The 60948-nt window shown below is 40.8% G+C and overlaps 1 protein-coding gene across 1 annotated transcript; it reads right to left on the bottom strand.

The window, feature by feature from the left end:
- Positions 1–417: 417 nt before the first annotated feature.
- On the bottom strand, positions 418–33745 carry LCP2 (lymphocyte cytosolic protein 2). The gene is made up of 21 exons (XM_086470983.1): positions 33528–33745; positions 30253–30315; positions 26594–26640; positions 18053–18118; positions 17127–17158; positions 16264–16298; positions 14743–14941; positions 13906–14006; positions 12607–12676; positions 12312–12395; positions 11486–11511; positions 11381–11400; positions 11171–11275; positions 10254–10284; positions 9590–9602; positions 8427–8547; positions 6157–6206; positions 5195–5298; positions 4251–4328; positions 3018–3173; positions 418–2287 (listed from the first exon to the last, which is right to left on the bottom strand). Exons 1-21 carry the CDS (start codon positions 33603–33605, stop codon positions 2153–2155), a joined length of 1614 nt encoding a protein of 537 aa, XP_086327109.1. The 5' UTR covers positions 33606–33745; the 3' UTR covers positions 418–2152.
- Between the last annotated feature and the right edge of the window lie 27203 nt (positions 33746–60948).

Raw genomic sequence — 60948 nt, 5'->3', positions numbered from 1 at the left:
GGCATGAAGTTTGACACATGTGGTTCTCTTCTTTTAAACAGAGATGTATTGGAACAGTAACAAAGGATTTTAAATTACTTAAGTCAAGTCATTGCTCTCTTATCTCAGTTGTGCTCCGGAAAATGGGATAAGAAACAGTCAGTAAAGGAGGAACCGCAACTTGTCATTTGATCTGCCTTCCTCATTCTAAGCTGCGGCTGCGGACAGGGCCAAAGAGCAGGTTACTTCTGGAAACCGAAAGCATTTTCATTCTAGTTTCTGTAGTGACTTTCTAGTGCACCTAGTTACAAAAGAAGGAAAAAGTTAGCGGGCTCAGTACTCTCTTCTGAAATCTTCTTGGCCCAAAATCTGAGTAGCGACTATTTTTGTGTAGTTCATTAAAATTAATATTCAATTATACTTCACTCGTGGACATGATTGAATGTTGAGTGTGTTTTTATTCATATACGGAACATATTTATCTGAATAATCAAATCAAGATTTACTCTGCGGAAAAAAATACACAGTGTATAATTTGTTACGCTGGTTTACATTTATTTATCTTTCACTGATGATCTGGGTGATCAGACTGTTCCAGGCAGTGCAATGGAATAGAATGACAACCTCCAGCTCACAGAGTCCGTGGTAATATGGGGGATGTTGTCCTTGATGTTAGCATTTTTTGAAAAACATACACTCTGACTGACTTTTCTTTCACGAGGTTAGTAGTGAGCTTTTAAAAAATATATGTCTAGAAATAATTTTTGTCAGCTGAAGAATTTTTAAAATTTTATTTTTCATCTTTTTTTTTGTCTCATAGTTGCATGGAAATGCCATTTGCTAACTTCGAATTCCAGGTCCTAGCTAAATATATTAGAAAGGAAGGTAACATTTGCAAAACATATGTTTAAAGTCAAACTGTTTGTGCAATCTGATTATCTTATCTGAGAAGCTGTACAGGTTACACAGAAGGTATTTTTCTGCCTTCAATTTTGGTTCAAGTGTTTCAAGTGATATACACACAAACGGCTTTAAAGGAGAAAAGGGTGACAAAGTCGAACGTAATTCTCAAACCAAAGTCTTGTCAGAAAACAAAGGTTACTAGAAAACCAAGGCAAAGAGGTGGATAAACCCCACTTAACAAAGGAGAGGGAAAAGCCTGATATAGTATGCTTCAGCGGTCCTCATTTCAACTTACATTTTAGAACTGAGAGTGTTACTATTTTTTCTTGAAAAAATACAGTAAAACCAGAAAGCGGTTGTATAAGAGGAACTACATTTAGCCTAATTGTCTGCTTTCTAAGAGATTTGGGTGTGTTCTGCCAATTAAGAATCACATGATGATCATGTGTCTCCTATAAAAAGGTAGTTGCTTAATTTAGAGTCAGAAAGGCACCAGCAAAGAGAGGGCTGAGTGAGGGGAGAGAAGCAGCTTTCTGAGTGAGGGGAGAGAAGCATCTTTCTGAGTGAGGGGAGAGGATCTAGGGGATACATAACGCCAGTGTGGGCTAAGACATGCCGTCGGTGAGTCATCGGTGGTTCAGCAGAGAGAACGTGGTATCTGTGTGTGGTATTTTATTTTCCTAGACAGATCTTGACAGGCAGCTACATCTCCAGGGTTGGGGATTTTTTTGGTGCTGCTGAAGCCTAAGTGTCTTTAGGATCCAGGTTGGAGTCCCAGTTGTTTCACAGAAGTGGCCATAGTTAGATTTATTGGGAAGTGGATTGGGGGAAAAAGTTGGGCTTTTATTGTCTTTTGCCTGCTCCTCAACAAGGTTTGGATCTGCTCTGTGTCGCTTTAAATAACATCATTCCTGCTGCAGTTCTGAACTGAAAAATAGCTTTCTTTTTTTTTTTCCTCCTGTGAAAGCAGAGACTTGTATTAATATTTATTTATGGGTCCTCTAATGTGGCATGGAAATAATTTCAAGAAGATACACAGATGTTGGAAGAGAAAAGAGTCTCACGTACTGTGTGATTAGTGGACAGTAATAAACATGTAGGAAAACCAGATTTGCAGGCACTGCATTTAAGGCATAATTTAAAAATAACATTGTCCTTTTTCCTTAAAATTAAAAGGATTTTTAATGATGGCATGATTTTAGTTTGCTGAAAAAGGAAATATCCTGAAGTTTACAAACTTGGTAGGCTTCGATACTATATGTGATCTTCATTAAGGTCTCATTTCCATACGTCCTGCAGCGTATTTTAACATGCACTGGTTTCTTGAACCTCTGTCTTTTCCATCAATCAGAAGAAGAGGTGTTCTCTGGAAGTAATCAATGATATCTGCTACAGAAGAAAAATCCTGTGGGATGGAAAAAATGAGAAAGTTATGGCCAAAATGTCAGAATTATTAGTAATTAGTAAAACCAGAAGGTTTTTTTTAGACTCTAACTATTTAGCAGTCTTATAAGGCCCAGTAAATACTATCACATCAGCTGTTTTCATTCCTGCCATGATCTGTAGCTCAAAACCTGTTAATCTAGTGTGTGCACAACCCCCTGCAATGTTGTATAATTAATTTATGCAGTCTTGGCCTGCATGATGTCATCATTCTGGTAGACATGATGATCCCACTGGAAGGTTCAAAAAGTTGACTGATAAATTCAGAGAGTTCTGACCCAATCAGAACTGCAGTACGTCTGCTGACCAGTCTGTCCGTGCCAGCAAATCCAGTGCCGTACTGCTGGAGGGGAGGAAAGGCAGCCTGGGAGGGAAGCAGGAGACGTGGCAGAATGGATTTGCTCTCAGCTAGTGAGTCCCTTGGCTGGCATCCTGGCGGCCAGCAAACGTTCCCTAACCAGGCATGGGGATTTCTGACGGCTGTAGTCTAAGGCTATCCCTTTGTTCCCGGGGTGCAAACAGGAGAATCCGATTTTACTCCCAGCAGTGACGTATTCTATCAGGAATAACTCGACCCAGTCAGCAGAATTCCACTGCAGTAAAAGAGCTGCCAGGTTAAGTAGTCTGGCACCTAGCAATGAGACAGGAGAGACCTTCAGATGAAGGGAAGTCGTGTGAAAAACACATAGTACCTCTTTTCCTTTTAAGCCGGTTCCTAACAAATAAATGTGATTTTGCTCCTGGTAACGAATCTGGATGTTGTATACTTTATCTCTGTACAGCACCATCAGTACGTACGGGTGAGTAGCAGTTTTTCTGGAGCTGTCTCTTACCAAGAATGTTCCATCCTGAAAGATGAAAAAATGAAAGATGACAAATAACCATCACTTCTGGGTTTGATCAGCGTAGTGACCTTAGCTAGAGCACTCATGCTTTTAAGTGTTTTTTTCTTTCCAAAATCGCTTTCCTCCTGATAAGAAAAACTGCACTATTAAAGAGTTTAGGTCATTTCTCAAATGTTTTATCTCTCAACTTGCTACTTAACTTTCCTGATACAAATGCAGTTTTTTAGGAAAGAGAAGAATGGTGTTCTATGAGGGAGAGATTCTATTGAAGGAGTAAGTAAAATATCAAAGGTCAAACCTTGTGTCACCTTAACCAGATGTGAGGTTCATCTCTGGTAAGTGCCAGTCAAGGTTCCTATGTGACCTATTTACAGACAGCCTAAAATAATGATAGTGTGTGTCATTTTGGTAAAGGCAGTGGTATTCTTTCTTTCTCTCTCTGCTTTTCCTCATTTCAGATCTGTTTTAACAAGTCTTCCATTGAAAGACCCTTTCTCAGAGACATTGAATGTGGTCTCGTGAGCCGGAGCCTGGTACAAGTCATTGACGTGCTGTACATGTCGTCTTCAACTCATTGCATGTGCTGTGAAGCATCATGGAGGAAAAAGATTCCCCACAGTGGTGGGAAACAATTTGGTTTATCTCCACACGCACAGTTAAGCCTGGGTTTTATCCGTTTGAATCTGGACTTCATTTTGCTGGTAAATACGGCCTAGAAAAGGGTGGGATTCGTCTCATCTAATTCAAGCTACCTAAAACTGGGAATTTGCAACAAATTCCTCAGAAGAGACAGGGAACTCTTTCCAGAGAACAAGTCACTCCTGCTAAGAGAGGTGAGGTGAAACTGCTTTCTGGAGACACAGACTTTGTGCTCGTGGACTGTGGAAAACAGCCTTCATGGCTGCTTCAGACCAGGTGCGTAACTCTTACGCGGGTGAAGCCGTCCCAGGTGAATCCCCCACTCCAAGTGTCTGTACCGGGGCTATGATCTCACCGGCTCCTTTACCTTCGCTCTTCCCGTGCGACCCCCAGGACACCTGGCTAGGAGATGGTGGGAACCACGAGCGCTGTAAGGCGTACCTTGTTTATTTTTCGAAGAGCTGCTTCTGCTGCTGGCCGGCTGACATAAGCAACGTACCATTCCTCATTGAGTGAGTCCTGTGGGTTTCGTGAGAGAGGAGAAAGGAGAAAGTCGGCTGTCACTGAATGAGCTTGTGGCCTTAACAGCATACAAGTAGAGAGAAATTTGAATGTGGGGGATGTTTTGGTTTATGTGCAGAATCTCTGAAGGTAGGAGCTTCAGGGATCGCACTGGTATGTATTACTGTATGCTAAGTGGCACTAAATGATTTTAAAATTATTTGCTCGCTTTGATGAGTTGGAAAATGTCACAGGCGTAGCTATAATATGTCTGCAAGTAAGCTAAGAAAACAGGTATTTCCAAATATTTTCAGTAAAAGATAGATTTTAAGTGACACTTTATCTTTTGTCTGCCTGGGACACGAGCCGCCTTTGCCTTCCTTTCCCAGGGTTTGTTAAAAATTATTTTATTTTGCTTTTTCTTTCTTAACTATCATCTGAGACAGTAATGCAGACTTCCTGTGAATTTGCTATGTCTGATTGCCCAGCAGTGTTATCACCAGGAGCGTTTGCTTTAACTTTGTCATATTTAAAGAAGTGTGAAACAAAAATGCACTGAAAGGGTATGAGTTCTTTACCCACCAAGGTTTCATGGAAGAAGAACCGACTAAGTCATGCTAGTTGAGGGCAATTGTGCAAAACAAGTAATGCAGCAAACAAGTATTATTCTTATTTTGCTCCACTGGGTTTTTGCTACTGTTGTTTTTCTTGGTGAAGGCAAAGTAAGGCATTAAAGTCTGACACAGAAAAGGAAACTGGAAGCACCTACTAACATCCTGACAGTGACTGCTAATGAGAAAAACAACTTTGAAGAACGTTCTCTCTCAAGGTCAGAACATTTGCTATGTTTAGCAGTTATGGTTAGTACTTGTAAAGTTTTGCACCTCGTCTTCCTCCACGTTTGTCTGGTGACCAGTCTGCCTGCTAGGAATTGGCAACGGAGGTCTCATATCAGCTGCACCTCTTGAAGGAGATCTGCTGTTGTTGCCTTCAAAGATATAAAAGCAGAGAAAAAATTGTTAAAACCAGGAAATTAATTTCATCTGTGGAGTGCGTACAGGGTGTAAAACCTTGATTTTATGATGGATGAAGGATTTGTATCACTCAGACACTGAGACATTTTGAATTGATTTGAAATCACATTTCGGCTGCTGTATGAGAGCCGGGTTCTTTACGTAACTTCGTCCTTGGTGCATGGGGACTTCAGCGGAACTCTGGCAGTTCAGGTTTCCCTAAAATCAGCTGAACTCGAAACAGAGGTTACATCTGTACCACAGGTACTCAGTTGAGAGCATCTCTGGTTTCTTTAGGGACAGAAGTAATGCTGTCTCTCGGCATGCCTTGCCTTCTTAGCACATAGAGACTGAAAAGTGGCGCTGTAAGACACTGGCAGCTCACATGGCAGACCATATGTGAAAAATTATTTGCAGAGTAATTGATTTCTAAGCTTCCTTTACTTTTTACTTGTTATTACATGATAAACATGCAGCATAATTCACATGGAAAGTGTTTTTTCCTGTTTTCGAGAGTGTCAGTATACCGCAGTGACTTGCAGGTAGCGCTGCGCAGCTCTCAGCAGTGTTCGCTGCACTGCGGTGTTGAAAAAGATGCTTATATGAAGTTTGACAATGGTTTAACCAGGCAGTAAGCCCAAACTTCAGGGGGAAAAAAGTCTTAGATTCAGACGAAGTTACACAAGATGCCTTTCAGGAACTTGATAGTTTCCTGTTCACAGTCCAGCCGGAAACATCCATAGGAAAAAAAAGTTTATATTAACTGCACTGAAACCACCTTTCAACCTTCTGTCATTTTTGTACAAAAAAATGCAGGAATGCAGGGTACAAACCTAGATGTAAGCGTGGTGGTAGGGAGCCACTTGAAGACAGGTTTCTAGAGCTGTTAAAGAAAAAAAAAAAAGTGGTCAGTATAAACACAGCATTGCTACAGAACATTTCTGTGGACGTTGTGCCTGTTTTACAGAATGTGACGTCTTCTTGAGACCTCTGCAGGATGCCGATAGCCTTCTCTTTCTTCTTTTTGTTTCCCTTCTTTTTATGGAAGGGTGTCCACCATTAAGTTTACTTGAAGCTCAGTATCTGGGAATAAGGTAGAGGGAATCGTTGGCGGACCACCAAGACTTCTGTATCGGGATCGATGCAGAAAACTGCTTCAGCTTGTTGAGTTTTCACAGGGAATGACCGCTTTATTCCCCTAGAGCCAGAAGCACAGGCAACACCTTGCCAGATGTTTCTTTCTGTGGGGCCCCACTTACAGAGTCATTGTTCTTGTGGCTTCTATGTCGTTGCTGGTGAAAATGCAGTTTCTCATCGTTCATGTTGACACTATGGATGTGGAGCTACTGCAAGAAGTCTAGTGAAGGGCCACTAAAATGATAAGGGACTGGAGCATCTCACATATGAGGAAAAGCTGCGAGAGCTGGGACTGTTCAGCCTGGAAAAGAGAAGGCTCAGGAGGGATCTCATGAATGCATATAAATACCTGAAGGGGAAGCCAGGCGCTTTTCAGCAGCGCACAGCGACAGGACCAGAGGCAATGGGCACAAACTGAGACACAGGAGGTTCCCTCTGAACGTCAGGAGACATTTTTTTACTGTGAGGGCAACTGAGCAGTGGAGCAGGTTGCCAGGAAAGGTAGTGCAGCCTGCTTTCTTGGAGACATTCAAGAGCCATCCAGACATGGTGCTGGGCAGCCTGCCCTGGGTGACCCTGCTCGAGCAGGGGGTTTGGCCTGGTGATGCGCAGAGGTCCCTGCCAGCCTCAACTGCTCTGGTTCTGTGAGCTGTGAGCTGACAGGGTGCAGAGCTCATACCCGCAGCACCGTCATGCTTCCGTGGGCCTATGCTTTCCCTGCTGTGTTCACGTTTATGCTTTTTGTTAGAAAATCTGCAGTATCCTTTTATGGCCTGATCCCAGAACCCCCATCCAAGACTTCTCAAAATGAAAAGTCCCAATCTTCGTGGTTTAAATTTTTTTAAAAATTTCTTCACCTAATCGGGAACAAACTGCCTGCACCCGTTTCCTTTACAGTTCATATTTCTGTTCTGCTTAAATGCACTGTACAAAAAGCTCGGGGGTGAATATGTTAATTATGTTTGCAGAACAAAAACACCCTGTCATGGCTTGATTCATGGAAGAGGATCAGCCAAATGAGGGCCTCTGCTATAGCAAAATTTGTCCGTGCTGCTTGAATATAAGCAGAAGTGTTCATCATAGGAATAGTTCCTATTTGCGTATGACCTTGTTGTTGCTACTGCAAGATTTGTTCTATTGGGGTGTCAGCAGTTCCAGAGGATGATGGTAAATGGAAGGAATTAATCAAAAAGCCATTAAAAAACCACAGAGATTAGAATATGTACTTCAGACATAGACTCAAGAAGCCCACTTGGCTTCATCAGAAATCAAAATTTAATTAAGGGCTCTTCCACATAGCAAAGGAAGACATAACAATCCAATATTTGGAAATTGAAACTAGAAAAAAATCATAGTTGGAGCAAGGTTCAGAATTTTAAGTAGGAATTACCAAACATTAGAGTAAAATTTAGTAAAAGGGTGGAGAAATTCTTTCAGATTCCACTCTAGACAACTAAGGTTGTGGGGCTTTTTCGTTTTGAAGCAATCAGTAGTCACAGCTCTAGCACTTAGGCTTCTAGAGTGTGAAGAATCCTCTTAAAGAAGGACCTCTTTGACCTGGATCCTACATAGTTTTGTAGAAGCTGATCCCTTCCCAAAAGGGCTCGTCATTCTGCAGGCAACGGGAGAGGTGTCTCAAGGATGGAAGCATTGTATCACGTCGGCCCTAAAATACTTCCTTGACATAAAACTCAGAGATTTAAATATTTTTCTTGATTGCCTGATGTGCACTATCTGCTTCGCTAAATACAGCGTTTAAATTAGATGAAGGATTCTCCTTGATAGTAGGAACAACACGGATCAGCATGTAGTGGAGGTGGGGGTAGAGCCTGAGAAATAACGGACTGCTTCAAGTAGTTACCTTGGGTTCACCTGGGAGCCCTGTAGCCCTGTACATACTGTTATTTGCTAAATCGCAAAGAGATTGGGATTCAAAAGAAGTGACACAGTAACGGGTGAGACAAACCTTTCTGCGGCAGGCGTGCTGTTGGATCCTGGCTTAGGTGGAGGCTTGACAGATTTGGATGGGAACGTGTTGGAGCTGTATGGGGGCAAAGACAGCTGTGGCACTGGTCTTTGGGGTGCAGCTGTGAAGAGGAAGAGAAGGAAACTTAAAACTTATGTGAGGCGTTCTTAAATGAGGTAGAATGCAGAAATGCTGTCACATTCCTGCTGTTTAATTAGAGAAATGTAATGGAGTAAACTGCTCTATAAGGGTCCTTGGTATGTAATTGTAAACTCGTGTGGCCAACTGAGGACTTAATTTTAAGTATTAAAAAAGCTGCAACAGACATGAGTAACATTTCTGTTTTCTAACTTCTGTTTTGGATGAGCTACAATTCAGATACCTAGACTGCGGTAGAGCTGAAGGTGGTACGTAACCATGTGCTCTGTTACGTTGCTTCTAAATAGTGGATTTGAGGTCACCTTTTGAACTCCATTCCTTTGTGAGATTTCTCCCATATCATCATGAACAGCATAAAATAAAAGATTTACTTTCTGCAGTGTCCTCAGATGGCAACTACTGCTTAGAGGGGAACAGATTAACTGTGCTCTGCACAGCTTCAATAGCCCTGTTCTTTCTGGAGTCCTAGAGACAGTGATAATTTGTAGACACTTGGCCAAATGTTCTGCTTCTGTTATGGTGTCACTTTACCGACTTAATGTTAGGAACTAGGATTATGAAGTAAATTATAAATGCTGTTATTAACACAACACGAGGTCTGCTTCTGTTTGTTAGAGTAAATAGCGTTACACAGAAGACTAGGACCAGCAGGGTTGGACTGAACATTGTGGTGAAGTCTGGGAGGATACCAGGTCTCCATGCCTGGCTGTTTGCTGCTGTGTGCAGCTCACAAATCTCTAAATGTAATGTGTTTCAAAATAAGAAATCCTCCTGTCTTGTAGGTGGCTGACTGAAGGAAGCTGTTGGCTATTGATTTTCTGTGTATCGTGGCTTTGATGGATAAATCCGCATGAGGTGCTTTATGAGCATTCTACAGCCTGCCAAGGTACCACCCGTCTTTCTGAACCGACTCTAAAGAAACAACTCTGCCATCATTTTATTTAGTTTCAGAACTGAGACAAAGAAAGGCTTTAAGTTTTAAAAATCGCTGTAGAAATACTTACTCTCTTCTTCTTCCTGGGGAGCCAAAGGAAAATAAGCATTAGCAACATATTTTAGCACAGGTCTTAGGCAGATTTTACAAAACGAAAACCTGGAAGTTGGTGAATTTTGAGTATACAGGGACTTTAATATCTGTACTGTCACTTTCATCTAAAATGCTGGTATTTCTACCTTCATGCAATACCAAATGATTTTTACAGTTCTTGCATTAAGGTGTAGCTATTATTTACAAATAAGCTGTGAGGTAGATGTCTCGTGATGGATCCTGACCCAAAGTAGTCAGAAACTCAGCAGATGTAAACTTTCCTCGTTCCCTCAGTAAGTGTAGGCTCTCAGAGTTATCTGAGAGTGAAATCCTTAAGTCAGCGTAAGATGAAAAAACACCCAACGCCCCAAAACTTAGTGTAAGCAAAATCACTTCTTCCATGTCATAAAAAAAATGTGGACTTATTCTTCCTGATGTGTAAGATAAAGTACTCGGGGAATAAACTGAGCTTGACATAGAGCAATTCAAAAAGGAAGAATGTGCTATGAAAGATCCCTGAGTATTCACGATAACTGATAAAAGAAATGAGTTTACCTTGTCCGGAATTATTAGTTTGTACAGGTACTTCATTTCATTGTACTCCCTATACCTTTAAATATTTGCCTCGAGACTATACTTACTCCATTTTTTTTTTGTGGGGGCCAGCCCTGCCTGAAAGGAAACAGAGAAAACAAGACATGACTCATAGGTGGAATATTACTCATTCACTTTGTGTTCATTGGGCCATATTTTCAAGTAAGACATGAATTTATAGTAAGTTTTACAGACCCAGTGAATGCAGTAACACTTTTTTCCTCGTGTCTAAGATTCTAATTTTCAGTCATAATCTAAGATGTTATGCTAGTCCTTAGTCTGTCTTGATTCTATCAACAAGGAAAATCTCATGAATTAATTACAAGATTAGAGCTTCAAACAAGATTTTACAAGTCTTGAACTCATTTATAGTACGTAGCAACATTGCTGGAGCACATGAGAAGCCTTCCAGTCTTTGCTTCTCTGAGAAATTATCCTGGCTGAGTAGCAGATCTCAATTACTTTCTTATTTTGTTTTAAGATCAGTCACACTGTTCAGCCCACAAGTTATCTAGAAAATGCTAGAGAATTATCTAGTTCTGCTAGAGAATGCTGTTTGCTATTAAGAAGGAGTTTTGCAGGCTTTTAAAATCAACGGTAGGAAAGTAAAGCTTTCTTTTTTCTAACATCCTAAAAAAAAAGCAATAGAACTCCTGGAAGGATGTACCCTAGAGCAAGAACTTGAGCTGGTGGCAAAAACATGGATGGTATCTTTCTGTGTTAACTTGGAAGTGAGTCACGCCCTGCCTAAGGGCTGTTTCAGATATGACTGCAGAGCTGCTTCTGCCTTCACACTTTCCTGTAGCTTACAGCCCATCCCGTGCGTATTCACGAAGCAAAACTTTGAGAGCCGCAGACCCCGCTGTCATGCAGTACCAGTAAATTGTACTGTCCTGTGCTGCTTATCCGTATTTTGTTAAACTGAATACAGCCTTTATTAATTTTCAATTAAATGAACACTTACTTTCCAGGACTCTGCTTCCTCAGAGGAGGTGGATTACCTCTTTCGTATCTGTCGCTTGGTGGGACAGGAGGTTTTGGCATCATTGCTAGCTGTTCCCCCAGGGTTCTAAAGCAGGAGCAAGGTAAGGAATTAAAGGCAAAAAGCAGCTTACTAAGAAACAATGGGGTAATACTGGCATTGAGATCTCATTTCCAGAGGCAAAACTCTTACCTCAGCTGTGAAGTCAGAGGCTGTAAAAAAACAAGTGAAGAGAATATGTAAATGTATCAAAATAGGTGAAAAACATCAATAAGCACCAAACAAAGAAGGTCTTACCTTTTCAGGAAAGCCCGGCTTCCTCCCTGAAAGTAGTAAAACCATACATTTAGAAAAAATGAAAGTGAGGATGCTTAATTAAACTTTCCATGAAATAAGCAAGTTTTGAATATTGTTGAAAGTGAATTTTGCAGATTGAAGCACACAGCCTCCTGAGATGTCAGCCAGAAAAATACTGTGGCTTTGCAAGGGATGGCAAAATTGTGACATCTCTTGTTAAAGGAAAATACAAGTATTTTCCAAGTGACATGTTTCAAAATCATATTTTCTGTGGTTCAGCTTTGAATTATGGGATATGTTTATGCCATTATGTAACAGTTTAAAGTGTTTAGGTAATAAATAAAAATCATGGAGTAGTCTCTTTAGATTCTTTGTGAAATATGGTTTTCAGATCTGAAACAAATGCCATTATTTCCTATGTTTTTCAGTTCTCAGCATTCTTTTGAGTCGGGGTGCCAAAGTCGTATTGTAGCGTATGTAGAGTTTTGTTAGCTTTGTGTGGAAAAGTTCTTTCCTCTTTTAACCTACTAAGTATTTCCTTGTTCGTTCACTTCAGCATCACATCAAACCTTTACTGCACAAGAATGTCATAATGTCTTTCTGTTCAACTAGTCCTGAGCCAGGGTTGCTCCTTTCTAGATACAATTTCTCTCACTTTGTAAGTACTGCTCCCGTTATTTAGTCATAAACCCATCGCCTTGGTTGCGATTGGATTACGGTGCGTTGGGTTGGGCCTTGTTCTTTTGCATGAATGGTATTCAAACTGATAATTTTGAATAATTAAAAAAACCCCGACACATTGATAGTAGCATAAGCAAATACTGACCTGATCCTGGGCTTTCTCTTTCAAATGGTGGAGCAAGGCGATCCAGTGAGGGTTTTGTGCTTCTGTCTATAGAAGGAGCTGGGGCTAAACACAAAAGCTGTGTAAGATCATTTGCTGGTGTAGGTCAAAATATCTTCATTGTGCATAGCAATGAACTGGGGTTACTTCTTAAAATAACAAGAGAAGCTTCTGTGTAAATAGTAGAAGAGAGTGGAACTGAGGAGATGTAGGCAAGAGCGAAGTGCTACGTAGCCCGAGGGAAAAGCTTTACAAAAAGAAAACTGGCTGTACTTACGTTTCAAAGGCTTGACATTTCTGTCTCTACTCAAGTCATTGTTGCTTGGTGGAGGAGGAAAAGCTGGCAGCTAAAACAGATATTTTACTTGTGGTTAAAGTGTGTCTTCACTGTTCTGTTTTAATTTTAGTACATTAACCCCACCACACCACACCTGCCAATCTTCATCTCTGGTACAGCACAAGGAATAGGTCTCTGCTCAATGCAGGAAGGACAGGAGCCACTAACACCCCTGAAGGTGACCTATGTACAGGGGGGTTTGTTAGATGCAGACGTGCCTCCGTCTGTTTCCACTCACAAGGAATACTCTAGCGAGATGTTATCTGTGGGGAGGGCAGGAGTATTGTCAAAGGAAAGAAACAGGAGCTTCAACAATGCTGTTGTATCTTTGCCCCTTCAACGCAGTAGGTGTTGGTTTTGAAAACTGGTTTTGAAATGAGTGGATGTAAATTTGAAGTTGAGAAATAGGTGCTGTCTGTGTTACTGACTGAGGCAGGGGAGAAAGGGCTGGCCTTTGTTACTGGGAGAGCCGGGGCTGAGCAGCATTGTCTTGTCAGCAGCTGCAAAAGATGTTTGCATCTAACCCTAGGATTCTCCAGAAAATGCCTTCCAATGTTCGTTCTTATTCAAAAAGCATAGAGCAGCAATTGAGGACAGCAGTCTTGAGAACTCGTGACACTTTAGAGTCCTGTGTGGTTTATAGATATGAACTGTGATTCTGGGTCAGACCGAAAGTCCCTCCATCACATCCTAAAATTACCTGTACTTGTCTCCATGGGTAGGTCTGATGTGCATCTTTTCTGACACACAGTAAACCTATAGTGCCAGCTGTCAACAGCGCAACAACTTTCAGTTTTGAAGTATTCACAGAAGCAAAAAAGAGGAAAAAATTCTGGTCATCACGGTTCTGATTATACAGTCCTTTATACTTCTATGTGGTCTCAATTCAATTGGAAAATTGCTAGAAACAGCTTGGAAAGACTTAACCTTTTTTTTTCTTTTTACAAATATCACTAAAATACCAAAGAGGCATCTATTACAAATCTATAATTTATATGGGAGAGGCATTCACGAGTGTAAGAAAAAAACAAGTAATGTGAAATAACCTAATATATTTGTCCTGTGAAATTTAATTGTTCCATGAAAAAGTGGCCAGCCTGTAACAGAGTTCAAATCTGTTTTGATGGCTGAAATTCTTCCTTTACAGACACTATCTGAATAAAAATGTCATTACACTTGGACTTCTAAGAGGGTCCAAGTGGCAATGGAAATAGGTGAAATATTAAGAAAGAAACATACAGAAGCACCTCTTCCCCCAAATGAGGCTGGTACTGGGGACGGGCCAGGTCGCTGGGGAGGTACTGGAGGCTGCTGTGATGATCTGGTTGTTGGAGGTCTGTCTAAAGAAAACAAAAATCCCAAACTGATCAACTACACAGAGTTTGGTTGTTTTAGTCTCGTTAGAACTTAATGAAAAAGAGCCCTTGCAATAACCTGCATACTTAATATATCATAAAGCTGTTGGTTTAGTAGATAATGGACAGTTGGTTTATGATCAGTGTTGTAGTGGGAGTTACAGGCTCGTCTGTCCCTCTGGCGGTGAGGTGAGTCCATCTGCTAGCCGGTTGGCCCACACGGCAGTGCGGTGACCGGGTGAAACACCAGCCAGGCTAAATGTTTGTCCCCCTATGTTTAACTGCACAACAGCAGGCTGCTGAAGAATCAGACACACAAAAAGTGACAGGCAGAGAAAGCTGATCTCTTCCTTTCCCCAGTTTTCACTCGAGCTTTTTGCCACTGTTGTGAGAACTTGCTCTGTTCAAGGTTGCACTACTAAAGCTAATATCGTATGCACGTGTGTTTAAATTCATGCAGATTCAGACCAAAGGCCAAATAGTGCACACGTCACATGGAACTCATCTTTAATCCAACAGAGCTTGTCTGAAGCAGAAAATTTAGCTTTCAAGTCACAAAGCCACCAACATGTAAGTCTGTGCCACTACATCTTGTTCATGAACTACACTGTTGACTTCCAGGAGAAACCTATATTTGATTACCAGCCACCTAAAATGCGGCTGATAATGTGTGAAAAGATCATTTACAAATTAAAAATAACACTGAATTTTTAGTAATTACCTATATAATCTGTGTTGTTTGCAAGTGACTTGGCAGGAAATATGACATTGTGGTGTGCTTCATCGTTATTGGATGGAGGCGGCTCATAACCATCGCTGTCATGTTCTGCTTCCTCAGGTTCTTCTGTCGGTGATTCATAGTCAGCTTCATCTTCCTTTTCCTGGTCGTCATCAGGGCTTTCATAGTCATCATCTTCATCCTGGCAAATGTACATAAAAGATGGGTCCTGGCACAGGTTACTGAACACTTCTGTGCAGTTTCCTTGTGGCCTCTCACTGTGGTATTTTTCACTCTGGAGGATATCAAGTTTTTACAACCAGTTTGAGTGAAAAAATTCTCTGTTAAAATAAAATGGGGAAAGGAGGCAGCAATTCATTAAAGCATACAGCACTCAACAGCGTGAGAAAGGAAATGAGTATCATGTTGTACCAGTAACTGCAGTGGAAGGCCAAGATAAGGTGATAACTTATTGAAACGCACAGTGCCTTTGTTTTAGGTAACAGACCAGGCACCAGCAAACAATTCAGTGCTTCCTAGAAACACACTGGAGCAGCAGTTGGTGCCTGTTGATATTTGTTCTTGTTTACTAGCACGTAGTCCACAGCCTGCAACTCAACTTTTTGAAAATGCTTCAGCAAAAATAAGGTCTTTGCTAGGGGTCTTGGTGCCCTCGGCTGACCAGCACCAAAACAGCCTCACTCGACTTGCAGGACCTAGTAAGACCACGATGATAATATGGCAGTGGTCACTGCCCACATCTTCTGTGCAATCTGCCAAGGTTTACTAGAAAAAGAGTACTCAGGTTGTCGTCGGTGTCTTGGCTGAAATTTCTAGACTAGCTCTGCATTGCAGAGAGCCCAGGTGCTCTGCAGGTGCACATCTCCTGCAAACTTAGTAGCAAATGGGGTTTAAAAATTCCTCTCATATTTTTGCAAAGGACCAATGTCAGTGGTCACCGTAAGAGACCTTCATAAGAGCGGGCGGTGCCTCACTCAGCTTATTCATTTCGTACCTGAGCTGTGCATCCTGCATCTAATGGCGTTCACTAGTGCATTTTCTATGCCAAAAGGAACTTTTGCAGTCTGGTTGGCTTCAAAAAATCAGATTCTTCAAGAAATCAACTCTAGATAATAAAATGGCAAAAATTTGCCGGTGAATAACAGAGCAACATTTCCTTTACTAGCTACCTCTTCCAAGAGCTTGGAATAGGTACATAAAATTCGGCTAAGGTTCTGGGGAGCCCTGGTCGTAGGCTGTGAGCTGCTTCTTGAGCCAGCGGTACAGGACTGCCGTTCTGAAGCTCTGCCTTGCATTACTGGGGGAGACCCTTTTCTCAGTGAAGAAAGCTGTATGCAGCTACTCCAATCATTCATGCTCCTGCTTCTCTTCCTCCTCATCCTGACACCGCCCGCCACTGCTCACTCCATCCGTGCTGCCCAAAGTAAGTCATGCAAGAAATGATGGACCTTACAGAAGAGGGAATTTCTTCAGCTAGTAGGTTTTGTTAATCCTGATACTCACAAAGGAAGACCAGCCACCGTCTTCTTGACTGTATCCTGTGTAAAGAAGCATAACCACAGGCTTCTTAGCACATACAACTTGAAACTGTCGAGATGTAACTCCACAAAAAGGACCCAACAAATCCCAGCTCAGTTCTGAGCCACAATACTGTGTCACAGGAACGGGGCAGGTCTTTCAAAGGCAAGCAGGCAAAGCCATGAAAGGTACTGTGAGTAACACTGGGATTCAAAACAAAGTATAGCGATCCTTGTATGAGACTGTATAGGTGCTCTCACTTCAGCTGTGTCCTGTGCTGCCCATTTTACATATAATGGGAAGTAGAATGCGTTCAGAATGAGCACAGATTTCTTATCCCTTTATTTCATACTATTTTAGCTTTCATATTTAGGTTTTTTAATTTCAGTGGGTCTGGGGGAACATGGTATCTTGCAGAAGTTTTAAGTGCTTGTGGCCTAATAAGAAAATAAGTGAAATAAATATTCAGAACATGGCAGACATCTGGAAGCTTACCTCTGACACGGGGTGCTGATAGAGGAGTAGGGGCGGGGCAGAGGTGTTGAACAGAAATATATAAGCACTGATACTACGTATTGGGTTAAAGAAAGGCATTTGGGGGTGCTCATGTAAATATCTCTCCTCTTGCCTTTCTTCATCTTTTCTACTTTAAAAATATTTTTTCTTACTTGTTCTCCTGTAAGTACTCTTTATTCTTTTTGTAACTTCTTCATGTTCTCATCTTTTCCTGTTTGTTGGCTTGGGTTTCCCCCCACCCTCATTTACTTTGCCCTGCAAGGATTAACTTAGTATTTTAATATCTTCAAACACACTGTGTTGTTAGAGACTACCTGCCAGTACATGCTTACCTGGATTTTCAGGACATTTTTGTGTTTGACCCCTACAAGAAAGATAAAAAAAAAATAAATTCCTTCCATTTTCAATCCTTAAATGTTTGAAATGTGCTAAAATCCATTGTGATTGAAGGTACTAGTCAGCTTTAACGGTGGAATGAAGTTTATACAGACGGGTTTAGCGCTGAGCAAAATGCCAAAACCATACTACTTCCTATTTCACATACAGGATCCTAATGTAAGCTGAAGTGTCTTGAAACAACTTCAAGTCAGTGAGGTCAAGTTTTTAGAAACAAGGGGCCCCAGCCCTGAAAACAGAAACTGTCTTTACTAATTCCATTCAAGCTGCTCAAAGTCAAGTTCATACATATTTGTGTGGTTGATAAATATTTTCATGGTTTTCAATTCCAGTTTGGAACTCTCATTAGTGCAAAGGTGTGAAATCACGTTATCAAACGACGTAAAACCATGTTACACAGACTAGACAGATTTTCATTGTGTATGAATATGCATTGTTCTTTTCTCATGCAATGCTCTTGCAATTTTTGCTCTTTTTCTATTGCAGGAATATTATATTCAATGAGAAGTCATAAAGTATTAAAAACTGTAACGATGTATGGGTCTGTGAAATGTGTTAATGGTGATTTGTTAATACAATGGTATCTGCCTAGGCTTTATAGCATTCCTGGAGATTGATTTACTCAGGTGGCAAGTTTTATGAAATTTGTTTGTTACTTGATTCCAGGCATGGCAGGAGTATCTAGGGTGTTCATGGGCTCAGGCTTCGCTGTTCTTAACAGATGACATTAACAAAACAGAGTTTTATTTTATTTAATTTCCAGGCTGTCCCTCTGACCCAGGTATTATTGATCAAACGGAAAACAGGCCAGAAAAGGTATGTCTGAAAGCTTTAAAAAAGCAAGCTGAAATGTCTTACTTACCATTTTGTAAAGAAACACAGCCTCCCTTCATTCCTGTTTATTTCTTGACTTAATTTACTTACAATTCTATTTAAAAGAAACACAAAAATATTTTAAAGAAACTCTTTGAAACTTGTCAGTCATTTTCTTAGCTGCTTTCCTTCAATATTTACTATATTAAATCTGGTAATTCAGAATTATTATTTACTATGTGGTAAGAATATCAAATTTATCATCTTACTGCAAAGTTGCACCATAGCATATCCAACTGAAAACTTGGCATTTTTTTACATAGATAAAACCCGATATTGTTGGATCACGTTTAAAAACAAACATTGAACCCAGCAAGCCTTAGAAACTTTGGGTGTGCCCTAGAACACTGCTTTGAATAATGGCGATCGCATTTGTGTCATTTTGCAAGGAAAAAAAAAGATAATGCTTCAGGAAACAGCTTCTACCGAGCTTGTGGTTGCAAAAGCAGGGATCAAATGTACCCTGTGTCTACTCTGTTCTTTTCACCTCCCTCCCTCTGCAACCAAGATCTACCTAATGCAGAATCCCTCCAGGAAAGAGGGTTGATTTAGTTCCACGTTATAACGTATTTGCAAAGCAGGGCGGGGCAGAAATACTCATGGGACATAGGAAGACTAGAGCTTTATCACTCGAGAGATTTTTCCCAGTGGATGTTTGGCAGCGCTCATGTGTAGTTTGTGTACAGCAGTGGGGTGAGGAACAACCAGGGAAAGGCAGTCTTGAGCAAAACTGCAGTCAGGAGCATGCATTACACTGCTGATGTTGCTGGCATCTGGGACGGAGAGGTTTTATATTGACTGACTTCCTGAGCACAACTGTGAGGTTACAGGACAGTCGTTACTGAGATTAAGAGAATTAAATCTACTGAGAGCAGCAGAATTCTGCTCTGCTAGTAACGAAGTTTGCCTCTACGATTATTTTGTTTCAAATAAAGTTTTTGTTTCAGAGAAAGCTCATAATGAGTCATGGTCTGGTTCTTAATTCTCCATATTTCTTTTTGAGGAAAGTCCCACCGAGAAAGTCCTGTGACAACCAAAGCAAATTGGTTACATACATCCGGTTAAAAATATCCCATTTTACTTCTAGTTTGTGTTACTTAGGTCTATCAGAGACATGTCTGTTTCTTTCAGATTCTAAATTCTGTAAAATCTTGTCTTTATTGTTTGTTCACACAGAATTCTTTTCCATACGTCTCTGATCTGGTCAATCAAACTTTATGTCAGTAATGCGAAATCTTTTTTTATAGCCAGGCAGTTACCACTCTCTCTCTTTTTTTTTTCTTTCATGTCTTTTTCTGCTACTCAGCAATAATAATCCCCTAGTTTTTTTCTAAATGACCTCATTTGTGCATCTCTTTCATGTCTAACTGCTTTTCTGTGCTGGGACTTGAGGACAATAAGCTTTCAAGCAATCTAATATCAAAAAAAAAACCTCAACAAATGTACTTTTCTTTTTTTTTTTTTTTTTTTTTTTTTTGTTATCTTTGAATATCCCTTCTCTTGCCCTTGCTGCTTTCATAATGCTTACCTTACTGGAATTCGGATTAAAAGATAAATTCAAGGAAGAGGATTGCTCTGTTTGATTATGGAAAGTGCTACAGGGACAGATCAGGCTGCCAGCAAGTATCAGAGGACAAGCAATTTCAGATCAGTGCTGTCTGAAAAGGATGAAGAAAGGTCATCTGAAGTCAAGACCATGTACTCAAGGATCCAAGTAGGAAAATGGAAAGGCAGAGGAAGCATGTGTTTGGGTTTGCCTGTCTCAAGAGAGCACTTTGCAATTTTGTGACTCGAAGCAAATATAGTCATAGCTGCCCCTTTTGAAACGGACACACACACGAACGTTAATAATTTAAGAAGGATCACAGCTGTCTAAATCTGACATCGACACCCAAGTGAATCCTATAAAGTGATAAAAACGCCAAGCTATAGACACAGGACTGCTCTTGCTCCTCTTCTTTCCCAGGCAATCCACCCTGCACAAGAAATTTCCTTCTGCTGCAGGTCATCAGGAAGTTGCTGTGTGAATAATAAATTCCATGTGAAACAGGAGACGTTCCGGGGTGAGCAGTGCGCTGCATACCCCAGTGTTCTGGTGGAGAAGTGGATCACTGAACTGGTGTGTGGCCTGTTCTCTGTTCTAAAAGAGGCAGAGGAAGGATCTTTCATAACACTGTGTTTATTTTCAGCTAAAGGACTAAAATGACGGTCACTAACTTTAGAGCTAATAATTCTTTTAGTTTAGACTTCCACGGGTATGAATGAGACTTGAGCGTTTGGAAGCTTTCTGGACTAAACCTGGGCTGGCTCTGTGAGCATTTACACCGGCTGGTTTTTGAGGAAAAACTGAAAGGAGAATTTGCTCATCTTACCTTGCTGCCAAAAAATGAATCATTTGCTGCTTAAAATAGAGTGTCTAATCTTTACTTCAAGTTTATTTGAGATGCTTCAAACCAACGGCTCAGAGAGGTTATTAGAAGAAAGCAAAGTTTAGAAGAGTAACACTTTACAGGCAACATTATTACAGAAGGTTGGTGCACTGAGCAGCTGAGTCTGTAGCCATGTGAGGAAGGAAGTACCAAAACCACACTGCTGCTGAGTTGTGGGAGTGGATGATAGGAGAGGATAAGGCAACAGCACTTGCAGAAAATGTTACTCAGACTTCTCTTTCTCTTTCTACCTCCTCCACCAGACGCTTAGCTTAAAACTGGCAGGAAGTCGAAAATAAAAAAAAACACCCCAGCACACAACCAACCCCCAAAGCAGTACTCCAAAACTGGCTTATGCTCGCTGAACTGCAGATGTTGTTGTCGAGAGCAGAATCCATTCTACCCGTACTGGGATAAAGGACTTCAGATGGGCGAGCGAGATGGAAGGCAGAGTCCTCTAGGGCCAGGAAGTTGCATAAGTGAACACTGTCAAGGGCATAGTTTGTGATGAAAATCTTTGTTTTGGCCTTTCAGAAAAGTCTGTTGGGCAAATCCAGTATTATTATGTTGGCTTTAAAACTGACTGAATCAGTTATGTTCTAAACCTGTCAACAACCTTTAGCATCTCACCTGAGAGAGCATGTGTGCACACACCTTCCCCTCTGCCCAAGGCGTACCCTTTGAAAGAGAAGGGCACCACAGATTTCTTAATTTTTAGGTTTCACTTTGACTCTTCTGAAGGCAGAACGACTTTCAGCCTGGGCCATGTGTGTAGGCTCTGAATGTGTCCTGTTCGGAACTCCGCACACTTGCCACGTTTGAACTGGCCGATGCAACTACGTACTTTAGTGCAACGATGCTCTTTTTTTATTACTGGGAATGCTCACAAGTGCTGTGGGATGTGCCATGAACTTGCTGACCAAGGCTGAAAATTTCAAATCTCAGGTTTGCCAGCAACCAGCCACCGAGGACAGCCAAGGGGATCGACAGCCTGGGTTAGTGCTTTGAGTTGCTGGAAACTGGGAAATGTTTTCTCTCAAGATAGTAAACAATAAGAGTGGCGAAGACTAACTTCAGTGTTTAGATCATGGTTCAGATATTGAACAATCGCCAACATTATTTTTGAATGATATCTGTGCTTTTTCTTGCTTATTAATTCTGACCACAAGAAAGGCACATTCTGTGGAATGTGCTTTAAAACGTTTTGCAAGACTCACGTTTGTTATCCACAAGTATAAACCCTTACGACCTTCTGTGACTGCCAATAGTGATAATGAGCAATAAGGAAACCCCATGTGTCCCTTTAGCTGTATATTGGCCTTTTGTTTCACTAGATTTGTTATCAAAATATTAAATTCACCCTTGTGATTAGGTCTGAGTTTCGTGTAGCACTTAAGACAGATATTCAATGTCTACTCTATGTAAAATACACCGTATCCATTCCCTGCTTCACCAGTGTACCCCTTGCTCTTTCACTGTGTTGTTTGTGAAGCTTCAGGTGTGTATGTTAACCCAGTGTATTAGTATTAATTTAAATGGTTCTTTTATAAGATATAACAATTATTAGAGTAATATGAATGAGCTCAACCACAAAAAAAAGGTAACACCACGATTTTTAACAGGTTTTGTATTGTTACAAAATGCCAAGTGTTAAGCATAGCGTATGTTTGAAGAAAACAGGTTGCAACTGAGCTAAGCTATTAATAACTGAACAAATTGTTAGGTCAGCTGCGATGCTATCCCTTACTTAGGATGACAGCTACATTCATAACCTGATCTTTAAAGCTGATGGTCATGCCACGATTACTTACTTTTAATTTCTCAGTGGGAAAAGGGAGAAAATATGTTAGATATTCCTAACAATAGATTACTTGGCCCAAATATTGCTGCTCCTTAAAGGTCTGTGGCAATGTGATAACTTTGGGATAATGGCTGAGTGTTTTCACGGCCATAGATTTCCACCAAATCTGTGAACAAGTGAAGCAGGGAAAACCCTTCATGGTCTGGAAGCTGGAGACTGGGTTCCACCACATGTAATCATGCAGTATCAGGTCCTCAAAAATCGTTTAGCAGTGCCATAGCGGATCTCTGTAGGTCCCTGGAGCAGACAGGCATGTATCTTTCCATAGAATGGGAACTGTGCTTATCTTCTTAAGCTATGGTTAGTAGTCTTAAAAGTAAATATTTACCAAGTGATTTAAAGCTGATATTCTGCGTCTTCAAATAGAAACGTATATATTCAAGTACAAATACTATGTGGTGGCATTTTCTAGTTAGCTTGAAGAAGTGCCTGAAGCTCAGCATGTGTCCAAGCACTGCCTTCTGAACTGGAGCCTTAATCCAGTCCAAGAATGTCTCTTCCCTATGTCCACCCAGAGCAGTTCAACCACAACACAGAACCGGCAAAGACCAAGTGGCTTTTTCCCCCTCCCTCTTGCCTGAAGGAAAGGGTGCAAGTGGTGAGTGGAGCTGTACTCTGCCTTCTGCTTTGGGACCTTGTGCCTGAGCTACGCCTTTGATTCTGCTGTGCAGGTAAGTGGGAATGACAGAAAGGCTTCTATGTTAAATCGAAATACAGCATTAAGCAAAATTAATTTTTTAAACTTCTCCCTAAGATTATGTTGCTTTAATAGCACCATAAGTGCAAGAAGTCTCAGGGTTCCAAAGACTGACAGCATCATCAATGTAAATATTCTGAATGAGAGTAAAAACTGTGTATTTATCAGAGAAACCCTGAACGGAACAATAGTTCCAAATTTGCGGGTTTATTTAAAGGCCTGCAAGGAAAGCGGGACATGTGGGTTTCCCGTTGTCCAGTGCTCTGTCTGGCACAGCATTACGCATAACTCAAAGCTGAGGACAACTTCTGGTTTCGATCATCTCAAATACTCCATGGCAAAGTCAGGCTTCACTCAGTCTTCACCGTCCATCCCCCACAAGCTGTCACGCCCCAATAGACATGCGGGGCAGATTTCCTCAACCCTGCCAGTGACGATCCCCTGGTGTGCGAGACCTCAGGGTCCCTTGCAGGCACACAAGAAGGTTAAGTGGTGACTGCAACCAAGACGGGGAATTCCTACCCAGGGAAATGGGCTGTGGCATTTGTTATGATCCCTCAAGAAATCTGTGTGTGGCCTATGCATATGCAGGGCAGTGAATCCTGGGCAGGCTGACTGTCCATTAACCCTTCTGCCTGCAAGAGGCTTGCCAGAGTATAACTCGCAGGGCTGTCTGGAGGCATCAGCCACTTTCATATGGTGCCCTTATATATGTACATTTTTTAGCAAAGTTTTCAATAAAGAGTTCAGCCCCTTTAATGGAGAGTTTTATGAAGATTTTATGAAGTATTTTAATTTTCAAAATACTGTTTAAATCCTTTTTTGGTATTCAAAAATAAACCAAAAGAAGATTCATGAAGATGTGCACCTGTAACGTGGCTGGTGGAGATCAACTTTCGAAATAATAATCCTTTAATAATAGCAGAAGGTCATGGGGGTTTTAATTAGTTTGAGGAGGTGGCCTATCATACTTCGTAATGACAACTGTTACCTACTTAGACACTTCAAGATTCTTGTAAAAGTCACAGAATCATCCCCAAGTAATAACACAGTTATATTCAGAACCTGATCAGTAGATGTGCTCGAATGTATATATTTAGCAAAACCACACACCACCCAGCTCAGGAGGTCTGCGTGGATGTAGGCTGTGGTTTGCAAACCTTGTATAGTTGGAAGTGCTGGGTTCTGTTCTCAGCACATGTAGGTCAGCGTAACCCTGCTAAATTTACTGCGAACGAGCTCTCTCCTGCATGTGCTTTTTAGTCATTCCGCTGGCCGATGCTCTAAGTGTGACGCTTGCTATTTGTATTAAGCATTTTTACAGAACGTGCTCACATTTTAGCACTGTTGTTAAGCGTCAGGTGCTATAACTACAACATGCTAATGTGTATTTCAGCTTGCAGAAGAACTCTTCCTACCAGGTGAGGTGTGCATTGTGACAGAAAACTCGGGTGTGAATGTGTTCTTGTAGAAGTCAACAGCAAGTGCTTCCCGTTTGGTGGGAGCGTGGAGATTCTGAACTAATGAAATGAATGTTAAAAAAAAATGACAGGTTCTTAGACCCATGGATTTATTCCGTTGGAGTTTTTTTGTTTGGTTGGGTTTTTTTTTCTTTTTTCATTTTGTGGTGTTTGGTGTTTTTTTTAACATGGCAACCAGCTCTCTTTCCTATCAAAGCTCTAAATTCTTGTTTTAAACAGTGGCATTACATGGAGGACCCCACATCGCACCAACCTTTTTCCATGTATATTCACAATATTCTAGTGAACAGTTTCCCTATTTGTAAGTGTGGAGAAAGCTGAGAAGGGCATTAGTTCCAGAATTTTCATTCAGATTTACTAATTTACTTATTTATTCAGTTTTTCGAGTTATGCACAAAGCTTCACTCTTCTTTTAAAGCTTTTAATTTCAAGATCTCTTCTTGTTGAGAAACCCAAAAGATCTGGATTAGAAAAGGCTGTTCGCTTTCTGCTAGAGTATTACAAGGTAAGTGGACCGTGAAAATTGAATTTTCAAAATATTGTTGAGATATCAATAGATTAGACAAGGAGATAGGAGCAACTCCACATGGTTAGATTAATTTTAACTGTTCTCCAATGACGTTAATATATCTTGTATGTGTGTGTTTATTAGACCTTTCACTGACCACTTTTGACTCCTAAGTTTGAAAAGAAATCACCAAAAGGTCTCAAAATTAGAAGTTCAAACAAAGAGAACGCAAGGCAGTTTTGCCAAAGGACTGTTAAGGAGAGAGAAATCACCAGAGAATTACAAGCAATGTGTTTTACAGTGTGGTAAGATGAGGTTTTTACAGGAAACCTGGTGTAACTCTGGTCCCTCACTCTCTGTAACCATAGTTAAATGTTGCTTTTAATTGACAGTAAGTTCAAAAATGCTGAGACATTGGGGCAAGGTTTTTTTTATAGCATCTGGACCCCCCGACTAACACATCGTACACCACCAGCCCCTATTATTGGGAAATTTATTGTGTAAAAATAGAGATATGATTGTCATGGCTTTCAAGTTCAAGTCCTTGCATATCCGATCTGAACAGAGGTATCCTCCTGCCCTCAGATCTAGCCACCCGCTTACCCATGAGCACATGGATGTGACAGACCACACAGGTATTTCAGAGATTTTCGGTATTCTTAGCTGCACCAAAGCATCTTACACGCGCTCTGATGCATCAGAAAAGGCCAAGCAGACTGTATCTCCCATCGCCAAATCAAGATCCGCATCGAGAGAGTGAGGCTGGAACTGGGAAATGAGCCACAAACAAACAGCCGTGTTGGTGCAGCTCGAGTTCCTTTTTTTTTTTTTCCTCCTTACTTTGTTTAGAAGACCATGAACAGCTCCAGGTGTCTCATGGCTGGGAACCTTCTAACTTCCAGCTTAAATATGTACCAGGGAACTCAAAGCAAAATAAAATCCTTTGGTTTTCATCATGAAATATTAGAAGCAGCGAATTTCTCTGTTACTCAGTATTGACTTCATGAGATTATTGTTCTTCATTTAGTAACTTCTATGAAATTATGAAAGCGTTTCAGATAAATTTGAAACTTTTTTCGAGGCCTAATTCCACAGGAGCTAAGGAAAGCTCTTTACACTGAATCAAATGTTCCAGACTGATTTAACTCCTACCTAAAGGAAAAGAACATGATGAAAATTGCTTGAACTCCTCAACTGTTGTGTACATACCTGACTGTTTTTTCCCTTTGAGTTGAAGTCAGTTAAGCAGTGAACAGTTATATCATACTTTGAAGTTAATACTTGCAAGAAAGTTTAATCTTTGTGTAGCTGCTCTCAGTCAAAGAATTTATGGGTGGGTTCTTTCAAACATCACCTCTTTTTTCTACAGTATCATTGTGCTTGAGCAGTCATGACAACTCCTTCTATTTTGGAGCACTGTTTTTCTATCAGTACAGTGCAATAAATAGGCCTCTGCTAATCACCTGCAAACCATTTGCCTGATATTTCCTATGAGTTTCCACTGCAGACCAGCTAAGATAATTTTTAATATTGAATTGGTTTGGCTTTACTTACGGCACTCTGAGTTTGGGAAATTTCTGAATATCATTTTCGGACATGTTCTGAAAAGGAAACACACGGTGTGTATCACAAAATCGTCCACAGAACACCCTGTGACTTACGGAAGTTTGCATATTCAAAAATGTGGCATGAAGTTTCACCCGACAGGAATATAAAGTGCATAGCGAAGCAATGTGAGATAACAGCCCGCCTATCCCACAGCTCGCAAGAGAAGTGAACCCATTTTCATAAAAATCCTCTCCACGGTTTTTCTGTTCTGCTGGATGTTGCTTTTTACTTTACATTGCTGTCAGTTGCATTGAGCTAGCTAGGAAGTTAACACACATCATGTGTGTTTGTTTACACACAAAGGACTTCAACAAAATAATCACATCTAACTCCAAAGAGAAATATTTCTATAGCTAGAATGTTTTAATCGTAGTTTGTTAAAAAGATCGGTAAGAAGTAAAATCTTACCAGATGAGAGCTGGGTAAATTCATTTGTTTACCAGCAGATGATCCATTCTTCCAGGATTAATTTCAAATTAATGGGACTCTGTGCAAAGTTCAAGTCAAGGCATTTGCTTTTCTGATCTGAGTTTTAATCCAGTTCTTTACTGATGTTACATTGTCACATTGAATTACAGGCAAGGTTAAAATCCATCCCTGCTCTGCTGCTCAAAAGAAGTGGGAATAAAACCCTATTCTGCAACAGCTTTCTCCCTAGAGATTGTCAGAGATACTTCAGCTAAAGCAGGTGAACAGACAGTAAACCAAAAATTCCAGAACCATTTTTAAGTCTTTAATATTTTTTTCCTCTTTTTGTTCTCTTGCTTTCTGGATTTTGCTTTTCGTTATACGTTGCCATCACCTAGCGTAGAGGAAAACATATTCTTTATGTATTTACTATTAAAGAAGTCTTGAGATACTATAATTCATCTCAGTAGACAGTGTCAAACAATTAACAGAGAGCTACATCCTGGTAAGATCCTGCGCTAGTGATTACAGGTGTGAGCTCAACAGAACACGCACGGTCTGCTTGAAATCATCGTCACTGGCATTCTTCCTGGTAGCTTTGCAGTTATGCTTCTCACAGTAAATATGAAAGGGCAGAATATTTCAAATGCTTTTTTAAACACTTGTAGTTTTAAGGCTCTGTGCAATGAAATGCCCTTTGTAAAGGGCTGCTCCTGGCAGGGAAGGCAAACTTCTACCAAAGATTCTGATTTTGTGCTATTTTGCTTCACATCTTTTTAGTACAGCTAAAAATATGGTATTGAAGTGACTTCAGAAGCTAGATATATAGAATCCCTTCATGTCTGCATAGTGAATTGGGCAAAGTTGTTCATGATTGCAAAGTTTCAGGGTAAAACTGTAAATTCTAAAATAGAGCCCATTTGCTGGAGTTTTGTGCTAAGAACCTGATCTGTAGAATCACAGTATAAGCAAAATCACACGTTCTAGTGGAGATGTAGCTGGAAAACTCCTTGGACTTAAGAGCAGCCTTGGCAGCCTAACAGAAATCGTTCTAGAAACTGAGGGGGTGGGTTGGGGGGGTGAGGAGAGCGTGTCTTCCCCCTTCAACCATAATATAACGATTACTTTGCAGATCACTCCCGACCTGAGTGGAGAGGTGCTAAGGCTTGAGAGCGTTTCTGACGCTCCTGCAGAGAGAGGCAGCCCCTCCCGCCCATCGTGTGCAACCCCACGTTTGGGACAGATCAGTGCATGATGAAAACTTCTGAGAAAGTGTTTTGTTCGGTTAATCCCAGGCTTCGCCATAAGACAATAAGAAGCAATAAGACGTTTCTAATTACACACTGCTTCACAATACTATCAATGATTTTCAGGATCATCTGTGTTTTCCGGCACTATTTTGCCTCTGGGAATACTCACAGGAGTAAAACACAGAAAAAATGTACTCCCTTTATGGATGTGTCCTGCAGGATTTACTGAAGAATTGTAATTTTTTCTAAAGACTTTTTAAGCTTCTCTCTGGAATTCTAATCTGGCGATAAACCTGACAAATATTATGGGTTTAAACTCTCATAAAAGTGTCTTGTTGCCATTTTAAATATTGGAGAATTGTATTAGAATAAGTTACATGGAATCCCTCTGGTTTTATTCCTACTATATCTCAACTGGACTTTCCTTGTGGTAGCCAGTAGATACAGAAATGCAACTGTGAAACTAGGATGTTATTCTGATGAATAAGACTGCAATGATTTTACAGTGAGGTTTACCATATAGATCTGACAACAGATATAAAACCTGCAAACACTCAGTCTTAACAGTTTCTTCTGTGTAAATGTAATTTGGCCGTTTCAAATATATTACAAAATGTAAAAATATATTTCTTAGAAAAAACAGTCATACAGAGAAGAAATTGTTTTCAAGATTGTATTGTACTCTAGAATATGCCAATTAAAATCTCCTTTTGTTGTTCTGTTTGACAGGTGAACCTTTTTTTGCATTATACAATTGTCAAGTCAGTCAACAACTTGAAAGTCTCAGCAGATGTGAGCAGCTGATCCTTACTTAATAGAAGAGCGTCCTTTGAACCTACTGGGATGCTTCTGAAGAAATACTGCACCCTGAGCTATGTATTTACAGAAACACTCTGGAAATACTAAAAAAAACCACAAAAATGACTCAGGAGTCACACAGTTATTGCTCTTATTTGTACCTCACAAACTTCCAGAATTTCATAATGCTTCCAGAGCTGGAACTCTGACTCCAGCCACAGATCCTTAGTGCTTGAGCTAAGGAGAATCTCTCGGGGGTTAGTGGGATAAATCCTGTGACACATATCTGAGTAAGTCTGACTCCACCCAGCAGGAGGGAGGTGTAATATCCTGTTCCTATGAAAGGTGTTTGAAAATGTTTATGTCGCATTTCAATGAAATGTCTAAAAGCTTGATGCATGAGGACAAGTGAATAAAAAATTAGAAGGCTTTAGAAGAGGTATGCATAGAATTCCTCACTATGACTAATTATACAGGTGATCAAAATTACTTCATTGGGGAAAAAAATAAAATAGAATTAAAATGAAAAGTCCTTACACATCTTCATGGCTGTGTATTTAAAGACCTGAGAACAGCAGCTATGTCAGTGGAAGTTGTCAGCTTTTCTAAAGTTAAGGCAAGTAAAGCCTGGACCAATGTTGATTTAAAGCCCCTGGGACTTTGCTTACTAGTTTCGATGCTCTTGAAGTTCATTGATCTTGCCTGTTGTTGCAGGAGAAATCTGATTTTAGCTATAAAGGCATGAAATAGTGATTGCAATAGAAGGCCAGTCATTCTGATGAGGTCTGTACCTTCTTTAGTAGGAGAGGACAATTAATAAATGTGAGTTTTCTGAAGTTAGTATTTGGAAACAAGCACTTCCTATGAAGGAAGAGAGGAATTCAAGACAAGTTTGTGGTTTTGTAACTTCCCAGATGGTTTAAAAATGCTAAAATAAATGCATATTAAACAACATGCTTGGGTTCCCAGCATTCCATATGTAAAGCAAGATGTCTGGCTGACTTTAGCAAAGGCGTTTACTTCTCATATTTATACCTCAGTAACCGTCTGTGAGCTGAGCACTTGGCATCTGCCGATGCAAAGCAAGGAGGAGCCGAAACAATCACTTGACTGGAATTTTACAGGAAGGAATTTTACAACTCTACTTACCAAGAACCTTTGTCCATTTATGCTGTGCTTTCTTACAACTTTCTCACAGTCCTTATACTTCAGCTGTCAATGAAAAGAAGATGATTATTGTACCCTTAATTATAAGAATGGATTGAGACACTTAGACACGGAGCTAACATTGAGTAGGTGCTTCAAGTTACCTTTTTTGTATGCTAGAGCCTGTCTAAACGGCTCATTGTGTTCTGTAAACATGGATTTTTTAAGACAAAGATTCTTCAGTGGACTCAAGGAGTTTCATCCATTTAGGAACATGTAATTCCTCCCATTTAAAAACCACCTCACGTTGCCTGGCCCAAGGCAATGCTTGAAAAATGGCTAGTTGTGGTACTGACTGGGACGAACAGTTGCAGAAAAGAGGGAGTACAGAAAAAACCTTAGTGAAACCCTGATCCCAGTTGCTGTGATGGAAAAACTTCCTTTTCTGGAAGGAAATGTCACTTGTTAATCCTGCAAGTTATCTGTAGTATTAGGAAAGCTTGTCCACATATTATGTATTACAGTAGCATTTAGGACAAGGTCATGCATTTTAGAAGTTGGTTGTGTACATAAGAAAAGAAAGCTCCTGGTCCTACCAGGCAATAATTTACCAGTAATTTGGAGGACTTAGGAAACAAACAAACAAACAAAACCCAAGTAAACCAAAAAACTAGCCACATTTAGGAAGACATGACTCTCAAATATTTCCAGTGCGTGTCTCAAGGTTTTCCTTTTATTTGGACAGTAACAGCATAATGTGAGAACACAGCTTGTATTTTTGATCTGGTTAGAATGTATTTCTTCTGTTTCAAGCTGATCAAGTCCATACCAATCCGAAGAGCAGGCAGACGAAGCAACTTTTTGGAGCCTTCAAGACAGAAGAATGGCTCTGGTCCTGCCTGAAATTTTAGTTAGTGAAAGTTATGGAGACAAATGATCCCGTGCTGCTGCGATAATTCCCCTGAAGCAGAGAACATCTTATAGGGAGTATTATGTCCTTTCTTAGTTCTACCCTATTTATCCATTTTAAGGAGTAATCTTGTAAAATCCTGAAAATATCTGAACAGCTGAGAATATTTTTAGGAGCCCGCTTCAGTTACTCATATGCAGAAACAGCCCTAACTCTGCTAAATATTTTAGGATACAGATCAAGACTTTTGTGCAGACTGAGGACTTAAAACTGTAAATAATGTCTCTCTCATACAGTGAGTGCTATTGCGACATTACCAGCACAGGTCTGTATGCAGCAGTGAGCAGCTGCTCTACTTGGTAGAACACACAAGTGTGACCAAGACTTAATCTCATTCTTAAAGTAATTGATGAAAAATACTGCTTAGCTACTAAAAATAACCCTTGGGATATTACAAATAGGAACATCTTCACTTTTTCTGAAAAAAAAAAAAATTACAGTCTTTAGATAGTATTTGAAGGTTTGGTTCCTTATTGGTCCTTTCCTATTTTGAGTGCACGGTTTAAATTAACATAGCCTTCAAACTAACACACCTAGAATCATAAATTAGATGTTATTACTGATAAGTCTGAAGAATTCTTGTTTGAAACTGAGGACTTTATCCATGCCAGTGATACATCATGGTATTGTTCCGTAAGTTAGTGATGTGTATGCTGGCTGAATTTTGCTAATATGAAGGTGTAAGCTAACAATGAAATGACAAAAGTCTTACCACTGCCCTATGTCATGGTGATTTACCTCAGGTGAAAGAAGATTTGAATGTGATTATCCTTTGAAAATCATCCCACAATTATCTCAGTTTAGAAGGAAAAAAAGTTGCTTATCCCTCTTTGACTTGAATCCTGGACTTTGAACATATCGCTGCAGGCAAAATATATTAGTCAGGTGGAAATAAAGCATTCGTGAGGTACAACCTTCAACCATTTATTGATATGTGTGAGGGAAATTGTGTGAGTTCACCTGGGGAGAAGATCTGGTCACTTATGGGAGTTGCCCAGAGCTGGCTGATTTAGGCTGACATTATTGTCTTACACATATTTCTTAGAGGACTTTAAGCAGCTTTTGCCCTGATTCACCTTCCCAAAAGTGGAATGCCAAGATTATCGCTGTCCTGGGGGGTATCTGGATCAGTAGAGGGGAGGTACTCAAAAATTAATGTAACCAGGCCCATTCAGTTATGATAGAGCTTACAGTTAATGCCTTTATCACTGTTAAGAACATCGTTATCAACTCCTTTAAGAAAGTCATTTCCCTTCTTAGTCTCTTGGAAATGGTGATCCAAACCACCATGCACCAGTGCTGTGATGTTTTGTGTATTTGTCTAAAGCTGCCTGTTGATAATGATCTCATCTGTTCCATCTCAAATTCTTCGTTTCACTTTCCTGTGCCCTGCACCCTGAAATTAGAGGTTTGCAAGTAGTTGGCATTTTCACTTCTCTGGAGATTTGGTAGATACAGACTTTGTGTTTGATACGCTTGTCTTTATCAGCTAGTTTTGCATTCTAGTATCAAACCTGCCTCAACTTCCCGAACAAAACTCTCTTAGAGTTATAGGAGCCATTGAAACAATAAATTTTGCACGATTTCAAAATGAAGCCCAAACATTCCAGCTGTCTAGTCTGACAGCTTACTTGAAAATTATCCAGCTATGCTGGCATTACTTGAAAATCTTCCTGAATCTTCTGACTGATCTGAAAGTTAATAGTCCAGGCTGACGATTTTGGACTTTGGGAGGGACATACTCAGTTGCAAGGGAGATGGAGCAGGCACGGTCTCTGATGTGAGTTGAAAAATAAGCAATTTACAGAGAACACACAGAAATTAAAGGGGTTTCCAACCGAGCGTAAAAAAACTAAGAGTCCGTGTATCCACAACTGTTAAGTTCCTGGCTGGGTTCTCATGGATGTGATTAGCAAAGACATTCAGAGGCTCATTTGTGAACACTGAGCAATCTGAAAAAAAAAAATACCTCTTTTGAAAATCATTGAAGACAACCTAGGAAACTTGTGTTCTTCAATGTTAATGCCTTCTACAGCTGTTAATATAAGTTATATCAACAATTGTTGTAGTAAAGTGTGTATTTTCTCTGAAAAGCCATGAGTTTCTCTTACACCCAATTTAAAACACACTTTCAAGATTCATTTATAGATTTCACTGGCCAGTTTAGCTCAGCTTCTTAATTGTCAGTGGTTTTGCTTTTAGTTTTGCAGCAAGCTTTGCCCATTATAAAAATACATAAATTTAGCACACACAATGTTACAGTAGTGTGCTCCTCTATTGTACAAAGAGAAAACACAGTTAGTCTTACCGTCCTAAAATATTCTGCTAAGTCATCTGGGTTCCACGTAACCACGTCTGAACGGTAGGGAATGTTTCTCGAATCCATTGTGAGTTTTCTCCCCTAGGCAGCTAGAGAACGTTCATAGCAGTACTGTCGATGAAGCAGCCATATATTCCCTGTGTGTGACCACCTCCAGCGTGTCCAGTAGTTCCTTGCCTAATACCCAGCTTCTTCTATTTAAGCTCTCTTTTTTTCGGTTTGGCTTTTTTTTTTTAAAAAAAAAAAAAAAAATTTAGAACTACGTTGTTAGGACATCCAAGAGAGATACTGCTTCCTCTAATACAAAATGGTCTCTTCTCAGAAAAGTTGTCAGCTAGTCAGCCTTACCACTTCCTTTGTCTGAATATAAATAAGTAAACAAGGAAGCACAGCAAAGTGTTGAACATGTGTGCCTGCTACATATAAGTAAGCTCCTATGGACCCTATTTTCAAGTAATTGAGTACATGAATATTTACGTATTTACACTATGCAGTATAAAAATTTTAGCATATTATCTGCATAGACATGGGGTACTGCTTCTGTGCAAGCCTAGCCCAGGCAAGCCCCCCTCCAAAGAAAAAAACATTCACTTAAGAGAAACTTCTTCAACTTACTTCGTTACCCAAAGCGTCACATGATATTTCTTTGATTTGTACAGCAACAAAAGGTTACTGTTGGAGTTGTACATCGGGAGGTATGCATGAATTAGGGGTGGAATTACAGTCAGCATTCCTTCAAAAAAGGAATCTCTCAGTGAAACTAAAAAATGGGCAGGCTTAGATGAAAATTTATTACATTGTCATTGTTTCAGTGCTCCATTTTCCAGCTTCCTCTGAGGAAAGTTTTTGAAACAGAATCCACAGAACCGTAATATTACCACAGGGACATGATAGGCTGCAGCTGTCCTGCGTAGACAATTCAGGCACCACCAGTACATCCCTTTAGACCAAATGTGCCTGGTTTTTTAAATAAAAAGCCATCATGTCTGTTCTCCCTTTTCTTGATGTGGAGCTTCCTCCCAAAGTCGTGCTGGAATGAATGTTTGGGGTCACTGTTCACACCTGCTCCATCAGACTGCACAAAAGATGGTATTTTGTGAGCTTCCTATACTAGTAAAAACAGATGCATAAGTCCTGAAGCACTGGAATGCTTCCTAATGAAATGCACCACTCTGACTGCTTCTAATCATGGGAGACCTTCTAACCTTGGGTCTGTGATTTGCAAGTGCATTGCATACAAGTGCGCATGTATTTGAGATCATAGCTACAAGTCTCTATAGTTTTGTATATAAGAATTTTCCTTTCGAAATTCACAGTCTGATTTAAAGTAGTTTACTTTTTCTGGAGAAATTTTGATAAATGACGGCAGTCTAGTATTTAAAACTCTGCGCAACCACACTGCTGTAACAGCTGTTCTAAACAGCGTAGCATTTATCAAATGCATGATATAGCTGTGTTTTATGGGTTCTTATTTGAAATGACCTGTATGAATCATCTGAGGCATGTGCTGACAGTATCACAGAAATACCATCACCTCTTCATTGTAAATCTAGGTTTGGGGATGAAATAGGACTAAATTAACTTGTGACAATGAATCCCCAAAGGAGAAGTTGTTTTGATGGTGCATTATCAGCAGTGGTGAAGGGGAGATTACATAGACACCCCATCACACACCATGTCCTTCAACTGGGAAACAAGTTTCTTACAGTACAGAGACAGGAAGGAGCCTGTGCTATAATTTGTAATTGTTCTATTTCATTCTATTACAGTATTTCATTACCTTCTAATCTAATTTTTATCCCAAATCCAGCACAGCAGCTCTAATATAAGTTGTGTTATTCCTTATTTGTACTATTATAAAACTAATTAGCCTGATCAAAATTTATTCTGATAATGTTATAAACAATTGTAGCACCCCTTATTCTGGTGCTGAGGTAGGAGAAAAGCAGTCACCTGTAAAGTCAGTCTCCTAGCCTAGAGAGCAACTGACACAGTAATGCTAATACATGTATCTAATCATTATTATTTGCTTGGATCCTGTCCACGTCACTGTGAGGACAATATAGCTACATGGATATTTCATGCATTTTGTAAAACCCAGCTGCACACGAACCTGAGCTTTGTCTTTGTCTAGAACTTCTGTTGTAATGTGATGAACGCATAGGATGTGGTGGCCAAGTGAAGCTTGCTGGGGAAACATCACTTTGTATTTTCTACATTTGAATTTTCAGATATACTGCTAGATTAGTGTAACAGTTTTAAATTCCATTTCCAGCCCGTGTATGTATTTGAACATGTCGATGGAAAATGTTGTTCAATTCACAAATAACCTTTCATGAGTCATGACCCCCAATCCCAATTGGACTGCAGAGAAAGTTTTGGTTTGAAAGGTGCTTTCAAATGTCTGGCTTTGTGGCCCAGAAATGTGATGTAGCAAATCCCATGCTCCATAAAAGGGAAAGCTTGATCCTGGAAAAAAGACCCCTCATTATTTCCTCGTGCTTTTAATTGTTCTTCTGTTCATGCTTCCCATATTTCCCCACTTGTTTATTATTTCTCTTTCTTCAGAGATACTGTTGTTGCCTCCAGAATTAGCACTTTCTCCCAAGTGCTCCTGTTGCCTCTGGTGTCCTGTGCTCAGAGAGGGAATTTCAGTACTAATGGTCACCAAGAAAGGAATCGAGAGAGAAAAAATTGAATGTCCACACCTCTGCTGCAATCCCACATGCCAGAATCTCTAGCTGGATTTGGGCAGGAGTGTAAGGGGGGATGTCTGGGAAGCAACCACATCTGATTTTATGGTTGAAGTCTGCAGTGACACAACCTTCACTTAAAATAAGTATCTCTTCAACTAACAGCTGCCAATGGTACAAGTCTTTCAGAGGTAGTGATGACCTGGTAACTGATACTTGGAAACGTGGGAGTCTAACCATTTTAGACAAGGCAGGAGGGAAATTCACACTGCCCACATTCTGCTGCCTTTGAAGAATGTCAATATTTTCCACTTTCTCTCAACTCTTTCTGGTGGTGTTCTGTCCTGCAGCACTCTGTTTTAAGTGCAGTCAAGGCTTACTTTTGAACAGCTTTCACAATGGCTTATTTTTCTTGAATAACTCAGTTTACATGTCAATTTTCCAAGAGCCAAACAAAAAAAAAAGTTCAAACTGCATAAGAATTTAGTCTTCATGTTCATTTCAGTCCCAAAGCAAAGTGAAACTTTATGACATGTCTTTTCTTTGTGCTGCCCAATTTTATTTTTAAGACTCAGGTACTTTCTACCTTTTATCCTGGCAGTATTTACAATTGCCGGCCTATATTTCATCTTTTAACATTCCATGCCTTATTCCCAAGCTGTATACCTATCTATCAGACATGGAAAAATTCCTTCATTTTTATACCTTTAAAAGTCACCACGGTATTGTTTTATGTTCCTTGCTGTCTTTAGTAGTCACTGAGCCACACTTTCTACTCCTCAAATGTCTCTATCTGTTATTTCCTTAATTCCTGTAGTTAAGTGTTAGCCTTGACTTTGCAATGTCTGTGCATTAGTACAAGATCCAAAACTGAGTCTTTGCCAACTTAAAAAAAAAAAAAAAAAAGTCTTTTATAGGAATGGAACTACGAGTCTTCCTCACCACCTGGTGGCTAAGTCATAGACCAGCACCAAACACTGGCTGGTGACTGCTCTTTTCAAGAACAGGGATGGACACCGAATTGCTGACATCACTAATTTGATACTTGGGTTCTAAATACGACGCTCAGTGGGACTAGCAGTCGAGGCAGATGCTAACCAACCTACCTGCATCTGAAATACACGGTTTGAATAAAACTGTGTATGAGATTCTGCCTTCAAATGCAGTGTCACCAAAAAATTATTTCTGGGTACTGTTTCTGAACTCAACCCTCAGCAATGATTTTCCTGGATAGAGAAACAAGTGTGCATACCTGAAGAAGCATATTTTCCATTGCTAGTGAATTGTGTTACTTTGAGTGGGTGGAAATACGGAGTTTCGGCAATTCCGAAATGCCTGAAATCCTAGAACACAGCCACTAGAGTGCAGCTGAACTCTATTCAGAAAAGAATCAAATATCTATTCTTCAGAGAAGAATTGATAGTCTTCAGAGAGAATCAAGTATCTATTAAGGTGCCGTAAAAGAAAAGGCAAGTAGTTAGAGATATTCTAGCAAGGGTACATTTTTTTCAGGTGCATATTTTGTTCCACTCTGTTAGGGTCGTAAGTGGCATAATGTGTCTAGCTTGTCCAGAGACGCTGCAAACAAATGCAGAGGAGAACATATAGCAGAGTTTAGAAAAGATTTCTACTGCAGAAAGACTGAAAAACGTGTTTTCCTAGTCTGGGTGTTGTGGTTTAACCCCAGCTGGAAACTCAGACCCACACAGCCACTCACTCACTCCCTCCAGTGAGATGGGGGAGAGAATCAGAAGAGTAAAAGAGAGAAAACTCGTGGGTTAGATAAAGACAGTTTAATCGGTAAAGCAAAAGCCGTGTGCGGCAGCAGAGCAAACCAAGGAGTTCATTCACCACTTCCCCTCAGCAGGCGGTGGGCAGCCGTCTCCGGGACAGCAGGGCTGCATCACACCTAAGTGACTTGGGAAGACAAACACCATCACTCCGAATGTCCCCCCCTTCCTTCTTCCTCCCCTGGCTTTATGTGCTGAGCACGATGTCACACGGTCTGGGACATCCCTTTGGTCAGTTGGGGTCAGCTGTCCCGGCTGTGTCCCCTCCCAGCTGCTTGTGCACCCCCAGCCTGCTCGCTGGCGGGGTGCTGCGAGGAGCAGAAAAGCTGCTGTCACTCTGTGTAAGCGCTGCTCAGCAATAAGGGAAACATCCCTGTGTTATCAGCACTGCTTCCAGCACAACCCCAAAACACAGCCCCATACTAGCTGCTATGAGGAAAATTCACTCTCTCCCAGCTAAAGGCAGCACACTGGGAAAGAGAAGTTGGAGATGAGAGAAGTAGCCGAACTTAGTGACTTTGGCCGACAGCAACCACAACTTCTGGTGACCTGTGAAAGGCTCTGCTAACAAGAAGAGCAGCTGCAAGCTTGGAGAGTAGGTGTTGCAGATTGAAGAACTCTCCTACCCAGTATTTGGACTGTTCAGTGCAAGTCAGCAGCTCGATTCAAAACCAGCCAAACAGTGCCAGCTGTGCTGTAACTCAGAAGGAGACTTAAGTGAGCCAAAAGGACAACTGGAAAGGATGTTCAGTTTTGGTGCAGTGTCTTCCAGGTTCAGAACTCTACCAGTGAACACACGGGTTTTGTATTTGAATATGCAAGCTTGACAGAGACATTGGAGTTATCCAAGGTGGAGATGAAGAAAGTTAGAAATATACCAGTTAGTCTGGGGTAGCTGCTCGGACCCTTTGCATCTGTGCTAGCAAAAAGCACAGGTTTCCTCCCACCAGGTCCAGACAAGACTGCTGCCAAGGGGGCAGCTGCCAAGCCCTTGCCTCTGCAAGGCTCCCGTTCCCCTCAAGGCCCTCTTCCACCGGTGCAGCTCCCTCTTGCTGTAACAGCTCCTGCTCTAGCTCCCACTGTCCTGTCTCCTCTGCACCACTGCAGAATTGGGCTGTGCCCTGCTGGGCTGGGCGAACCTGCCCACTCTACAGCCAGACAGGTGGCAATTGCTTTGAGCATTTGGGGTTTTCTTAAAAACGAAAGTTAAAACAAGGCTAAATGTTGCTGTTATGGTGAGTAAAAGCCTGCTGTTTAGGTCTGACTATGAGGAGAGGTGATCAGGCTCAATTATTTTTATCAATGCTGTAGTCAAAAGGGGTGAACAAAAAAGTCCTTGAACAAAGTTGTAAAGATCAGGAAAAGGAGAAGAAAAAACCCAAAAGTGAATCCAGCTAAGGCTGATTCCTTTCTCTGTCTTGGGTTTTGTATGCCCTGGTTTCCCTCTGAATCGCTGAAACTGGGCGGAAGGTGTTGTGAGGCGACCAGCAGTGTGCCGATGGCGGTGCCAAGCAGCAGCCGTCAGTGGGGAGGCGAGTGAAAAGCACCCACCTCTGCAGCTACTGAAAGGATGGGAAAAAAAAAAAAAAAAGCTGAGTTCAGGACTGATGCTCAAGTGTGCCCTAGAGGATGATAGTTTTGCCTGCTGTTGGATTTACCTGATTGGGGTTGGTACCTTTATAATATTTTTTTGGTGTCGTTTCTCCTTTCCCTGAAAGAAATCTGTGGTTTTAGGCATTTTGAGTCAGTGTTTGTGAGTGGGCTAATGCTGCCTCTTGCACAGTGCTGAAGGTAGCTGCTGGGCAGTATTTAAGGTTAACTTCTTGACGGTGAAGCAGCTGATGGGTGTGTACGGCTCTGTAACCACGCAGTGCATCCGAAGTTGCGTACAGCTTGTCGGCTGGATGCTGGCTGAGCAGCGGCCGCCGTTCAGGCTGAACCCTCCTGCCCTGAGGAGCTGCAAGCGCCGGCCCTAGGCACCCGCTTCAGTGCTCTCAGTAGCACAAACGGGGCTTTCCAAGGCAAAAGTGACCTTAAGCTGCGAGGAGGAGAAGCTTTCACTGCAGGTGGAGATAGAAAGTTTGACATACGTGTATGACATAGCTGCTATTGGGTTTTTTTTCTTTTGGTGCAGAGTATGGCTTTGAAAGGAGCTCCCAGGAGTGCAAATGCAAGAGAAGAGATTTAAGGTTGATCTGCCGTGCTCATCTTTGGGACTGGAAGTCAGCGTCCGTGGGAGCTGTTATCTCTAGATGGCGCCGAAGTCCGCGGTATTCCCACTCGGTGCTTCTGTAGTAGGCTTTCCTTTCGCTTTGCCTTCTTTTTTTTCCTTTTTTTTTTTTTTTTTTTTTTTTTGGTACGTGTTCATTTAAAAAAAAAAAAAAAAAAAAATTGAAACTGTTCCCTTTCAGCAAAGACGACTGACATTAACAAAAAAATATTTGTTTCACCGAAGTTTTTTAAACAGTGATATTTCGATTTTATCCAACTACTCTGAGAGCTAAATAGATGATGATTATTTTAACTAAGCCCATTTTGTTATTTTTATCAAACGAACTATTGACACCAATAAACAGCTTATTGGCTTTGATGTTCAGATTCTAAGTGATCTCTTTTTATTTAGACAAGCAGTTGGTTTCTTAACCTAAACAAAGCTAACTCTAGATCTTGCAGAATTTACACTGCTTTCAGCTCAGATCTGTACTGGCTAACAACATTGACTCTTAGTCGTTGTACCCGTCACAAGGAAGGCTTAGCAACTTGATAAAGAAGAAAACAATTGCTCCTAAATTAAAAGTCAAAATCCAGAGTGAATGTTGCAGAGCACCCTGTCCATACACAAACTCAGAACTGAATTCTGATCCTAGTATTTTTCAAATTCTCTAAATATTTTAACAGCTTACTGAACAGTAAGAAAACCACTAGTGATTTTGCAACACTGAGAAGAAGAAAAAAGCTTCAACACCTTATATACTGATATGCGTTCATTTCAGACCTTTATGAGAAATGGTTTTGTCAATCCTCAATGTTTTTGAGAGTGAACTTCATGCCAAAACAGAAAATATGTTACTTGTGAAACCATTTCGGTTAAAATAATGATATTTTGGCTTCTTAGTTGTGCTTGTAACCCAGTGGGACTATTGGCATTTTCCTTTATTCCTGCAGTGTTCCTAGCAGACAGAGCAAGAAGCTGGGGCTCAGAAGAAATGCTTAGCATTCTCTTCTTTGCAGCACAGATTTTTTTTCTTGCAGACAGAGAAGACTCCATACCATGAATGCCAGAACATTTCCTTCTCTACAGATTTCCTGAGGGCTTCTGAGCCAGTAGTTTAGATGCTTCTAGACCAGCACAGATATCTAGCAGAAGAAAAGAGATGCTGCTAACCAACATAGTCTCAGGTATAGTTTTGGTTTTATTTTCAATATTTATATCCCTCTCTATGACTGGCTCAGAGTTTCCAAGGAGCTGAATTGTTCAACAATCCATGCTTTTCAAATTTTCAGTGTCACCGTATGTTCAAAATAGAGTGTGTTCATAACAAGAGATATTTTTTTCTCATAAACAAGCTTTGTGTCTATTTTAATCTGTACACATGTATAGTACTGTGAGTGGACTTAGAAACCGTTCTTTTTAATCCTCTGTCTCATTATGAAGGAGGGTCAGCACAGACTGAAAGTGATTATGCAGCTGGGGCAGTCCTAATCAATTAGGTCTCCCATCCAAGACGTAGATCAAAGCAACAGCGGTGTCAGATAGGATCTCACCTTGCTGCTCATTGATGAGTGATGCAATACCTTCTGTCACCAGGGACAGGAGCACCCATTGCCCAGAGCAGCGAGGGCTGGGATTTGGGCTTCCTTCATTGACAGAAGCCCTGTGACTGCTGAACTTTCACGCACAATTAAAGGCAGCATCAGCTGGTGCTGCAACTGCAAGGCATGGTCCTTTCCCAGCCTCTGGCTTCTGTGTTTGTGCTGCTCCTGCTTGCGCCAGCATCAGCATTGTCGTGACCACAGGCGGAAACAGGATCAGGGATTTGGCTGTGTTGTCTAATCTAACGAAAGGTGATGATGAAATGGTTGTTTTCAGACTGTAGCTCTTCCCTGCTACGGCTTTGCTGTGTGACTCTGCAGGCGGTTATGCCTGCACAGAGTAGGAGGTGTTGCATAGCAAGAACTTTTGGCGCTGGGTCTGCAGGGAAGACTGGGCTGTTTCTTTTGGCAGCAATGCCAGTTCAGACTGTACATTAAATTATAACGGAGGCAAAGTGGATCAACCAGAAAAAAATGGGAACCCTTTTCTTTTTTACTGTGCTATTAATTTCATTTCATCATCTTGTTCTAGCTGATGGGTCATGCACTACTTCTTGTTTAGGATTTAGACTTACACAATTAAAGTCCTATTTTCCAGAGAAAGTTGAGCATTGTTTTACATCCTTCTTACTTTTTGACTGTTATCTTCTCTATAGTTTAATATGTTGCAGAACAGTAGAAACTGTTTCAGGTGGTTTTGTAAGTGACTTATAAATAACAAGCTGAAGGCAGACACTGAAATGTCTGCTCTGCTACTTAACACAGTAAGTGCTGAAAGTTTCCTACAACTCTCTATTTTAAATTATTCTGCAGAACTCCCACTTGTCTCTCATCCCATATCACTTTTATTCTTAAGTTATTCAGGTTCAAAAAAGAAGATTCTGCATTAAGATCCTGGATGTTCGTGTGAACTGGATATGATACCAAGTCTGTGAAGAAACAGAACTGCTCTTTATTATACTTAGTTGTCTTTGACTTTTTTCTTTTTTTTCTGTAGAAATATCCACTGATCTTAGATTTTGTGAACGGACTTTCTTTTTTTCTTTCACAGTGTGCATATACTGGGCACTTCTGCTCACCATCTTGGATTGTGATGAAGTTCTAGTGATTACAAAAGTCCCACATTCAGATGTTATTTCTGGCCTATGTGTTCTGGCTTGCAGTTCAGACATAAGAAGTGGGTTTGCCTTCAACAGTAGCAGCTCTTCATCCAAGCACCTTCTCTCTGGCTATGTCATGTAGATTTGACTGTCTTCTACTGTCACTCCTTGCCACTGCATTTGGACTGTCTGCCTAGCACAGAGGGCGGCAAGCAAGCCCCATATGTGAAAAGATGCTTGCAGTCTTCTGTACAGGGAGCTGATGATCTCAAACAGTATTTATAAGCTAATAGATTTTTCAAGCCATTATGTCACTCCCAAATTAATCTTGCTCATGATATAATGTCTGGATGCAGAAGTAATGAGTGTCTGTCAGGAGACTGCAAGGACCTGCTCTGCCAGCAGAAGTCTCTCTTGTATGTCAATATGAAATGCTACTTTTCGCCTGGTTCTCACGTAGAGAAAGTCTGTCCTTGGATCACTCAAGAATATTTGTCCACGTCTTGTGCTCCTGTGTGTCAGGGTCCTGAGGGCACTCATAGGCCCTAATGGTCCTGACCAGCTTCACCTGGGGCCTCCACCCACCCCCTGACCGGCATCTGGGCTGTATTTAAGCTCAGCTCAGGAGCCTGCTATGATATTTGTCACTGAAGATTTCAGTGGGTAGAGGGAGTTCTCCTCAGGTAAAGTAATATTTGTTTTCCAGTAAAACTTTTGCTTTCAAGCAAAAGTTTCTCCTTTCCATTCCTCATTGCATCACTCAGAGGCTTGACATAGTACGTAAGTGGGGATAAGGAAAGTCTGGATTGCTCCAGCTACAATCGTTTAAAGACACAGGCTACTCAGTGCTCTTTATTTAGGTTGCCATGGTACTTTAGGATGGTCTTGAAAATGACTGACTTCCTCATGTTGGTAGTTTCTGGAGGGTGAACTTGAGGATGCTGTTCTGAGCTGTGTGGGTGACTCTGGATGTGTTCTCTCTTTTTCAGAATGTGCTCTGACTTAATGGTGTTGGGGAGCTGAACTAGTTCTCCTGTAGATAAGAGGGAATGTAAGTAAGGGGTTGGAGGAATCTGGTTCCTTGCTGTGTCAGCTGTATAAACAGCATACAGGAGCGATGTGGCAGAGATCAAGCATGCATCCTATGCAGCTGGGCGCACGCGAGCTGCATGCTTGTGGTGCAACTCCAGCTGAGAAGCTATATAGCTATTTTAGCTGCCAGTCAAACACAGGCTAGTAATTCCTGAAGGAAAGTGGGATTCCATATCCCCTGCATCACAACCGTGCAGCTGTAACAGCTACTTCTGATTGTAGTTTTCACTTTTCTGGCTGGTGTCGCCACGAGAAGGGCTGTACTTCTTTCCTTCCGTAGGCTGTAGACGTGCCCACTGTCACACCTGCAAGATCACTCTTACTGAATTTATTATGTATTATCCAGACTGCTTGAATATTTGTGCAAAGTCCTTTTAAAGTAGGCTGGGTAAGTTTATGTGTGTGTACATCAGCTATGGAAAGTTTATTGCAGTCCCTTGGTTAACAGGTGAACTTCATAAAGAACTCTGAATTTTGCATGCTGTTGTTACTGCTCCTGTTATTAAGATGAGTCCAAGTGAGACTGGATGTAGTCAAGGTACCTACAATGACATGGCAGAACCAGGTACTCCTTTACCTCGGCAGGCTTGTTCTTGCTTACTAGTTGGAGTGTTTACAGGTCAGAAGCGAGTCAAATTATTCTTGCAAAATGAGACACTACCGTCTCTAGGGAAAAAAGTAAATTTAAAACTCTTCCTGAAACTTGTGAATGGAACTTCTCAGATGCAGGGTGAGACACCTCTCTTATTTCTCTGCCCCAAAGCAAATGCCCTGTAAGTCTAATTTGGAGCAGATTTGGGGCCACTTTTTTCCCCTCTCTATCTAGGCAATATACAGAAACTATCTCTTTTCATCTTTGTGTACTTCTGCAGCAACAGACTTACCTTTGTGCTTTAATGGGTTCTGTGATACGAATGTAGCCCTCCAGAGGTTATCGGGTGAATCGATGGGGTTTTTGTCTTAATCCAACCAAGACAGAATCATTATCGATCAGCATGAAGTTCTGTAAAGAGATTAATATTGTGTTAAGGCTCCTGGAAATGGATCTGTATACGAATCTTTAATTTACTTGGCCTTTTCTCAGACGCCAGTTCTAAAATAAAATTGTTACCGTTTACATGGAGATAAATATCTATAAATAGCAGCAAAGAAGTGACATCTTCCATGGCACTTATCCCATGTAAACAACTTGCTAAGTTAAGTGCTTGTGCAACTCAGTCGAATAAACAGCTGCCAGTTGCAGACTTTTTTTTTTTGGATAATCTTGAGAATCTAACGGACAGTGTAGCTCCAGAACGAGCTTTGGCTGCCTGTGTTAGTGGGTGGACAGGTTAAGAAGAGAAGCCATTTGTACAAAGGGAGGTCAGGTTCCCATTTTTGCTCAATGCCAGTCATAGCTATGTTAATGAAACATCTGTCTTACTCCAACTTCACATATAATCACATTTACTTTGCAGGAGAGCATGTAATAACTGTGTATTAATAAAAATCAGTTCTCTCTAGGTATTCTTAGCTTCAGGCTCCGGTGTCCTAAATCTCAACATTTATTGAGACAATCTTTGGTAAGTGCAGAGATTCATTTTAAATACGTAAAAGTGACAGGGTGTTTCTGTGGGTGTGAACTAAATCAAGCTCTATTACCCTGGTCTGGTTGTCAGAACTCAGGTTTATGTCATTTATGACTATATGGAGGAGGAGCTGGAGGTGTGGGTGTGTCAGAAGCAACACGGTGGTGTTGGTGGGGAAAACAGGTATGTGCTAAGGATAGGTCTTGAGGTGATGAGGGCAGCAAGGACGCCCTGTCTGCTCACCCAGTGTTTGTAGGGTTACTGAGGAAAAAATTCCCATGAGTAGCTCTCATGCAAGGAAGTGAGACTTGGTTATGAGTGGTGGAACTGGAGGTGGCAAGCTCAGGGCCAGATCTGCTATGGAGGTACATGGCCAATGATCTGCTGATATTTACTGGCTTTGAAGATGCTCAGTGGATCCTCTATGAGAAGAGGGATGAAAAGGGGCCTGACAGGCTCATCTGGTCTCTCCTTCGTCTCTACTGAGGAATGAGATGTTCCAGCCTGAAGCCGTGTGCAAAGCAGAAAGCTGTGTGGGGTTCCGAAAAGTGCAATTTGTTGGAAATGGGCCTTAATGACACAAGAAATATTTTCTTCAGAAAGCATGGGAAACTTTATACCCCATCTTCTTAGCGGTAATATAAAATTATTGAACAGTGTACAGAGTCACTGGTTGCAGGGCTAGGACAATAAAGCACTTCTGAGGCAAATGTTTGCAGAACCGTGAGCAATAGGTAAGATAAGAGCATTAACTGCCGTCATTGAGGGTTTAAATCAGTTCAAATCTTAACATGGACATGATCTTTCTCAGTTCTCTTGAAATACTCATCTTTGCTCTATGCTCGTCTGACTCTCTTGCTTACGGGTTGCTGGCAGGAGACAGAGGACCTGACCCAAAGCCAGGTGGATGGCATGGGAAAACTCAGGCTGGGGCTTTCTGTGCCATTTGGCTAGAGCTAGAGCATATGTGCTTTGATATTTTGAAGTCTATGTGGTACCTTTATTAATACTCTGGTTCCAGCAGTCAATATTATGTCCTGAATTCCTTCTGTCAAATTCACAGGGTAAAGGATTGTAGTGAGAAATTGTTGGGAGGAGTAGGGTAGAAAAAACACTGAGGTGGAGGCTGGGCATGATCTGCTTTACATGTGGCTTTGGGTATTTATAGTTTGAAAGTGTTGATGAAAGGAAGGAAAATCACCTGAGATTTCTCAAATGGTAAGAATCAGCCCCAGGTGGGGAATATATAAAGAGAAGGCTGGGTGTCAAGGGAAAAAAGTTGATTATAGAATTATAGGTATTCATTTTACTGCAGCATTTGTTGGAAGAGGTACAAAATAATTTTGATATATTGTAAATGGGCACAGGCTTTGGGTGACTGCATTGCTTACAATGACATGATGCTTGCTATTTTTCTGGAGAGGAAGCCGAATAGGCAGCTGTTAATTCCGTAACATAACCTATGGGGAGAAGTTTTACCACGGCTACAATGTGGTTTAAGGTAAACATTTTTATTTATGAAAAGGTAGTAAGCAAGCTATGACTGTGGGTAGGGCTGGGAAAGAATTCAAATCATGTTTTAAGCATAGTGCTTTCTGAGGCAAAGTTAGTTATATTAATGTCTTGAGCCACAGTATTTCCATTTCCCAGTGTTTATTATATCAGAATTATTCATGAATTTAAGTTGGGTCTGAACACTGATCTTTGACAGAAAGATTCTAGCTTTCCTCTCCCAACCAGGCGTATCGCCATTTTCCAAAGGAAACTGTTGGGAATAAGGTATGTGTAGTATAACATTGAGAAACTTAATTATTTCTAAAGATTTTTCTTTTTTTCTGAAAGGAAGTCACATTCTCTGAGTCTTGTAACAGAGAAAGTTAATTTGCTGAATAAGATAGCAGTCAGAGATCAGGAGATGGGGAATCTTGCATGGGGAATGTAAGTGTCTGCATGACTGATGTTTTTCATTACACTTATTTTCCCCTGCAAGCCCTGCATGTAAAGGACACACATTTAAAGTTTGGCAGGAAAGAAGATAGTTTCTCTTTCCACCTAGACCACAATGATACTTTAAATATCTCCTTTACAGCTTCCTGTTATAGTACTGCTTTGCTGCAACTGAGACACAAGCCTTGTTGTAGCAGTTGCTTCCTAAAGGCACAGTTCTTACCCTAGATAACATATGGAAGGGTCCTTCAGGAGCTACAGAAACTTCTCAGGATCCCAAAATCCACAAAGCCTGCCACCTAATATTTAGGTGTTTCACTCTGCTTAGAGATATTACGTTTTACTGAAGTACCTGGCTTGTATATGAAGCACTGCTGATCCTGTGCTGTTCCTGGGGTGTCATAGATTTGCATTCTTCACAGCTGCCTAGTGTGAAGTGTTGTGAGACTAAGCACACAATGCTATATCCTTTTATAGACCTTGTAATATGCATGACTAGGTAAGCTGAGAACAGAAAGGAGGGTAATTTACACTTCACAAATGAGGGATTGGAAACTTCTCCAGAAGTTGACCGTCATCATAGACAGCATCTTCCTGTGTGACTGCAAGAACTGTTCCTTTAACCTTTCCCTTTTGCTAATGCAAATGTACAGGTGTGGATGAGCTGGAAGGTGCTTGGATGTCAGAGGGATGAGCATGGCGTAGGAACCTGTATAGCATAGAGTATCACCAAGGTCACAGAGGAAGCATATAGCAGAGCAGTAGCTTTAATCCCTGTAGTCTGAGTTCCAGTCCAGTGCATCAACTGTCTTCCAGAATTAGTCATCACTTGGCATAAATCTGAACAATTTTGCAAATTGGCAATTTTGCAGTGCAGAGTTGTTATTTAGTTATTAAACCAGGCATTTCCTGCTCTGTGGTAGCATCTAACGCATATTTAGGCAGAAAGCCATTTTGCTTTTACTTATCCTTGGTAAGAAAGGATTTCTTGTGTGGGCAAACACTTGCTGTGCATCCATTTAGCTCTACAGTGCCTGGCAATAGACTTATGAGAGCACAGGTAGCAGTGTGGCTGTTTTGAGTTGTGCGAAGATACTGCTATGCCCACAGCAACTAGTAGAGAGGGAGAGCATAAAGATGACTTGGAGCCGGCTTTGTATAGCCATGGTTGTCTTTGGCTTGAGGGAGAACCGTTCTCTTCCCCCATTCAAGTCCCATTCTTCTGGTTTTATGCTCTGTTATGATCTGTGAAAGTGTTTGCTTTGAGTGGACATGAATTTGATGTCAAGTCAGATGTTGGAACCAACAACCTTTGTTAGGTTGAATGCAGTAAGACAGGCCCACTTCAGAAGTATTTTGAACCTGTTTATAGGTAGTGTCTGATGAGCTGTGTTTAAAAGGATTTGCAAGTGACACATAATTCATCTAAATTTAACTTCACCCTTCACAAAAGAACAATTCTGAAAAGGAAAATACGGTAAGAAATTGAATTAGATTTCCCATTGTTGAAAGCCGATGAAGAGCAGCTTACTGCAGTAAGCCTGGTAATGAGGACGGAGTGCAGTGTTAGCGAGGCCTTGACATTAAAGGGAAAAAACAGATGATTCTCTGGGACCGCGGTGTTGCGAACAAATGATCTGTATTCAAAAGAAAGCATAGAGCAAGCATTAAATTTTAATGGAATAATCTCAGGGGGAAGGTTATTTTCATGCAGCTGAACATTTTTCTTATTAGCATAACACATGGTCACTTTTGCAACAAGCATAATAATGTTGTTCATCATCCACTTGTTCTGTGTAAAGGTTAAGTCTCCTTGGAAGTACAGTCAAATAAACTAGTTTACTATCTGCTTTGGAATGCAATTTTCCCTGTGATGAGGGCATATTTGAGTTCCAAGCACTACTTCAATGCCAATGGAAGCTATGCATTTTTTGAATATTTGAAAGAAAGAGTAGTGCTAATGCTTTGCATTAGCCACCCTTGGATATCAGACTTCCTTGTGAAATGTATGTACTCATCTTAATGTGTCCCTTCTGAGATACATGGGATTCTTGCTCTATATGGAAAGTGTGGAGAGTGATTTGGTCCCAAAATGTCAAAGCTGGGTACACGAAGTGAGGAATTCTTACGTTCTGGAGAGATCAGTGGTGGCAGGCACCGGCTTTTTAAAGATGCCTGGAAGTTGAGGCTCTATCTTGAATATTTTTGAGCCCCAGTGATTGCTGAGGTTAGACAGGGCTGGTTGGTTACAGCCTCAGTGGTAAGGTGAGGTGCATAGCTCTGGTAATAGGCCATGGACTGTACTGGAAGTCAGACTGTTGGGAGCTGGTCGCTACTTGATTCTCCCATTAGTTCAGAAGGAAGGTAACCTCTGGCAACCTTTTTGCTTTCTGTGCTGTTGCAGCTGTGCTGTCTTCATTTGTGAGGAAGAAGAGGAATGGCTTTGCAAGCTTATTATGTTCTGCTGTATGGATGGTCTCAATCACAGAAATAAAATACTATTGATAAATAGCAAGTTCAATAAGGAATCAGTGATCTCTGAGGCTGTAATTACTGGAGGCTGAAAATCACTTAAGATCGTTAATTTATGCTAGAGTGGCCCCAGATAAAACCACCCTCTGAAATATTTGTTTCAGTGAAGTTTGTTCTAAAAATTTTCTTTGCCCACTCTATGATCTATTACCTTCAGGATTTTTTTAGAATTTCATATACTAGCTCGAGGCAATAAGTTGTTGCAGTCCATGCTTTGTACTTGGTCCAGTGTTTGCTTTTATCTATTCTCACGCTTGCTGTTATAAGCAGCACACTTACTGCCTTTTTCATACAGAGCTTCTGCCTAGCTCTACTCTTTCCTTACTCCTTCCTGCTCTAGTAACTGCTATTTTTTTATAACTATTAAATCTAAACCCCGTTCCACAAAGATGCGTTTGTACACAGCATGAACACAAACTGTGTGTTTGTATGTGAATTTAAGCTTGATTTTCTGTCTGCTTTCTTTATGCAAACATTTTAATTTCTTTAAAAAACAAGTTCTTTAAAGCAATGTTGTCAGGTTTGCAGTGACAACACTGTATTTTCTCAGCTCAGTACCTGTCATTCAAGCCTGCCATAGGCCTCTTCCAAAAAAAATTAGATTTACTATAGCAGGAAGCTTGGTAATCTAGTGATAAGAGCAGGAGTTAACATGGATGAAATCAGATGAATGTCTTGCCTTTGATCAGCTGTCTGTGAAATGGTTCTACCAATGTGCCCTCATCATGGGAGGACTGAATTTCCAGTACTGGTACTGCTAGGTCTTGAGTTCCCGAGCTCCTGCTGAGTTTCCTCACTGAAGCAGTCACTCTCAGAGATGCCTAGGACTTTGGTGGCTCTGGTTGATAACCAGCAGAAAGGACATGTACGGAACACTCCATTACTACTCATTATTTTGGGAACACTTACATATAAATATGTATTTGTTGCAAATGTAGGCTGTGACTAACTAGTTTATGAATTCCCTGAATTATTGCTGGTCATGTTGTGTCAGGAGTTCAATTTTTGCATGTAGAAAGAACCCACTGTGATTTCAAATGTAAATCAGCAGGATTTGTGCTCCGAGCTTGGAAGCTTTCATAAATCTTATGCAGGAAGTCTATTTCCCTCTTAATACTATAAATCATGGTTACACTCTTCAACGTACAGGTTTGTATCCTGAAGTGATGAAAACCATATAGTCAGGGTTTTGGCAATTTTATTATGAACCTTACAATACTAGTTTTTCTCTTTTTAAAGCTCTAGCATTTAGATTTTCATTTAAAAAAATGTCTGACCTTTGCAGTAGAGATGAGAATCCAAAGATCTTGAATAACAGAATCTGAATGCACGCTAAATGTACTTAAATATGTAAAAACTCATTTATGTAGCTTGTCATTTGTGGACTTCAGACTGAAAATCTGGCTTGGTATGTGTGTTAAGCATAGATGTACAGAGTGCTTAGTGTGTGGAACAGGAAAGTGCTTATTCTGTGTTTAAAACACACCCCCTGCCCCCCCCCCCCCCCAAAAAAAAAAAAACAACCAACCAACCAAAGAACCCACCTCAGGTTTTAACCACTGAAAATGATAAGTAATGTCACTGTTCAGTGTTTTCATCAGTTATGATGGTATCTGTAAGTATTAATTGAAGCCATTAAAAGCTATGGAACGTTTTATAACATAATCATTGTTGGCAGTAAATAGTTCATTCTCAAACTGGCAACCAGTCACAAGTGGGGTCCCCCAGGGATCAATATTGGGGTGATTTGGATGTTGGCATCAAGAGCACCCTGATGAATTTTGCAGATAACACCAAAATGAGTGGGGTAGTTGACATTGCAGAAGGGAGAGCCACTTTCCAGGAAGACCTGGACAGGCTGGAAGAGTAGGCTAGCAGGAACCGCATGAAGTTCAACGGGGACAAGTGTAAGGTCTTGCACCTGGGAATACATAACCCAGGAATGCAGCTCAGACTGGGATCCACCTGGCTGGAGAGCAGCCCCATGGAAAGGGACCTGGGGGTTTTGGTGGATGACAAGCTTAACATGAGTGAACTTTTTGCTGCAGCGGCAAAGAAAGACAACAGGATGCTGGGTTGCATTAAAGAAGTTATTGTCCCACTCTACTCAGCACTGGTCAGACCACACCTTGAGTACTGTGTTCAGTTTTGGTCCCTGCTGTACAAAAAAAGATGAGAACAAGCTGGAAAGGGTCCAGAGAAGAGCCACGAAGATGATCAGAAGACTGGAAGACCTGACATAAGAAGAAAGGATGAGAAAAGTGGGATTGTTCAGCCTTGAGAAGAGGAGGCTTAGACCTTATTACTGTGCCTCAGTACACAAAAGGTGGCTAACAAGAAGATGGAGACTCCCTTTTTATGAGGAGTCACATAAAAAGACAAGGGATAAGGGATAAAAGTTACTCCTGGGGAGATTCCGATTAGACTTCAGAAGAAACTTTTTCACCGTGAGGACTATTAGACATTGGAATAATCTCCCAAGGGAAGTGGTGGATTCCCCTACATTGGACAGTTTTAAATCTCAGCTTGACAAGGTGCTGGGCCATATAATTTAAACTATATTTTTACTTTGAAAGTTTGGACTAGATGATATTTGAGGGCCCTTCCCACCTGGTATTCTATGATTTTAATGAAGACATTCAGAATGGAATTGTGGAAGCAAACTATGAACAGTCACTAAATATTTCTGAACTGTGAACCCTGCAGTTTGTCACTCATGAAGAAGTTACACAAATTTATACTCACTCCATCTTTAGTTACTCACAGATCTAATGTGATGAGCTGAATTTCTAGGTTAAAATCAGATGTCTCTAATAGTAAAGATTAGACACGATATACTGCTAACACTTAAACTGTTTCTAAAAACAGAGATGATTCCTAGGCCTTGATCCCTTGTTCAGTTTAATTATGCTCTTTCATTCCACTCGTGGACTTGGAATATTATTTATCGTACCATTCAAAACTCAACGGGACGATGACAGGAGGCACAATTTAAAATGAGTGTAAAAAAAGAAAAAAAAATCTGTAAAGACTTTAAGGGAGATGGCTAGCAACGCTTAAGTTTTTGATTTATAACTGGAGACAATGCCAAGTTTCACTTTAACTGTGAAGCAAAGTCCATATTTTGTTACAAACACCAGCCAGCATAAAAGAAGAATTTAAAACATTTACCAGCAGTAAGGACGTCATAAAAAAAAAAAAAGCCTAATTTATCAAGTATGCAGTCAAAAGAAGAGAACATGTCAGCTAGTCTTGACTTAAGATCTATGTTTTTCTGCCAGTTTTTAAATGGTTGGAATATTTTCCTGATGGAAAGAATTGAAGCTTTGCAGTTTGTCTTTCCAAGTTGAGATAGGCAAAGCATTTATGCAATCCTGTCCTTTTTACTGTATTCTGAGACTGAGAGGGATGCTACGATTTTACAGGACTTTCTTCTAGTTTTTGACCTATATGCTGATCTCCAGATGGCTGATTTGTTTTATGACAGTAGAAGTAACTATAATGTCTGTTACCTGTGAAGCCTGTGGGAAGCATATTGAGTGGCTCACAGTTTGTTTTCATTTTATATAAATATTGACCTTGTAGCAAAAGAAATAACCTCTGTAGGGTTGTGCTATGTATTGTGCTAATAGATCAGCTCGAACAAAACTTAAAGGTTGCTGCCTAAGTACCTGTTTGATTACTGCAGTTATCTGTCTGCAAATATGTAAAAATGCATTTGTGAAGAAGGTGTTTGAAATTGGGTTCATGGTTCAAGATGCCACATGTGAAAGAATCAACCTTCCACGGAGGCTTTGCTCATTAGCACAGGTATACTTGGGCACAATAATATTTTGTGATCACTGTAACAATTTTTCAGAATAACCATAGCTAGCAAAAGTGTCTCATCAGCGAGGGTTATTTATGACACTAGACTGAAAGCAGACCTGCAGTAGGGATTCTCTAAGGAGGACTAGAATGAGACAAATATACTGATACTGTTCTACTAATAGCAGGAAAAGGGACTTGTAATTTTTCTTCTTTTAAAAGGCAGAGGGTTTTAGAAGACTCGAGACTTCTGTATCTAATTTTAAGTGACTGATACAGGAGTAAGCACACAGTGATCGTAACATATTATTCAGGGGTAAGATACTGTGTCTGTTGTAGCAGCCTGTTGTCACTAAGACAAAATAATGCACTGGAAACTTGCAAGTGAAATACTGAAATCAAAAGAATTTGTACAAGGAGTAATGAGCCTTTTATTGTCAAACTCACACAATCCGAGTTATAATCCCAGCAAACAGTAACAGGCTAGGCACGGCAGGTGTGTTTTGGCTGACGGACGTTACTAGTTTACACTTCCATGAAAGAGAAGGAAAGGGAAGAATTTACTTCGGATGCTTCAATGGAAGTTGAAGAATATGAAGTTAGTAATTCTTCAGAGTTGCTTGGTGGTCTTGTGGACCAAAGTCACCTAGTATAGTCTGTTTGGAATTCCCCCCCCCCCCCCCCCCTCTGTGTTGTGACTGTCTTTGCATCTAGCCTAGGGTTAAGGCTCTACCTTATAACAGGTTGTAACAAGTTTAGATTTTTCCTGAATTAGTCCTCAATGCCCTTAGGAGGAGGACACAAATAAGCTGCACATCACCACTATGGTATCAGGAATCTTACTTGGCCCTTCTGTCCTCCCATTAAACAACTTTGGGACACACCTTGTTAGGAGCAGGTTCTGGAAGCTAAATGGGGGATCATTTATCTTGTAATGAATCCAGTAAAAAGGCTGCTAGTATTCTGAATAGAAATTAAAGCAATTGCACAATGGCCAGTCTTTCTTTTATTTCCTTACCATTACTGTCTCGCACTAGTTAAATATTCAGTGTATCGTGACTACTATGACTACTACTAGTGACATTTCTAACTTACTTGTTCCATGCAGTTCTTACTGCTGTGTTCAATTCAGTTTCAGCTATTTTGAAACTGAAAATACTGTTTACAACATCAGTCTTTGTCAGTGTATGACTTTGGACAGCGGGTAATGTGACCTTTGTCCTGGTTCTTACAAAAATCAATAGAAGGGCCTGAAAACACTGAATTCAGAATTGGACTGAGCCTGTAGTCATTTGTCGTTTAATCTAAATTCTTTGTTTAACACAAGGTAAAATTTTATATAATAATTTTACTTATTCAAGTGCTACTAACAAAATTTAGTACATTTTGCCACTTGGAAATGGTGGGCAAGTTTGTTCAAATTATGCTTCTATTGGAATAGGGCAAGGTAAAGAAAATGAGGCATTATTTTTATTTAATAAAAGTGTAGATTAAATTTAACTTAGTTCTTCCAGGAATGACCTAGGATTATTGAAACACATGCTATCCAGCTAAACATGCGTTTTACTTTGCATGAAATCTCTATTATCACAGGTATTTTAATTGCTTCTAACTGGAGGTACGATCCAGTTTTGAAGTCAACTTATAGAACTCCAATTAATTTCAAAGGGTTTCTGAAACAAGTACATTTAAGTCAGCCTATCTGGCTGATTTATGGCTGCCTCTGGCCTGTAATACCATGGCAACAAAGACTGATACGTACCACTTATTGAGAGAAGCGGTACATAAAAATCCTTTTCCCTTGACATTATGAATTCAGATCCACTTCACTTTGGGGTGTGCAGTGGTAATATTTGCCTGCATTCTACATTCTACAGCCGTATGTGATTTCTCCTTATTTGAGGCACAGGTAAAATGTTCTTAATTCAAAACTGATAACTAAAGAAGGAAATGGAAGAAGAGAGAGTAGGCAAGTGAACATTGTGGATCACAGTGCAAAACCCATTGGTTTGTTCAACAGTTCCTATTGTTATGATTAAGAAAGAATCCCAGTATGGAGGGACAGCCGAAAGGAGCAAAAGAGAAATAGTGTCATACTCAAGTAAGGAAGGCACTATTTCAAAGAGCAAGGGATAAAATTTGGGAGGGAAAACGGAAAGCCAAGGGAATGACTTGCTGAAGCAAAAATGGATGGAAAGATGGCATCTTCAGAATAAATCTTTCAAAGTAGACACAGAATTTAGAAGTGAGCCTGTGCCTTAAGAGTCCAGAGACAGTAGTACTTGATGGATGCCCACCCTCTCTTCAGGAAAGAAACCGACAAAAAGCAACAGAAACCTGCGCTTGTTTCCCTAGTCAGCAAAAGCTCTGCCAAACAAGGCCTGCTCTTTCATAAGATGGCTTCTGAATAGCGTTGCTGTTCGGCTGTGCATGTGTGCATTTGCTTAAAATTAATTTTAAAGAGGAACACATCAATGAATCTTTTGCATTAATATGCTCTACCTGTACTGGCCTGGGGTACGTACATCACAGTAAACTAAGTATTCCACTGGGTGAATTAAGGTTGGAATAATCATATTCAATAATGAATCAAGATCGACTGGCTTTAGCTCACCTGTCTTTACTCATCTGTTTTACCTAATCTTCAAGGTGGCATTTAGCAAGCAGAGAGAGGCATCTCTTGCTTGTTTCTTTCTTTACTCAATAGTCTTCATCTAAAACGCAGTCTCCTGGAGATAGATGGGTTCATTTGCCCTCTAGAAATGTGCAGTGCTCTTCTTGCACTTCCAAGGGGGTTGAGGTCACCAGCTTAGCCTGGAGGAATAAGGCTAAATGATGTAAATAGGCACTAGGAGATCTTATTGCTCATCTTACAAAGAAGCAGCTTTAGTATTTTTAATTTGCTGTTGTTGTTGCAGTTTCACTGATTTCTGCTTCAAAACTCTCTTGGAATATGTGGTGGTACAGCTTTTTTGTTGCCAGTGCTTAAAGCATTAGTTTGAACTTATTTAATTTCAGTCACTTTCTTTGTTATTGAGTTGGATGTTTTTCCTGCACAAGCTTGGGGGTGGTCATACTAACCTAACTAATCCAGAAAAGAGTGAACAAGTTGATCAGTCCAGAATGAGGTGGAAATTTTTTTTTGAAATCCAAAAGGTCTATATTTAATCTCACTGAACTTCTTGAAGAGGTCAACAGTGTGAATGTATATTACTGTGCTAGATTGGCTCAAAGTATATTTCTTTCACTCATAAATTTGATATGTGCTTAAAGATGTATTAACAATCCTGTGATCTAATAAACAGCTTCCCCTGCAGCGATGTCTCTTACAGTAATACATGTGAATGTGGGTTTTTTTCTCAGCGGTGTTTGCGGTAACAGGTTCTTCAGTAGCTGTATATAGATGGATAAATCCAGAGTGGATAAGGCAAGTAAAACTGAGCGGTTTGTTTGAACTGTGGGGTCAGTCCCTGCACCTTGTTCTCTTTACGGCACAAATTATCCAATTAGTGCTCAGGAAGACTATTGTTAGTCTTGCATTCCTACAAAGTTAGGGAGTGAGCTTTGCTGCAGCTCCCAATTACAATGCTGATCCAAGCTGTTGGCAAAAACCCTTCTCCTATTTAGGAAGAGGAGTTGGCTGCAGAAGCAGTTCCCTGATGCATTTTTACTTATTTTTATGGGATGTTTAATTCCCTGTACACTGCAGGTCTTGAACAGCAGCAGATAATGTCCCTGTGCTTGTTCCCACGCTCTCTCTGCAGCTGGCACTTTGCTTTGAGAAGTTTCCTTTTCACTCCTAAGGGTGAGTGACCCTATGGGCAATATGTTGTCTTCTTGAGGGTCTCGTGCAACTTCTGAAAAGCTGCACTCAAACTTCCAAGTACCTCAGGCACTTTGTGAGCCTTTGACTAAGGTAGGTGTGTTTCCCCATGTTTAGGCTTCTTTCTGCTGTTTCTGCTACACCATTAGGTGAAGATGCATAGTTTCTTCTCTCAGATAACTCTGCCAAAATACAACACAGCAGTTACATGCCTTGCTTTTAAGCACCTCACCAGTAGTTGCAAACAGAGGAAGGAATATAAATATTACCATCTGCTACAGTGTGTTTGGTTTATTTTTTTAGATTGCAAGATCTGCTGTTCCTTTTTGAAAACTAAATGCTAAATTCTGGAAAAAGGCAAAACAAATTTTGCCTTCTGTCCTTGTCTGTCTAGACTAGATTTTGATGAAATTGATACAACTTTCAAAAAATTGTCAGAAGAACCTACTTATAGGACTACCATGTTCCTAGTGTAAAACAGCTCAGGCTCAGTTGTCCTGGCCATATCTAGTCCTATAGCCTTTGTACCTGTTTCTGAAACCTTCAGAGTCTTAAGGTTTTCCCTTTTCTAGTAACTATAATTTTCAAGATCTTATATTGTAACAATCCCACTTCTGATTTCTCTGTTTGATATTGCACTCAGTTCTGGGAAATTTTTCTTTAATGGAGCTAAATGTTGGAATTCCTCAGTACCTATTACTGTTAGCGTGATTCGGCAGTGTGCAGCAGAGTGTGTTATCACAACTGCTAGATTGAATTTTGCCTTTTTTTTGGTGACAATACAGATCCAGGTGAGACACTTATAATGAAATGACATAGCATTCCAAAACTGTTTCTTTGTCTGCAGATCAATTCCTTCTAGACAACCCCCCTAGGATTTATCATACTAGTTCTTTAGTGGTGCTTGAAAGCTTTTGACTACAGTATCATGGTGCCCCCAGGATGAGCAGTGGATTCTGGAAAATAAGTGTACTTTGCATCCTGTAACATCCTCCCCCTCAGATCTGTCATATGATTGATTGAGCCTCTCTAAAAGCCAAGTGAGAAATGGAACAAAGGAAATAATTATCATTTTATAAATTTTCAGAGAACTACTAAAAAGCCTTTGTAGTTTTTTTCTCTCACTCTTTTGTGATGATCTCTTGATGCATGACACTTTGAAAACAGTGATAGATTATAAATTCATACATAGGTTAAACAAAACTGGCAAAGTTTAGACAGGCTCGACAAATCCCTTCTCCTGCATAAGCATATATAGCTGATAAAGTGAATGATAGTCTGAAGCTTACAACACTCAACATAGATAGTTATATCTTTATGTAGAAAGTTGCTTAGAGTCACAGAAGGGTTTGGGTTGGAAGGGACCTCAAAGACCATCCAGTTCCACCCCCCTGCCATGGGCAGGGACACCTCCCACCAGACCAAGTTACTCCCAGCCCCATCCAGCCTGGCCTTGAGCCCTGCCAGGGAGGGGCAGCCACAGCTGCTCTGGGCAGCCTGAGCCGGTGTCTCACCGCCCTCACAGGGAAGAATTTATTCCTAATGTCTAAACTGAATCTCCCCTCATTCCGTTTAGAGCCATTACCCCTTGTCCTATCACTACATGCCCTTGTAAATAGTCCCTCACCATCTTTCCTGTAGGCCCGCTTTAAGTACTGGAGCCTTCTCTTCTCCAGACTGAACAACCCCAACTTTCTCAGCCTGTCCTCACAGAGGAGATGCTCCACCCTCTGATCATTTTCATGGCCCTCTGTCCTGGTTTGGGCTAAATCAGAACTAAATATGTTTTAGTAATTTTATTTTTTGGTTAAGTCTCCTCTAACTAACGGCATTTTCTGTAACAGCAGCCTGTTTTTCCAGACAGTGACTGCTCCCAGCAGTGATAAGGCCTGATGTTTATAGTTCGTACCAAGGAATGGGATGCAGAGAGGCCCTGGCTTGTACTTGTTCTTATAGTGACCAAGGTCACTGCTGAATCTTGTCCTGTGTGTTGGGGTGCCGGGAGTGAAAAGGGTCACACCTACAGGGAGGAGCGAACTGGACAGGTGACCCAAACCTGACCAACAGTATTCATCCCGTACACATCATATTTGGTATAAAAGTGAGAGATCACGAGAGTCTCGTGCTCTTCCTCTCTTCTTTGATGGCTGACATCTGAGGAGGACTCTGTCTGTTCTTCTGTCGTCTATCCCGATCCCTGCATCTCTGAATCCAGGGCCTGAGTCCAGCTCCTGCATCCCATCCCTGTCTGCTGCCGAGTCCAGCCTGGGACTGCCCCAGTGCCAGCCCTGCAGTGTGGTGGTGATGTACTGTCATCAGGGTGGGGGGAGTTTGGTTTGGTATTGGTTTTGTATATATTTGTACATATTGTATATATTTCATTTTTTTCCTTATTCTTATTATTTATCTTTTCTTTTATTGGTATTGTTTCATTAAAGCTGTTTTAGTTTTCTTTTCCAAACCGTAAAGTCTCTCTCTCTTGTTCTCTTTCCTTTTCCCTTTTGGGAGGGGAGAGGGGTTAGTAGAGAGCGTCTGTCGTTCGTTAGTGGCCGGCCCAGCCTCAAACCGTGACACCCTCCTCTGGACCTGCTTGAGCAGGTCCATGTCTGTCTTACATTGGGGACCCCCAAGCTGAATGCAGTATTCCAGGTGGAGTGTCACCAGAGCGGAGGGGGACAATCCCCTCCCTCGACCGGCTGGCCACACTTCTCTTGATGCAGCTCAGGATGTGATCGGCTTTCTGGGCTGCAAGTGCCCATTGCTGGCTCATATTCAGTCTTTCACCCACCAGCACCCCCAAGTCCTTCCCTGCAGGGCTGCTCTCGATCCACTCCTTGCCCAGCCTGTATCTGTGCTTTGGATTGCCCTGACCCAGGGGCAGGACCTTGCACTTGGCCTTGTTGAACTTCATGAAGTTCACACGGGCCCACCTCTCCAGCCTGTCCAGGTCCCTCTGGATGGCCTCCCTTCCCTCTGGCATGTTGACTGCACCACACAGCTTGCTGTCATTGGCAAACTTGCTGAGGGTGTACTTGATCTCACTGTCCGTGTTGCTGACAACGATCTTTAACAGTGCTGGTCCCAATACCTACCCCTGTCCTACAAGATTAGGACCTGGAAAAAGATACCTTTCCTTCTGAAGAGATCTGAGACATGTTACAAAACAGCTAGAACCTTCATTAATACAGCCAGTTTACTTGTTGTGTCACTTTTTGTATTCAACAGAAATGGTGACAGTGGGAAT

The sequence above is a fragment of the Leptosomus discolor genome, chromosome 10 (genome assembly GCF_034619465.1).
Source record: "Leptosomus discolor isolate bLepDis1 chromosome 10, bLepDis1.hap2, whole genome shotgun sequence".
NCBI classification, from domain to species: Eukaryota; Metazoa; Chordata; class Aves; order Leptosomiformes; family Leptosomidae; genus Leptosomus; species Leptosomus discolor.
This window is presented reverse-complemented; position numbering and strand designations above follow the sequence as displayed.

Bases quoted from the DNA above. Each gene is read 5' to 3' on its own strand.
- LCP2 (XM_086470983.1), bottom strand. From the start codon at position 33,605: ATGGATTCGAGAAACATTCCCTACCGTTCAGACGTGGTTACGTGGAAC. The intron at 18,119-26,593 runs GTAAGTAAAGCC...TCTTTTAAATAG, and splicing joins TTTCCCAAACTCAGAGTGCC to AATTGTAAGTAAATTAAGTC. The intron at 12,396-12,606 runs GTAAGTACAGCC...TTTTGTGTTTAG, and splicing joins AAATGTCAAGCCTTTGAAAC to CCCCAGCTCCTTCTATAGAC.